The sequence below is a fragment of the Helianthus annuus genome, chromosome 9 (assembly GCF_002127325.2).
Source record: "Helianthus annuus cultivar XRQ/B chromosome 9, HanXRQr2.0-SUNRISE, whole genome shotgun sequence".
Classification (NCBI taxonomy): Eukaryota; Viridiplantae; Streptophyta; class Magnoliopsida; order Asterales; family Asteraceae; genus Helianthus; species Helianthus annuus.
This window is the reverse complement of record NC_035441.2, coordinates 177117550-177189638: the sequence shown is the minus strand read 5'-3', so window position 1 is coordinate 177189638 and position 72089 is coordinate 177117550. Positions and strand designations below refer to the sequence as shown.

At 39.0% G+C, this 72089-nt stretch overlaps 7 protein-coding genes and 1 long non-coding RNA gene across 9 annotated transcripts; 6 read left to right on the top strand and 2 right to left on the bottom strand.

The window, feature by feature from the left end:
* Positions 1 to 3515: 3515 nt before the first annotated feature.
* Positions 3516 to 5464, top strand: LOC118481842. The gene is made up of 3 exons (XM_035977144.1): positions 3516 to 3777; positions 3837 to 4159; positions 4217 to 5464. Exons 1-3 carry the CDS (start codon positions 3516 to 3518, stop codon positions 5462 to 5464), a joined length of 1833 nt encoding a protein of 610 aa, XP_035833037.1.
* A 12098-nt stretch (positions 5465 to 17562) lies between these two features.
* LOC110879764 (TORTIFOLIA1-like protein 3) lies at positions 17563 to 20524 on the top strand. 2 transcript variants are annotated; one of them, XM_022128290.2, is made up of 4 exons: positions 17563 to 18513; positions 18594 to 18702; positions 18907 to 19376; positions 19853 to 20524. In XM_022128290.2, the coding sequence occupies exons 1-4, from the start codon at positions 17701 to 17703 to the stop codon at positions 20249 to 20251; spliced, it is 1791 nt and encodes a 596-aa protein (XP_021983982.1). In that variant the 5' UTR covers positions 17563 to 17700; the 3' UTR covers positions 20252 to 20524. The 2 variants fall into 2 exon arrangements, with proteins under 2 accessions (XP_021983982.1, XP_021983983.1); XM_022128291.2 differs by having other exon boundaries at positions 17564 to 18513; positions 18910 to 19376.
* A 562-nt stretch (positions 20525 to 21086) lies between these two features.
* On the bottom strand, positions 21087 to 24189 carry LOC110879763. Its single transcript, XR_002558975.2, has 2 exons — positions 23914 to 24189; positions 21087 to 21382 (listed from the first exon to the last, which is right to left on the bottom strand). It is a non-coding gene; the product is annotated as an uncharacterized LOC110879763 (long non-coding RNA).
* Positions 24190 to 26669: 2480 nt separating this feature from the next.
* On the bottom strand, positions 26670 to 30613 carry LOC110879762 (L-ascorbate oxidase). Its single transcript, XM_022128289.2, has 5 exons — positions 30266 to 30613; positions 30092 to 30184; positions 29148 to 29360; positions 28281 to 28460; positions 26670 to 27719 (listed from the first exon to the last, which is right to left on the bottom strand). Exons 1-5 carry the CDS (start codon positions 30518 to 30520, stop codon positions 26760 to 26762), a joined length of 1701 nt encoding a protein of 566 aa, XP_021983981.1. The 5' UTR covers positions 30521 to 30613; the 3' UTR covers positions 26670 to 26759.
* Positions 30614 to 31092: 479 nt separating this feature from the next.
* LOC110875016 lies at positions 31093 to 31986 on the top strand. The gene has a single exon (XM_022123289.2). It carries the CDS (start codon positions 31093 to 31095, stop codon positions 31984 to 31986), a length of 894 nt encoding a protein of 297 aa, XP_021978981.1.
* Positions 31987 to 34512: 2526 nt separating this feature from the next.
* On the top strand, positions 34513 to 35688 carry LOC110876836 (uncharacterized mitochondrial protein AtMg00810-like). The gene has a single exon (XM_022124997.1). The coding sequence runs from the start codon at positions 34513 to 34515 to the stop codon at positions 35686 to 35688; it is 1176 nt and encodes a 391-aa protein (XP_021980689.1).
* A 13584-nt stretch (positions 35689 to 49272) lies between these two features.
* On the top strand, positions 49273 to 50166 carry LOC110876835. The gene has a single exon (XM_022124996.1). It carries the CDS (start codon positions 49273 to 49275, stop codon positions 50164 to 50166), a length of 894 nt encoding a protein of 297 aa, XP_021980688.1.
* A 155-nt stretch (positions 50167 to 50321) lies between these two features.
* On the top strand, positions 50322 to 53520 carry LOC110876833 (uncharacterized mitochondrial protein AtMg00810-like). Its single transcript, XM_022124993.2, has 3 exons — positions 50322 to 50499; positions 50549 to 50558; positions 52821 to 53520. The coding sequence occupies exons 1-3, from the start codon at positions 50322 to 50324 to the stop codon at positions 53518 to 53520; spliced, it is 888 nt and encodes a 295-aa protein (XP_021980685.2).
* Positions 53521 to 72089: the final 18569 nt, after the last annotated feature.

Genomic DNA, 72089 nt, shown 5'->3' with positions numbered 1-72089 from the left:
CCCTAGTTTTGGAGGATGATCCATCCTTGGGAGGACTATGATGTGTCGCCTACGTGGCGGATCATCCTCCAAGGATGGTCCATCACCATACCATGTAGTCTTATAAGGGCATGTGTAGTCATAAAGCCCTTTTAGGGGCGTTATGTGACATGTGGCATGCCACGTCACCCCGGGGCTTTATGGGGCGTTATGCAATTTGAGGCCGTAGTCATAAAGCCCCTGTGTAATCATTACTCATTTTTTAATTTTTATTTTTTTTAATTCATTTGTAACTTTTTTAAAAATAAAATTCATTTAATTAAATAAAACAATATAAAATGTTAGTTCAAAATTTAAAAAATAAAAACTGAAAATAATAAAAAACAGAAAAAAAATAAAAAACAGAAAATAATAAAAAACAGAAAAAAAATAAAAAACAGAAAATAATAAAAAACAAAACAAAACAGAAAATAAAATATAAAACAGAAAATAAAATATAAAACGCAAAAAAAACACAAAACAGAAAATAAAAAAACAAAACAGAAAATAAAAAAACAAAAAACTGAAAATAAAAAAAAACACAAAATAAATAAAAAACAGAAAATAAAAAACAGAAAATAAAAAAAACACAAAATAAATAAAATCATCATCTTCTTCGCGCCGCTATAATTATAGCGCTTGAAAAAATTTTTGCGACATAGCGCCCAGGGGGGTGGTGTGCCCGGCGCCATAGCGGCGCTATGGTGGGCTATACCGCCCCACTACGTTCGACCTAATATATATCATTATAACATATCGCTATAATCAGTGGCGGATCTAGGATTCGCTCCAAGCGGTAACGAAATCGAAAAAAAAAACGTTAAATTTTTCCAAAATTTACACTAATTTTACACTACCGCCGGAACGCCAAGCCGTAGCGGACGCCACCCCTTACACTAATGTACATCCGCACCTGGCTATAATATATATATATATGATGAGTTTCATTATACAAAATTTTAAATTATTGTGAGAATAAATGTAACAAATCTAAATCATTTATTTAATATTCTTTATTACAAATACGTATACTAAACTAATTAGTTTATATGTTTCTTTTATAATTTTTAAACGTTTACATATACATGTTTAGGTTTTATAAATAAACACAAATTTTCATATATCTAATATAAGGAGAGAAGAACAAACATTGTAATTTAATAATTTTCTATGATATAAAAGTTTTTAACATAAAAAAAAATGAATGATTTATTTTATCTCTCGTAAACAAAAAGTAAAATCGTGTCCTCCTTGTAATCCTCTATACACCGTGTAACATGTTATATCGTTGGCTTAAACTAGTAAGATTACTCGCGCTATGCTACGGGGTTTAATTCGGCTAACCAAAAGAAATATGAGAAAAGAATATTGACACATGATTTACATCGAGTGAAAACCATAAAAATAAATTTACACTAATCAGTAGGGAGGACTGATTTTAAATTAATTGTAAATGAAAATGTAAATGCTATCTTAAATAAAACTTTAATTAAAAATAAACCTAAAACTAAAACACTAAACATAAAAAGGAAAAGTAAAAAATAAAAATAATAAAGTCCAAAAAATCAAATCAAGAAAGAAACAAAAAACCAATAGGATGAAAGCACTATTCGCACAACTTGCTGATTGTAATTTACGTCAAAACGAAGACCATCTGAAATCGTACGTAAAAGTAAGCACAAAAACGCATTATATTTGACCAAACTCATTTCCGAAAAATGTTTTTACGTTAAAACGTAGATTAACTGAAAACGTAGATAATAATAAACATAAGAACATATTATACTTGACCTAACTCATTTGTGGTAAAAATTTACGTCTAAACGTAAGACAATTTGAATTTACACGTAAAAAAAATTAAGGGGTTGTAGGGGATAAAAGTATACATATATTAATCTTGCACACAAGAAAATGCAATCCACTCTGTCTAAGCAAATGGAAGCTGTAACTAAAAAAGTTGTTTGCAGCTTTTGATCAAACTTACAACTAATCTCATGAAACTTGCTTAGTTGTTTATTATCGAATTTGAGTTTAATTTTATTGCATTTGAATCTGATGACGTCATAGGTGAGAAAATTACCAAACATTAATCCAACGAACAAAATATCATAAATTATTAAATTCCACCATAATTTCCATACCCATAAGAACAATTCCAAAAACAAAAAACAGAGCATGACAATGAAAGCTTAATTGCTTAAACCCACTGGTATCAAAGGAAAGTGAGAATCTTTATTAAATAACAAAGCTACTTACATATTAGGGGTGAGCAAGAAAACCGAAATAACTGAACCGTAACCGAATAACCGAAATAACCGAACCGAAAAAACCGAACCGAAACAAGAACTGACGGTTCGGTTTTCGGGTTTTTAATAACCGAAAATTTCGGTTCGGTTTTTGGATAAACTTTTTCATTAACCGAAAAAAACCGAACCGAACCGATAAGTTACAATCCATATATTTTTATGTTTAAGTTTAAATTGTTTAAATGTTTAACCCAATGTTAGTAGAAAATGTTAATTTTATTTTTGAATGTTAAGTGTGTATAATAAAAACATTATAACTAAAATGATTTATTATTACCTATAAGATATAACAAAATTTAATATAAAAATTAAATTTAATAAAAATTTTAAAGAAACATAAAAATAGATTAGAAGGTTAGGTGTATGTAAACAACATTAACTAAAGAGGTTAACTATAATAACTTAAATGTAAACATATAAAAAGATTGGTATAATATAAATTATACTTTTTATTTTTTGAATCTTACATAATTTTGTTCCAAAAACGAAATAACCGAAAAACCGAACCGACGTAAAAACCGAAAAACCGAAAAAAACCGAAACCGAATGGTTTTTAAAACACGAAAACCGACATTTCGGTTTCGGTTTTGATTTTACCCAAAAACCGAACCGAACCGAACCGTGCACACCCCTATTACATATAAACAAAACAAGCGTTAGATCTCGCCGGAACCTTAGAACTGCCGTCGACACAGCCGCAAACCGCCACAACCCTCGAGACCCACCTGCATCGTCATTCAACACTTCCAAATCTATTGCTTGCAACCATTCATAACCTGATACATTGTAATAAGTCTAGGGACTGAATTGTTACTTGTTAATAAGGTAGGGGTCTTATATGTTAGGACAGGGGGTGTATTAGCTGGTTAGATAAGTAGAGGGGGTCTTTGTGTAAAATGGTAGTTGGAGTCTGTTATATGCAGTTGAACAGTTGTAATGAGAGTCAGTTGATTGGTTGTTGCAATTCTTCTTCCTGTTGTTCTTATCATTGGTATCAGAGCAGTCGATTCTCGGCATAGCTCTTGATTCTTCTCAAATCAGCGATCAATTGTGCAATTTCTTAGATTCATTTCATAGAATTTGATCTTTGTTCGATCAAGTTCATCCGTAATTCAATTCAATCGGTAATTGATCATCGATTCGGTCAATTACACTCTCGTTTTCATCAAAACCCTAGAATCTGTGAGAACAATGACAACTCACAGCCGTTCCGATTCAGAAAAGTCCAATTTGGAAAAGACAGTGGAAGATCATAGTGTTACTCTGTTGAAGGTTGATGCGTTTATGCAGAAGTCTGAGCAAACTTTTGCAAACTTGAATGCCAATGTTCAAGCGATTTTGGCAAAATTGAATGGAGAATCGATCAGTAAAACAGTCAATAATACAGGGTTTGATCTGAATAATGCAATAGAAATGAAAGATTACACAGAATTGGAAAGACTGATTTTCCAAAGTTTGATGGAAGTGAAGTGGATGATTAGGTTTATAGATGTGAACACTTCTTCAATGTAGACGAGACTCCAGAGAATTTCAAGGTACGTTACGCTGCTATTCATCTTGAAGGAAAAGCAGTAAAGTGGCATCAAGCTTTCTTGAAGACCAAACCGGTGCCAATTTCACAAATAACCTGGAAAGAGTATTCAGAAGCCATTGTTTCTCGATTCTCATCAGTTCTGTTTGAAGATGCTATGGGTACACTCACTTCTCTGTCACAAACAGGATCCTTAGAAGACTTTTGTGACCAATTTGATGCTTGTCTTCTTAAGGTGACGATACCGGAATCATATGCTGTTAGTATCTTCTTAAAGGCGATTAAACCGGAGATTGGTGGACCAGTGAGAATGTTCCAACCAAAAACCATGAAAGAAGTGTTTTATCTAGCAAAAATTTAGAACACGACGAATACATCAGTGGCTAGCAGCAGGTATAATTCTAGTAGTCATTCTAGTGCTAATAAGAATGGTAGCTATGTGAAACCGCCTGTGAATGTTACCCATCTACCTTTATTACCAGCCCCACCTGCTACTAAGAAATTGCAAAACACTAAACAAATATCTAGTAAGGAAATAGAAGCAAAAAGAGCTAGGGGAGAATGCTTTTGGTGTCCAGAGAAGTTTACACCTGGACACAAGTGTCCCAATAAACAAATATTTGTTTTGGAGGTAATTGGTATAGATGAGGATAGTGATAAGTTGGAAGTGGTAGAACATATTGCACATATTAAACCTCATGATTGGCCTGATCCTCATATATCGATACATGCATTAACTGGAATGCAAGCCTTTTCTACGATGAAAGTTCTGGGTACAATAGGTAATATACAACTTAGGATATTGATTGATTTGGGTTCAACCCATAATTTCCTGAGTGAAAGATTGGCAAAGAAGTTGAAGTGTCATTTGAAGTCAATTGATAAAATGACAGTTGGGGTGGCTAATGGAACTGAGATTAATTGTACAAACTATTGTCCTAATTTTCAGTGGTATATGCAGAATTTATGGTTGACAACTGATGTTTTGGTAATTCCATTGGACAATTATGACATGGTATTGGGGGTTCAATGGTTGTTAACCTTGGGGTCCATTATATGGAATTTTGTGGATATGACAATGCAATTCAACATTGGTAATACTCAGTGTAAACTCAAAGGGGTTAACAACAATGAAATGACTTTGTGCTCCGTAAGTTCTATGAACAGCCTGTTAGGTCAAGAAAAGAAAGTGGTAGAGGCTCATTTGTTCAGTATGCAGCTGCAATCAGCTGAGAGTGAGTTCCAACATGGGACCAAGGTCTTAAATGTGATAGAAAGTAAAGATTTGCAAGCATTATTAACTGAGTATGAAGATGTCTTTCAAGTTCCTTCTGCCTTACCGCCAAAAAGGGAGTTTGACCATAGAATTTTATTAAAGGATGAAGCTAAAGTGGTGAATTTGAAGCTTTATAGATATCAGTCCACTCAAAAGGATGTTATAGAACAGTTAACTAAGGAATTAGTAGAGACAGGTGTGGTGAGGGGCAGTTCTAGTCCATTTGTTGCACCAGTGGTTTTGGTTAAAAAAAAGATGGGTCTTGGAGATTCTGTATTGACTACAGGAAGCTCAATGAGGCAACTATTAAGAATAGCTATCCAATTCCACTAGTTGAGGAGTTGTTTGAGGAATTGGGAAGAGCAGTGGTTTTTTTCTAAACTGGACCTAAGGGCAGGATATCATCAGATTCGGATGCATGAGGATGACATTCAAAAGACTGCATTCCGAACTCATGGAGGCTTGTTTGAGTTTGTAGTAATGCCTTTTGGGCTTACAAATGCCCCAGCCACATTCCAAGCCTTGATGAATCATTCTTTCAAGGAATTTATGAGGAAGATTGTTCTAGTCTTTTTCGATGACATCTTGGTTTATAGTGACTCACTGGATTTACACTTAATTCATCTCAGACAAGTTTTGGAAATTCTTAGAAGTCAACAATTGTATGCAAAAAAATCCAAGTATACATTTGGAGGTTCATCAGTGGTATATTTGGGCCATATCATATCGAATAAAGGGGTCTCAACTGATCCTAAGAAGCTGGAAGCCATAAGAAAGTGGCCTGTTCCGTCCAATGTGAAGCAGTTAAGAGGTTTTCTTGGCTTAACTGGATACTACAGGAAATTCATAAAATCATATGGGTCACTTGCTAAGCCTCTCACTGATCTTTTAAAGAAAGATTCGTTTGTGTGGAGTGAAAATGCTGAGTTAGCTTTTAATCGATTGAAAGAAGTATTGAGCAGTCCTCCTGTCTTAGCTTTACCTGATTTTACAAAGCCCTTCATTATAGAGACGGATGCTTCAGTGAAAGGAATTGGGGCAGTTTTGATGCAGCAAGGACATCCTATTGCATTTATTAGCAAGACATTATCAGCAAAGCAACAAGCTTTGTATGTATACGAAAGGGAGCTGCTGGCAATCATTTTTGCGGTCAAATATTGGCACCATTACTTATCTATGGGCCATTTTATCATTCGAACAGACCAGAAAAGTTTGAAACATTTACTTGATCAGAAAATCACTACACCACTACAACAAGTGTGGCTTTCCAAGCTGATGGGATATGACTTTGAGATTGTATATAAGCAGGGCAGTGAGAATGGGGCCGCGGATGCTTTGTCTAGAGTCCAGTCCTCTTCTTTGATGGCTTTGTCTTATAGCACATTTGATGATAGCATTTGGAAGAGGGTACAAGAGTCATGGAATAGTGATCAGAAACTTCAAACAGTTTTGCAGAATCTGAAGGCAGGAGATACACATCCAAGATATTCTTGGAATGGCAATGCATTGCTTAGGAAAGGAAAGGTAATGGTGGGCAAAAATGAGCAGTTACAAGGTGATATTATTGCATTATGCCATGCTAGTCCTATGGGTGGTCATTCAGGGGTACATGCTTCGGTTCAAAGAATTAGAGCATATTTTTTTTTGGAAGGGAATGCATAGACAGGTCCGAAATTTTATCCGAAACTGTACCGTTTGTCAAAAGGCCAAATATGAGACGGTTGCTTCTCCGGGTCTGCTCCAACCTCTGCAGATTCCGAATCATATCTTTTCGGACATATCCATGGATTTTATTGGGGGGCTGCCTAAATCACAAGGCAAAGATGTTATATTTGTGGTGGTGGATCGCTTAACGAAAAATACAGTCACTTTATGGCTTTATCTCACCCTTATACAGGAGCTCAGGTGGCTCAAATGTTTCTTGATCACGTATTCAAATTGTACGGATGGCCAGCGACTATTGTGTCGGATAGGGACCCGGTTTTTGTAAGCCAATTTTGGAAGGAGTTTACCAGTTTACAAGGTATCCAGCTGGCATTATCAACGGCACATCATCCACAAACGGATGGCCAGACCGAAGTCGTGAATCGTTGTTTGGAATCTTATTTGTGTTGTATGATTATGGATAAACCAAGTGCTTGGGTTAAATGGTTGCCATTAGCTGAATTCTGGTATAATACCAATTTCCATTCCTCACTGGGCATTACTCCTTTTCAAGCCTTGTATGGCTATCCACCTCCCTTGTTTGTTCCTTATATTCCTAGAGATGTAAGGGTGGCTGCTGTAGATGAGATAATGTGTGATCGAGAAGACACTATTCAGCTGTTAAAACATTCATTATTGAGGGCACAAAATCGAATGAAACAAGCAGCTGATAAGAAAAGAAGTGACAGGGAATTTCAAGTGGGGGACAATGTCTATGTGAAGTTACATCCTTATGGTCAAGCTACACTTCGATCTAATCATTTTAACAAGCTGGGTCCTAAGTTTTTTGGACCTTTCCTGGTAATTGAAAGAATAGGTCCAGTTGCTTATAAGCTGGATCTTCCTAATGATGTACAAGTACATCCAGTTTTTCACGTCTCGCTGTTAAAAAAAGCTAGAGGTGATGTGCGGCAATCTACACCTTTACCTCGTGGTCCTAGATTTTTGTTCAAGCCTTTGCACGTGTTGGAAAAAAGGATGGTTAAAAGAGGTTATCGTGCTTCAGCAGAGGTGTTGGTTCAATGGGATAGTTTGCCGATTACGAAAGCTACATGGGAGAATACGGAAGATTTACAGATTCGGTTCCCTGATTTTCATTTTTGAGGACAAAAATAGTTTAGGGGGGAGTATTGATACATTGTAATAAGTCTAGGGACTGAATTGTTACTTGTTAATAAGGTAGGGGTCTTATATGTTAGGACAAGGGTTGTATTAGCTGGTTAGATAAGTAGGGGGTCTTTGTGTAAAATGGTAGTTGGAGTCTGTTATATGTAGTTGAGCAGTTGCAATGAGAGTCAGTTGATTGGTTGTTGCAATTCTTCTTCCTGTTGTTCTTATCATAACCCTTCACAGCCCCAAGCGAACCCTCACGGCCACTGTCACCACAGATTAAACCCACTCCGACACCCTTCGCCTTCCATTTTGTCATAAACCACCAGATTCGGTCGGACCTGAGTTTGTTCTGCCACGTGTCTCACCTTCTGAGCAACCGTTATCACTGCTCGGTTGAGACCCACTATCGCCGGCCACACTGTACGATAATTTCGCCGGAGATAGATTGGTAAACAGTGAAGGCAGATTGGTAGGTTAAAATACATTAATGCCCTCACGTGGGCCTCACGTGACTACAATTAACTGAGAAAATTAATTGGGTTTGGGGTAAAGGATATAACATGTTAGGATTTGTAAACATTAGGTATGATTAATGTAATTATTAAAGATAAAGGACATTATTTGCAATAACATACATACATAAAGGACGAATTTTGTAATTTACTCTTAATAGTAATAACAATATTAATGTTAATCATAATAATATTAATACCACTATCACCACGATTTACTATTTATAGGAATACTAATAATGACAAATAAATAACCAACAAGAATAGATAAAATAAACAAGAATGTAAAAGTATCATAAAACTTTTTTTATTTAAGATATTTAACGAGAGTAAACTAAGTGAAAATAAGTTATAGGTAGAGCCGATAATCTATGTCACTCACCGTTAACACAACATCACTCGACAAGGAGTTAAAAAGGTTGGGTTATAAACACTCAACATCGAATCCCTGAACATCTCTCTCCGTGCAAGGTAAACCAACCCTAAGATGAACGTTTTGTATACAAATATCATGCATGCATGTTAAATAACTCGTCCAGGGACGGATCCAAGGGGTTTTTAGGGTTTCCAGGAACCCCCTTGGTTTAGAAAAAATGAAAAAAAAATTAATGAAAACCTTGTATGATATGAAAAAAATTAGTGATAACTTGTAAGAATCTACCAAAAGAAACCGGTAAAAAAAATTTTTGGATCCGTCATTGACTCCGTCAATACTAATAGGGTAATGATCTATTAATAAGATTAAAGCTTTTAAACACCTAAATTTAGGGAAAAAAAAGTCTTGGGTCAGACAACATCAATTATGTAAAAATGGTATAGATCTAAACAATAACAGCAATATAGCGACAAAACATGACAAAATCTTATTATTGACCCAAACCAGAAAAGTACCCAAACCAAACCCTAGATCTCAAGTAACTGAGATCTGTATGATACAAAGTACAGATTCAACAGATTATTAGATCTGTTGAATATGAAAAAACCAAATACAAACAATACAAGAAAAGAAACAGAGATCAATATGATCTCAAACACAAACAATGATCTCTAAACAGAGATCTACAACACTGGAGAATGAAGACTCTTCAAGCACCAGTCGAACTGAACAACTGATCAACTGATCAGTAGAATGAACAAGATGAACACGGAGATGAACAGATGAAACCCTAAGAAATATCTGGAGTGAATGATTGAACTCCTTCTCTCTCTTGTATTATATAGCTGGATATCAACCTGTTACAACAACCACCTTGCACTTTCACCAGAATAACAATAACAACCCTTATAGTTACATATAAGTCCTTGAGCCCATACGGTTATAACAAGAGCCCAATAACAACTTTATAACAAGTCCAACAACTTGTAACCAAGCCCAACAGGTTTAATGTATGAATTAATTGTAACAACCAATACCACATTTTAACATCCCCCCATAATTCATACATTAAACATGTCAAACAATCCTAACTTTCCACACATCTCATTGTGTTGACTGACACTAAGACCCTTAGTAAAAATGTCTGCTATCTGAATGTCAGTAGCAATTTTCTGTGGTTCAATTAAGCCTTTTACAATTTTTTCTCTCAAAAAATGTAAATCAAGTTCAAAATGTTTAGTCCTTTCATGGAAAACTGGATTGTAAGAAATAGAAATAGCTGACTTATTATCACAAAAGAGTTTAACAGGTAAAACATACTTTGACTTCAACTCTTCTAACACATTTTTAATCCACATAATTTCACATGTGGCTGAACACATAGCCCTATACTCAGCCTCAGCTGTAGATCTAGACACAACATTCTGTTTCTTACTTTTCCATGACACAAGTGTACCACCCAGGTAAATTGCAAACCCAGTGACAGATTTTCTGGTCACAAGACATTTTCCCCAGTCAGAATCAACATAACCTGTGATATCCAGGTTATCAGTTTTCCTAAACATAATACCTTTCCCAGGAGATTGCTTTAAATATCTCAACAATCTTAAAGCAATATCCAGGTGAACTTGAGTTGGTTTATGCATAAACTGGCTTAAAAATTGAACAGAGTAGCTTATATCTGGTCTAGTTAAAGACAAATATATTAACTTACCAATAAGTTTTTGAAACCCAGTGATATTATCCAAAAACTCAGTATCTTTACTAGTTTTACTAGTAACAAGATGAGATTGTTCAATAGGTGTTCCAACAGGCTTACACCCTAAATAACCAAACTCACTAAGAAGGTCTAAACAATACTTCCTTTGTGACAAACAAACAGAATCATTAGAATACAAAACTTCTATGCCCAAAAAATACTTTAACACCCCTAGGTCTTTTATTTTGAAACTATCACTTAACCCTTGTTTCACTTTTGTTATTTCAGGCATATTATTACCAGTGATAACAATATCATCAACATAGACCAATAACACCAAAAAACATCATTTTTACACATAACAAACAAGGAATAATCACACAAACTTTGAACAAAACCCATATCAACAAGAACAGAAGTCAACTTCTCATTCCACTGTCTAGGAGCTTGTTTAAGTCCATAGAGAGACTTTACAAGCTTACACACCTTAGTTTTTTCATTATTAAAATAACCTTGAGGTAAGGTCATATAAACATCTTCAGACAAAGACCCATATAAAAAAGCATTATTTACATCTAACTGATACAAAGGCCAGCCATTATTAACAGCAAGTTTAAGAACAATTCTAACAGTTACCATTTTAACAACTGGAGAAAAAGTCTCTCCAAAATCAATCCCTTCTCTTTGATTAAAACCTTTGGCTACCAATCTAGCCTTATACCTTTCAACTTCACCACTAGCCTTATATTTGATTTTATATACCCACTTGCACCCTATAGGCTTTCTACCTTTAGGCAAATCAACAACAATCCAAGTGTTATTTCTATTTAAAGCCTCCATTTCACTATTCATGGCTTCAACCCACCTAGGGTCTTTAACAGCCTCATTAAAGGAGTTAGGTTCAACAGATTTATTCAAGGATGAAACAAAACTAAAGTTGTCAAAAGACAACTTAGCATAGTTAACAACCTTTTCAATTCCATACCTAACTTTACCCTCAACAACATATTCATTAAACTTTTGTGGAAATAACACTTTTCTAGAAGATTTCCTAACTGTATTCTGTCCCTCAGATTGGTTGGTATCATCACTTGACCCTACAGTGTTGCCTGCCCCACCATTATTTCCCATACTACTACTACCTAACTGCTCATTTTCAGGTTGTATATCCTCAACACTTTGAGCAGCAGCAGATGTAGAGGGAGACTCTGGTTGCTGACCCTCACTATAGGGAACTTGAGCACCAGTAGTACCCTCTTCATCATTGGGAGCAGTTAGAACTTCAGACAATAGTGTTTCAGTAAAGTCAAAAAAATTAATATGGTTTAGATCTGTTTTATTAGGTTGTTCTTGTGTTAAAACAGTTTTAAAAGGAAAAACACTTTCATAAAATTTTACATCTCTAGAAAAGAAAACTTTTCTATTTTCTAAACTTAACAATTTGTATCCTTTTTTCACATTAGAGTAACCAATAAAAACACACTTATCAGCATGATAAGCAAACTTATCAGTTTCATTTAAAACTGTACTAAAACACAAGCATCCAAAGTTCCTTAAGTGACTAAATGAGGGTTTAAAACCATGCACAACTTCATAAGGACATTTACCTCCTAACACAGAAGTAGGTAACCTGTTAATTAAGTACACAGCAGTCAATATACAATCAGACCAATATCTAAGAGGTAAACCACTCTGAAACAATAATGCTCTAGCTGTGTTCAAGAGATGTCTATGTTTTCTTTCAACCACACCATTTTGCTGTGGTGTATAAGAACATGAAGTCTGATGTAATATACCTTTATTTTTACAAAATAAGTTCATCTGATTATTTACAAACTCAGTACCATTATCACTTCTTATAACTTTTATCTTTTTTTCAAACTGAGTTAACATAAGTTCATAAAAGCTACACAAGTTATCAAACACTTCTGTTTTATTTGTTAACAAATAACACCAAACTGTTCTTGAAAAATCATCCACTATTGTTAAAAAATATTTAAAACCCTCATAACTTGTAACTTTATATGGACCCCAAAGATCTAGATGAACTAACTCACCTACTGTTTTAGACTTATGTTCACTAATAGGAAATGGAACCCTAACCTGTTTTGACCTATGACACACATCACAAGGTCCATGTTCTATACTTTTAACACCAAACATCTCTTTTAACACAGTTAGAACTTGATCAGATGGGTGACCCAATCTGCTATGCCACAGATTTGATTTAACAAAACTATTAAAACAAACATTCACAGAATTACCATTCTTTCCCACAAAATACAACCCACTATCTTGACTACCAGTCACCAGGACTTTCTTTGATTTGGAATCCTGTAACACACAACTATCTTCATTAAACACAACACTAATGTTATTATCTTTTGCTAATCTATGAACAGATATAAGATTAACATGATAACCTGGGACATAGAACACATCTTTTAAAATAATACCATCTATTAATTTGACATTACCAATTTTTAAAACTTTAACACTTGTTCCATTAGGATGACCAACTTTAAGATCAAAATCAGAAACATCAACTACATTAAACATATCTTTATCACTATTAACCATATGTTGACTAGCCCCAGAGTCAACTATCCAACTAATTATGCCTTCAAAAAACATAGAACTAGAACAACTCACACCACTAGTAACAAAACATGACTCACCTCCTACATTTGTAGACTCCAGCCCAGTACTTGACACATTAGTTGACTTTTCCCCAACTAAGGTTAACAGCTTAGCTATCTGTTCAGGTGTAAAAGGCAAACCAGCAGTAGATACACTAGAAGAAGACACAGCAGCATTGGATTTACTAGTTATATTTGTTTTACCAGAAGAGTTATTAGATTTCCTTTTAAAATTTGGAGGATAACCTATCAGTTCAAAGCATCTATCAACTGTGTGACCTATCATATTACAATGTGTACATTTAAAAACAGAATTAGGTCCCCTTTGACTAGATGATTTCTTCCTTGATTCACTAGACTGATTGGACTTAGACACAAAAGAAACACTTTGGCCTTTTGACCCACTACCACTTGACATCCTATGAGACTCCTCTCTAGATACAACAGAAAAAGCAACCTTGACAGATGGAAAAACTTCTCTGGTTAAAAGATTTATTCTAACTGGTTGATACACATCATCCAATCCCATAAGAAACTGCATTAGTTTAATTAACATTGAAAAATCATTATAGTCTTTAGCAGCCTTACATGAACATGTAGGCAGTTTGAGCATAGCATCAAACTGCTTCCACATAGTAGTAAGCCTGTTATAATACTCAGCAACAGTTGAACCATTTTGTGAAATACAATTGATCTTTTTAAACAAATCATAAACCACAGAACCATCTATCTTGTCATAGGTTTCTTTTAGATCCTCCCAAACCTCTGAGGCAAGTGTAGAAAACACTTGTCCCAAAAATAACTCCTCTGACACAGAATTCAATAACCAAGTTAACACAACTGAATTACATCTATCCCATTGACTAGCAAGAACATCATCCTCTGTGGATTTTTTACATTTACCATCAATAAAACCAAACTTATTCTTGGCTTCTAAAGCCAATTTCATAGAAGTAGACCACACAGAATAGTTTTCAGTACCCTTCAATTTAACACTAACAATAGTAAGAGCACTGGAATCACTAGGATGTAGATACAGTGGATCTCCTATATCCAACTTACTTATTAAGGTCTGAGACGTGCTAGCATTTGGCTCTGGCAGAACCATGATAGCAAAACACACAATAGACACAAACAAACAAACACAGAGAAACTCTCAAGAAATAACCAAGATCACAGATATACACACAACCTAGGGCGAAGCTGTATCAGTGTCCAGATTCCAGGTTCATCACTTATAGTGCCTGGACAGGTCTTAATACAGGAGCCAAACTATGTAAGTCAATACACTCTCAACAGTCAATAACCAAACACCAAATAGCCAACAACAGATAGAAAACCAAACACTCAACACAATAACAAGCATACAACAGATAAACAACAAAACAAGTAATGTGCCGGTCCTCACTACCCCGACTTCAACTAATCAACCAACCAAGAAAAACAATAACAAGAATGAGAAGAAGATATCCTCACAGTGGGTGCAACAGCTTCCAGAATATTGTAACCTTCTAGGGTTACAAATACAAAAAACCTTAAACTGGTTAGTTTGCCCTGAACCTTCTTGGGTTCAGAGACCAACACAGCCTTCAAACAACCAGATCTACACCGTAACACTCCCAAGATCAAAGACAACACCAGATCTACAACAAAGAAACTAAATCAGTACACAAGAATTACAACCAGAAACAAACAGCGGAAGACTTAGATCTGATGTTCAGAGCCTAATATGCTCTGATACCATGTAAAAATGGTATAGATCTAAACAATAACAACAATATAGCGACAAAACATGACAAAATCTTATTATTGACCCAAACCAGAAAAGTACCCAAACCAAACCCTAGATCTCAAGTAACTGAGATCTGTATGATACAAAGTACAGATTCAACAGATTATTAGATCTGTTGAATATGAAAAAACCAAATACAAACAATACAAGAAAAGAAACAGAGATCAATATGATCTCAAACACAAACAATGATCTCTAAACAGAGATCTACAACACTGGAGAATGAAGACTCTTCAAGCACCAGTCGAACTGAACAACTGATCAGTAGAATGAACAAGATGAACACGGAGATGAACAGATGAAACCCTAAGAAATATCTGGAGTGAATGATTGAACTCCTTCTCTCTCTTGTATTATATAGCTGGATATCAACCTGTTACAACAACCACCTTGCACTTTCACCAGAATAACAATAACAACCCTTATAGTTACATATAAGTCCTTGAGCCCATACGGTTATAACAAGAGCCCAATAATAACTTTATAACAAGTCCAACAACTTGTAACCAAGCCCAACAGGTTTAATGTATGAATTAATTGTAACAACCAATACCACATTTTAACATTATAAGAAATTCGCCGATCAAAATAAAATAAATCGGTTGATGAATAATGAGGCATGATGAAATCTGTATTTTTTTTTTCTCTCATTTGCTTTTTCCAAAGTACAACTATCTAGATACCTCAATTGCTTTTTCATATGCCTCATGTGATGATTATTACTAGTTCTAGGTGTTATTTTATTTTTGTATTGTAGATGGATTCTTATTTCTTTTTAACGGCAATGAACGACGTGTCAATCACCGTGACAACAGGCGTTGTGATCAAGGTCGACTATACTCGATCACCGCCGGCTCTCCCAGATGCGCGGAAATCCGACCTATACCCGCCCGAATGCACGATAGTGGAATAATCGGTAAAATCTCGCCTCCCATTCAAGACGAACCGGCGTCACCCATATCCGCCCTTAACCTGGATGCCGCAGAAAATAATGAAGAGAGTGGGAGTCAAACCTGGGTCACAAGTAACACCAAATATTTCCCCAGCCACTCTACCACTGTCTCATTGACAGATGAATTCTTATTGTATTCACGATGATTTGGAACCTACGAGCACACAATGACATTAGAAGATAACGACTATGAGTCCACCGACCTAAGAATAAGAATGAAAAGGGTGCATCGTAGATGGGTTCAATTTATGTTACAGATTGTTGTATTCAAGAATTATAAAAAAAATTGTATCTTTTTTGATCATTTTTATTTAAATACGTTAAACTGTATATCGTATTATTGGACTGGTTGCGTATAACTATACATGCAATCCATTTAGTAAACATTTGTTCATTAGTAGTTTTTAGGTAAATGTCCCTCATTTTTTAGTCCATAGTCATTTTAAACATGTTTTGTCGTGTCTTACCTGTAACATGACACGTTTCCAAAATTGTAGTTATACGTAAAAATTAATCTTTTCTATATGATAAGTTTAGAGATATGAGTATAATAAGTAAAAAAATGGATTTTAATAATCTCATCTAGAGGTGGTTAGCCGATAATGATCTCACTTTTAAATATTATCACTAACACTCTCACCTTTTAAATATCTTTTTCTCACTAGGCCTCCATTAAAAAAACTTAACAGTTTTTCGAATTTCAAACTAACGTTTTAGAACTTTTATTTAGAACGGCGATACGAGTCGATTGATGTAAAACTTACCTTGATACAGTGCTCCAAACGACGAAAACGGTGCTTCAATTCGGGTGTTTAAATTTTCAATTAACAAAAATCAAATCGTTTGAAGCACCGTTTCGAGGTAAGTTTCAATCAATCGACCTGTGTCCTTGTTTTGATCAAAGGTCTAAAACATCAGTTTGAAATTCGGAAAAAACGTTAAGTTTTTTTTAAGAGAGGTTCAAAGAGAAAAAAAATTATTTAAAAGGTAGAAGTGTTGACGATATTTAAAAATAGAATCATTATTAACCAACCATTCTAGCTAGATTCTTATAAGACTATCTACATCAAGGATGTTTGTAGGTGATTCTTGGCCTATGTGAGGGTATTTGTGAGAGGAATGGATTAGTGGGTGTTGTAGAGGATGACATGGAGGGTGTTCATTCTTAAGGATTCTTGGGGAAGAATGGTGAAGAATGGGGGAATAGTGAGTCATTTCTTTTTTTATTTAGTTTAAATTTAATAAAATAATTATAATAAGGTTGTTTGTGGGAAGGATATATATGTTATTGTTGTGGGTATAAAGTGTTTGTGGAAAGAATAAGTGAAAAGCTGATGTGGCATGCAGATTAGGCTGTTTGTAGAAAGGATAGCTTTTCCCTGATGCGGATAGTCATTATTATATGCGGATAGTCATTATTAATTTATTATACTTTTTTCTAACTAAAACTAAAAGTAAAGAGTAGTTCAATTACACTCGACTCCAAGGGGAAAAATAGTTAAATACTGATGATGTAAAATTTTAAATAAAAAGAAACGACAGCGTTTATCGTTTCGTGAGATCAGAAAATACCGGAAAATAACGGCAAGATACCATACCACTCGTGTTTCCACTCATATTGTCGTATTAAACTCCCTCCCTCTTTATAACAAATCAAGTGCCTCTACAAACCGTGACAAAACCCACCCATTAACCACCCCACCCCACCACCACCGTACATCCCGGCAATGCTACCGGAAAATCCAGACACACCACCAACACTGTAAGTAAACAAATCTCACAATGCCACCAACAAAACCACACTCAAACAACCAATCCTCCACACGCGAATTCAAACACCGAATCCTCACATGCCTCAACAAACTCTCCGACCGCGACACACACTCCGCCGCCGCAACAGAACTCGAAACAATCGCCAAAACCCTAACTCCCGACACAATCTCACCCTTCCTATCCTCCATCACCGCCACCGACTCAACCGACAAATCTCTTGCACGTAAACAATGCGTTCGGTTAATCTCCACATTATCCGAATCACACGGCAACGCTTTATCATCTCATTTGTCAAAACTCATTTCCGCCATCGTACGGCGCCTCCGTGATCCCGATACTTCCGTTAGATCCGCGTGTGTTGCTGCAACAGGCTCGATTGCAGCTCACGTGACCAAACCTCCGTTTACTTCTGTTGTGAAACCGTTAGTTGACGCTTTGGTTACCGAACAGGATTTGAATTCTCAGATCGCCGCGGCTCTGTGCTTAGCCGCGGCTGTGGATGGCGCACCCGAGCCGGAGGTTTTCTATTTGAGGCGGATGGTGCCCAAGGTTGAGAAGTTGTTGAAGTGTAATGCGTTTAAGGCGAAGGCGGCTTTGTTGACGTTTTTAGGGAGTGTGATCGGTGTGGGGGGTGCGTCTAGTCCGGTTGTTGTGAAGAGTTTGGTGAGTGTTTTGGTTGAGTTTGTGGTGAAGAGTGAGGATTGGAGTGCCAGGAAAGCGGCTGCCGAGGGTTTGGAGAAGTTGGCTGTTGTTGAGATGGATTTGTTGTCGGAGTTTAAGTGTTCGTGTTTGAAGACGTTTGAGGCGAAAAAGTTCGATAAGGTATAGTTGTATTCGCTGATTTCATTGAAAAGTGTTTTGATGGTTTAGATTCGGTACCGAATGTGTTTGATATAATGCAGGTGAAAGTTGTGAGGGAAACGATGAATCGGATGATAGAAGCTTGGAAGGCGATTCCGGATGTGCAGGAGGAGGTATTAACACCGCCGGAATCACATTCGTCGTCTAAAGGTATAATTACAAAGATGTTTTTTACTTTTTATTCATGATTCTTGTTAATTTTGTTTTACAGTGTTGGATTAATATAAAGCTGCATAATCAGCATGATACTTTTACTGAATTTGATTCGATTCCAAGAAAGTTCATTAGTTATTCTTAACTTGTTATATATTTCTTTTGATTCTTAACTTTCTTGTACACCTACATGTGATCCAGCAGCTGAAGTGGATAGTGATGGAAGATATCCACCAAGAATTCAACAAATAACTAATAAGAGAACTGGTCCCAATGGTTCTATTTCCACTACCTCTGCAACAAGACGAATTTCACTCGAAAACAAACAGAAAACTGGCCCAGCAATGTTCAGGAAGCTGGATCGCAAGAAGCCCAATGATCAGAAATCTGGAAGTAGACCTGCAAGTACATTGTCTGTGGATGATCGTCGTCTTAATAATAAATTTGCGAGACCAGAAAGGAAACAAGCCCTCTTCGATGAGATTGTTGATGAAGAAGTGCAGGAATCTGAATATCACAATGCAAGACTAAGTACCACTGTTGTAGAGAGCAACATCGCTCCGGATATAGATATCCACAGGAGCCAAAAAGATTCTGAGGAGTTATCTTTGATTCGTAATCATCTTGTTCAGATTGAAACCCAGCAGGCGAATCTGCTTGATCTCCTCGAGGTAATTTGCTAATATTTAACACGTGATTTTAATTTTAAGTGTCATTATGATATCGTTAAAAACTTGTTTAACTTTGAATCTAGACAATTAAGCCACTTGCTAACAATGATTTGAACAGCAATCAGACATGTAAAAGCAGCTTTGTTAGTCAGCTATATGTGGGGCTTGAAAAATAAGTACTACCTACTCACCAAACATTTGAAGCATAACTACAAGTGTACTACGCGTTTTAATAATATCTAAAAATCTTTTGAACATGACTACAAATCTACCGACATATTATGCGTCTTAAAAAATTTTTAAAATCTTTTGCGATAGAATTTGCTCTGTGGATTGTATGTGTCATGTGACTTGAGACCTAATTTGACTTCTTTGTAAGTTTTTTGTGTCATTTTCTACAATCTATTTAAGTGTTTATGACCTTATATTATTATAAACCTGTGAATTATGTTTCTGTTTTGACTCTTAATATGTAGAAATATATTGGAAGCTCACAAAATGGGATGCGGTCATTGGAGACACGAGTGCACGGCCTAGAGTTAACGCTAGATGAGATCTCATTTGACTTGGCTATGGCTAGATCAACCGGAAGGTTGTCACATCCTGAACCTACACAAACCTTGTGCTGCAAGTTACCTGGTGCTGACTTTTTGACTTCTAAGCTCTGGAAGAAAACGGAAATTCAACACTCTAACCCCAGGATTTCGTCCTCTCCATTTGCAACCGCAAGCCACATGACTGGCAAGAACGTGAATCATCTTGAATCGCGTAACCCAGAAAATAGGGTATTTCGGCGTGAGGGAGGTGGTAGTGGGTTAATCAAGAATCCATTGGCTGAGGTCCACAGGAACAACTATAGGATTTCCGATATCTAATTCACAAATACGTATGATGCCTTACTTCGTTACAATATATATTTTTGGCAGAGTTATTTGCCACGGGTATTGTTACCTAAACGCATTCCACGTGTTAAGTGTTACTAGCGTTTAGCCGAATACGTATTAGATACAAAATGTGTCGGCATAGTTATAAATGAGTGAATGTGGAGAAGCTTTTACTGTGAATATATATGTTGATATTATATTTTCTTGCCTGAGGTGAGAAATTCGAATATGAAAAGATACAAAGGATTTGTTATGAGTTGTGAATTGACGCAATTTTTGCTCTCGTTAATTTATTTATTTGTCGTGTGTGTTACTGAGAAGCACGAGTGGTAATTTCTTTCATTCTTGTCGCGTTTTTGAGTGTTGTGACCTTACATAAACTTATAATTTAGCGAGTGTCCTGTCTTGTCATGTTTTTGAGTGTTGTAACCTTACATAAGCTTATAATATAGCGAGTGTCCTGTCTTTTCGTGTGTTTTAGAGTGTCGCAACCTTACATAAACTTATAATATATAGTGTCCTGTGTGCAGGAGCAAAACAATACATTGTTACCAATTTATAAATAAAGCAGAAAAAAAACTTTTGTTTTGAGATTTTAAATTGTTTACTTAATTTTTTTTTTTAAATTGTTTACTTCAACTTTTTTTTTTAAAGTATAAGTTACTAAAAAATCAGAAACATGTGATGGCTAATGAAAGTCTACATAATTTAAGAAAAAACACAAACAGAACTATCACACTAAAGTGATAAGAACATATCAGGGGTCACCATTGAATGTCTGTTATTCAGATGAATCCAAGCAGACCAGACACAAATACACCCAAGATGACAGATAAGAAATTCAAATTATTGTAACAGCTTTATCTGCTTTAATATTTGTGATGTTCAAAACAACTATATGTCAAATAACAAAAACCATATGATAAACCATCTAAATCAAGTCTTAAAAAAATAAAACGACATATGAGCGTAAATTTGGCATTTCTGAAATGAACAGAATGGTAGAATCAAAGAGGGATGCTTCAAGTTAAGGAAGCTTGATGACTTAACCGTAAAGACTGGAGAAGTCACAATATAATTGATGTACTACTTCTGATCAGGAGTCCCATCATGCTCGGATTTCTGCGGAATAAAGGCAAGTGAAACTTGTAAACTAAAAAAAGTTGTACAATTACGTATAAGAATTTCAAGTGTTTACATTACACACAAAAAGAGCAATTGCAGGCAAATTGAACACCGAAAAGACCATAAAGAATCTAACTGTAAAGCTAATTTCATATAAAAGCATCTGAGCCCCTACTCCTGCATGCTTTAATTTCTTAACCAAAAAGCTAGTACATAAATGGTGTTTATTGTCTCTGTGTGTGTGTGTGTGGGGGGGGGGGGGGTACACTAGATTGATTATTGGAGACAAATGAAAGACCAACCACCCAGAGGATTTACAGCCGACTATTTATCTTCAATAAAAGGGCGAGATGATAAGAAATTAATAGGAAGAAAAGAGGAAAATCGATGCCATTTCTTAATGGAAGAATAAAGTTGCATTTCAAATAATTAGGAAGTAGAAACATAACCTCAAAGATGTGCTAGTGTGTCACAACTCTAAAACCAAACCAGTAAAAGAAAATTTATCTTATGACTCTTCACTCGTACATAAAAATTAACATGAATGCACGCTTAAACTAATGTCAAACACACTTTTAAGTTTTAATTTTACTTGGTGTATTGCTTATTCACTTTCACATTTATAACATGCGACTGTGTATATATATTTATACTTTGACGTGTTTCATAAGTTTCAAATTGTGGCCTTCAGTCCTGTTCTGGGGTAAGAGAGAGACCATAAGCCCGCTGCGTACCCCATTCTTGCATCCTAGTTAATTTGTTACCAAAAATTCAAGCCTCAAAGATTATTATCTCTCTTCACCATCCAGTAGCACTAGACTAGCCACTAAGATGGGAATCGTAATCACCAGACCACTTGCATGTAAAAAGTTTATACATATAAAATTAAGCTTTCAATAAATTATTCTTCTTTCACGCTAGTCAGGATGAATGGAAGGAAAAAAAACATTGGTGACTAGAGAACAAAAGCCTCTTTGCTGTTTTTAATTTCGACATATATAGATAGTTTATCTCAATTTTCACCCCTCAAAATCATCTGTCTTTGACACAGCCAAGGGGTGTAAACAAGCCCAGAGGCTCGAGAGCTACTCGTTATCGGTTCGGTTAAAAGCTCGAACGAGCCGAGCTTTAACGAGCCCGGGCCTGTAATAGAGCTCGCTTAGTTATCGAGGCCGAGCTCGAGCCTGAAATACCAAGCTCAGCCTAAACGAGCCCAAACAAAATTTTACCTTTTTTTATATATATAATATAATAATAATGATGATGACATTGGCGAGCCGAGCTTTGGCTCGTTTAAGCGAGCTCGAGCCGAACTTTTAGTCTGTTTGAGGTTGTTCTCAAAATATCTCGAGCCGAGCTCGAGCTTTGGGTTTAACTCGCGAGCCGAGCTTGAGCTCAAATAAGTAGGTTTGAACCGAGCCGAGCTCGAGCTTCATAAACGACGAGCCGAGCTCGAGCCTAGCTGGGCTCGGCCCAGCTCGTTTACACCCCTAACACAGCCATAGACTCTATGGCTTCAACCACACTTCCCTCAGAGGGATATCATGGCTTCTACTTTTTGGTGTACCTATACTATGCATAAATTATGTAACCGGGAATTCCTAAACTTCACACAGGTTGTATACTAGAGAAACATAAGTTGATGGTGTAGAAAGGTATACGGAAATTTGGTTTTCAACGAGACCATAATCAAGCATTTTACAGTTAAGGATTAAGGAAGTCGTTTAGCAGTCTTTCTGTTCCATGTACGTATCAATGTGGCATGATGGATAACCTAATTAGAGAGAACTGATTGGAATTTGGAAGTGTTGAGCAAACTATGGATGCTGTTTAGCAGTATCTAGCTTCTATGTCAAGCTATTTATTAAAACTTATTAACATGTGAACTTCACTCGTGTAATAATAATGAAGGGAGAAAATGATCCCCTTAAAGTGCATCTTCTATGTCCTGTTAGAAAACCTGGATTGCGCTAGGATCAAGAACTCTCAAAAAGCTTATTACAAGAAAAAGTCTCTGCCACCAATTTCTCATATTATGATAAACAAGACTTGCAGATGTAACCAAACACTTATCGTTCTAACAAATATCATACCACAGAACTAGTCACATTGGCAGATCATTAACGAAAAATTACTCAATGCCTTAGGTGTAATATTACATACGAATAAGCCTGATAAAGCATAAAAAAGTGTAGGGTAGACGTAGACATCCAAAGTGGCATCTAATATTCTAATCCTACTCTTACATCATTAAGATTTTGAAAACTCATGGTTCATAGTCGTCACTGACATTCACTGTTTATCAAAATAACAAGACACAAACACAATACATAGTTGATGAACCTATCTATCTATCTGTACAATATCACTTGAGATCCGAATTTTACCCTAAACATGGGTAAATTAGGTTTCATCAAAACCCTATCAAATAAGCAAACTACCGGCCTTGATAGATTCAGAAACAAGGAAAAGTAAATCAACAATCAGGTCCAATTAGAAATACAGAAAAAAAGAGTTAGGGTTTATACCGATTGGGCGTTATGCCATGCGAGACCACGGTAAACGTTGACGGAAAAGGTAGCGCCGAGATAAATGGTGGCGACGCCTAAACCCAAGGTGAAAGCTTTAAATGTCAAATCTCCAGCTTTGTTTATCAGTCCCATGGCTTCTTCTATGGACCTGCTGCTGCTGCCGCTGCTTATGCTTAAGGTTCTCTGCCGACTATCGACTTTTCTTCAAGTTAATACCGACGCAAATTTAACCCATTTTTTGCATTTCTGTTAATACATCTAGGGTTGGGTTTTTTCAGTTGGTGTTAAAAATCAACTTATTGGCTTATTTACCTATCAAAAGGTCAATAAGCAGTTTTTAGTGTTTGGCAAATGGAAAAGTACTTTTTAAAATGACTTTTTGATAGGAAGGAAAAAGAGTTTTTGAAAAGTTAAGAGATTGTGACTTCTTGATCAGCTTATAGCTTTTCAAACAACAAATTACCAATATACCCCTTATTTTTTAACATCCCTTATGAAAGAATGTCCCTTTTAGTCATTTTACATCAATAAGCTAAGCCAAACACTTTTTAAAAAACAACTTATTGACTTATTGGCTTTTCCCACCCCATAAGTTAATCCAAATACTTTTTTTAATAACTCCTTTTTAATAACTCCTTTTCAAAAAGTTCTTTTCCCAAAAGTCCTTTTCTCAAAAGTCTTTTTTTGACTTAAATAAGCTTAGCCAAACATGCCCTAATAAGTGATACTAGTATCTAGGTCCCGTGTTTTGTGACGAGACTGTTAAATCAAACAAAAAATAGACATAAAATTGTGCATGCTCGTTGCAGCGCATTAACATACAAAAATTATACTGAAACGTATTCGTCGAAAAGAATAACTAAGGAGTTGTTTGGTAACCTCTGAATCAATAAGTGTTGAACCAGTATGAGGCTCTGAACTAGTAAGTGCTAAGTCAGTATGTGTTGTTTGGCTAAAACTACTAAGAGGTGTTATTTTTGTGAACCAAACACCCTTAATAGAATCTCATACCGATTCAAAGGTAGCCACTTAATAGAATCATTAAGAGGCTGCAAAAGAGTCACTAAGTTGACTTAAGAGCAGTGCATTGTGACGGGGCCGTCAATCATTTTAAAATAGACTCCAAAATAATGAACCACACACACTTTACAATCTTTAACTCGCAAATTTAAACCGAAATGTTAAAAAAAAAATTTGTAAATGATAAAAGTATAAGAAACCAAAGTTGAAAGTGGAAAAATGTTAGGTTAAAAATGAAAAATGTTTTGTGATATTTGTAATTGATGTAGAGTAGAGGCACCTCTTCAAAAAGAACAAGGGCAAAATGAAAGAACTCTAAGGGGTTGTTTGTTTAGCTCTTAATGAGGCTCTTAATGGTTCAGACCTTTTACTGGTTCAACACTTAATGGTTCAGACTGTTTGTTTCACGAGCAGATATCTGAATGGTTCAGACATTTGCTTCTAAATAGTTAAGCATTATATTGAGTTTGAATGGTTAAGACCTCTAATCTGAATCGGTCAGACATTTGCTTCTAAACACTTAAGCATTATACTGGCTCTTAATGGTTTCGATCTCTTACTGGTTCAGCACTTAACCATTCAAAGGTTGTCAAACAACCCCCTAAGTCCTAGTTTTGTAAAATCCGAAATCTGAAGACAACAATCTCCGCCATTAAAGACGAGTGGCTCAGGAATTTACCCGATAAGCAGTGGCGGAGGTTCTTGGTGGCCCAGGGGTGCCTGACCCCCACCTTGTTCTTATATGCTGACCTAAAAACAAAGACCGACACATGTATATAAAAATTAAACAACTTATCGATACACAAGAACAATTGTTTGAATGATTAGGATAATAAATAAGTGGAACCATTGATGAAGTGTGAGGGTCTGAGTGTGTGTGGGGTTGGGGTTGAATAAATGAGCATAAAGTTAGTAAAATAAACAAATAGGTAAAGGGACAATAATGCCATTTCGTTTAACGTTAAAAAGGGATAGAGTTAACCAGTTGGCTAAAAACAACAAGATTTGGAAACCTCGGGACCCAGATGCGAAAAAAAGCCTTTTGGATGAAACTAATAAAAGTGACCAAACCATAAAGACAAAAATTGTTTAAAATAAATATTGAACAACACTAAACCATCAAATGTTAAAACATTGTATTAAAATTGTAACATGACGAAACAATGAAAAAAATATGTAGCAATAGACCCACAATGCGGCATGCCCTTCATTTTCTTGGAGCATAAATAAGTTTGAAATCTGCACCAACTGAATCAGGAGTGTTGATGCTAACTATACAATTGGTGTCCTCTCTTTATTAATTAACCATCTCATAACATGTTTAAGGTGTCATTTCTTTATTAATTAACCATCTCATAACATGTTTAAAAGCTAAACAACTATGTTAAATTGAAATAAAATTTCCAAACTATATATTCACCCCTAGGTTTTTACAAAACCCTCAATGGAAAAAAGAAAGTGACTCGATATATATTCAAACTTTATAGTTTAGGTCTTTAGGAGGGTTGAACTCCTGGATGACTCAAATTGTATAGGGCTAGGCCCGAAGCTAACCCAGGTAAAACAACCATGTTTTGTAAATAACCAGACATGGGTTAAATTCTTTATTTGGACTGACCTATCATAATCATATAAATAGGGCCTGACTTAAGAACCATTGTTACAAAGCCCATTAAGAATGGTTTCAATTTATTACTTTTTATGTTAAAAAACATACAAATTTTAGCTCGTTATTCACTCAGAAACAATATGTATAAATTAACATCTATGGCTTACAAATTTTAGTTAGCTATTTACACAGAAACAATATGTATAAATAACATCTATGGCTTAATAAATCTTTTGCTATCGCCACAACCCATGATAGACGAGGGCAATTTCGCCACTTTGTCAATCCCCTCTTCAAACACCGCTCCCATACCCATATAAAAATGGGACTCAATATGACAATGAAATGCCCAAACACCGGGGTTATCCGCTATAAACCTCAAAGCGGTCCACCCGTATGGATGAACTGGCACTGTGTTCTTCATAATTGGGTTCACCAAGTTATACCTCTTCGGGTCCTCCGAAACATTAAACTTTCCTCTTCCATACCCGACAACCCAAAAATCATGCCCATGTAGATGCCATGGGTGTGTCTCGCTATTATTAACATTCAACGTGTTTGCATTTTGAAGAATAATGTCTACCGTCGTATTAAACTTTAGTCTATACAAAGAATTGCTAGAAGTGGCATTGACATTGGGAGCAACAACGTTAATGTTGTAATTTTCATAGCCGTTGATGACGTCAGGAGGCGGGGTTTGTTCAAACGTGTGAAGTAGGTTTTCTTTGAGTGATACGAGGTATGGTGTATGAGGAAGGGTAAAAGAGACGTTATTAATAGACCATTTTACACTCCCGTTGATTCGGTTTTGTGTGTTCAAAAGAATAATCACTCTATCCGATGTTTGAGGCACTGGGTGTATGTAGTTAGGGTGCGACTTGATCGCAAGACTTTGGTTAACCCGGGCCTCGATATCATTCCAAAACGGTCCACTTGGTGGGACCGTTGGCGGGGATTTTGTGGGATGGTTCGGGTAGTAATTAAAGATGGCTAAACCATTTGGGGTTGTGTTGTTGCGACTCACCATTTTTGTCACAGCCCAATAGTTTCTTGATGGGTCTTGATTTGCGGTAATCAAAACTGAGTAAGTTTCACCCGAGTAAATAAAAAGATTATTAACAACGAAAGGTTCGACATAGTGCCCGTCGGCTTCAACAACCGTCATATTATGCCCCTGTTTTTTCATTAAAAAGTTATTGTTAAAATAGGTCATAATAATTAGTATATACATATTAAAAAGCAATGGGGTACATAGCGTTCTTAGTGTCAGTCGCTTACATACTCTTCTTAAATTACACCAAATAAATCCTAAACTTTGAATGTCAATTAGATTTTTTTTATTATTTTACCATAATAAATTTTTATTATTTAATTTGATTTTTCTCTAACAACTTTCGTAAGTTACTTTAAAAAAAAAATCTAAATTCACACTGTCCTTTATTTTTTTTCAACATTCCAACAATTTCTTTCTGAAAACGTAGCTTTGTTTAAAATAAAGTATTTTTTTATTGTAAACTATACTACTGACTACCGGTACCTTACGGATACCATACCCCACAAGTAATGTACCGATACTGATACCGTACTATTACTCCATTGACCGAATAACATCGTTACTGGTACCGCATATCATTTTTATAGTGTTTGATTTAAAAACGAGTCCGTTTAGGTATTTTCGATATTTTTGCACTACGGATACCAGAACGGTAACGATTTGAATAAAACATGGGTTTACCTCTATTTCGAAACTGAGAGCAGCCAAAGCAGTTAAACTTCCGATCCTGAGCCGGTAAGTTTTTCCGGGAACCACGGTGAAAACGTACGGTGAGCATTCAGGATTTGTGGCGTTACAAACACCGGTTGCAATCCCCGGGGTACTGCAATTGAATCTTCCTCTCCCTTGAATCAACAAAGACTGAAAGCAAAAGCATAAGATATAATGAAATATAGAACTTTATAAAATTTGGAGATTGAGAAAGAGATGCAAAATCAAATGTAAGAGCATTCACATCCATTCCACTATATTTTCACCCTAAATTACACTAAAAAACACTACATTTTCTCTCTCCCTTTCAATTAAATAATATTTTTTTATACCTTTATCATTACCTTTTCTCTCTCCTCCACTCACAACCACTTCCAAAATATATTAAAAAATTATAGGGGGTGAACAGTGTCCCCCCAAATATACAGATGAACAGTAACATTTTCTCTCTCCTCCACTCACAACCACTTTTTATACTTTTTATATTTTAAAAACACCCCACACAGAATTTGATTCTTTTTGGATGTGAATGCTCAAGTTTTACAAAATTTGAGGGGAAAAAAATAACTTAATTTTGTTTGAATTAAGAAATCACATGAAAACTTATGATACCCATGACCTAGTGACTCTCAAAAAAAGTGACCGGGTTCAAATATTTGCAAATGCAAGATTAACCTATATTTAGGTTTAAATAATTGATAGTTAAAAAAATATGAAAACTTTTGATAATTTGTGATACGTTAATTTTTTAAAAGGGTATAACGTGCACCACTTTAGTAGACATAAACACGTATGCCACTAGGCCAAGAGGCAACCGGCTTGTGTTCCATTAAGTACCTGAGGATCGCCGACCCAAACGAAGGGAATGGAAGAAAGTCCGGCGGCCTGTTCATATGTGCTTTTGTGATACCAATCGTTGAGAATGATGCTTCTATCGTAGTCATATGAGAAGGGTTCCGCTTCTCCGGTAGGCAGCGCCACCCGAATCGATCCGTATAACCCTCCCTCTCGTTGCATTCCGTAATGGGCATGGTACAAGTATGTCCCTGCCTGCATATTTAGTCAATTATTGATTAAACTTTTTTTTTTCCTTTTTCGGTGAATATTATTTATTTAAAACCATAAAACAAATCAATCAAATTATTAAAAGAACACTTTATATAAAAAAATGTACAATGATTATGACAAATTCAAATAAAAGTAAACAAACTCACTAAAAAGTGACGTTGTCAATAGAATAACACTTGTTACGTTTTTTACCTACCAAAAATAGGAACATACAAGGTAACCATGAATAACCTTAACCGCTAAACACAGTTGTCTCATGTTGTTATTGTTAGTTAGTCAGGTTAAATTTCATGAACCTGAACTTGAACATGTGTTTAATTATTAGTGTCAAACAGATTAACCCTAGCTCATTCACACTACATCATGAAACTGACACCACCTGTGTCACCTATTCGCTTAAATAGATCAAACGGCTTAGCGGGGTAAAAACGTTTGTTAGATTCAAGTTGTAGTCGGCATAATGCACAGTAAACATATTGTAATAAAGTTGTAACTAGTTAAACGTGTTGCACATATGTATCATAATTTTATTTTTTTATTATAACTTTTAATGATATGAGGGGTCGAACGTGTAGATTTAGAGATAAGACTACTGGTTGTGTGAGTTAACTATTCTAAAAAAACTTATTAAACATTTATGAACAGTACGCAACTCAAAATCTAATTATTTTCATGACCAGTTAATATCATGTAAGAAACCTATCATCACTTACCCTGTCAACAACAAACATATATCTAAAGGTGTCTCCTGGTAAAATAGGGCATTGAGAAACGCCTTCAGTTCCATCAGCCCAAGGACTTCCAATCTGCAACTCCATTAATTATTAACAAATCAATAAAAAACCTCAAAAATTTAATTACATCAATTCAGTCATCGATCTACATACCTGTCTAATACCATGCCAATGAATAGCAACATTTTCAGTCAACAAACTGTTTTTGAGATCAACAATAACAGTGTCCCCTTGCTGAGCCCGTATCGTCGGACCAGGGCTTCTGCCATTTATGGTGATGACTAGTTTCCTATAGCAATCTGGCGATTTGAACTCGTACTTAACTTCCCATCTGTAATGTCGAATTCGGGCTTCCGCCAGGCACAAAACTGATAGCAGCAACACATATATCAGTGGCAAGTTTTTCATCTTCAATAAGGGTTTTTAGATCAACTAGTTTTTTTTAATGATTCTTGCGAGCAGGTGAGATTTGCATCTTTGTGTCTCTCTCTATATATACATGGATTTATATATTAACATATATATGTTGGAAATTGCTTTCGGGTTTCCTGCTATTGTTACTTGTAATATGTCATATGCAATGCGTGAAAGTCGTATTCTGATAATATTTTTTTAGAGCAGGATGATTGACTTTGAATGAGAATTTAGAAGAGTGGACGAATCCACAAAGGGAGAAGCTATTAAGAGCGAATATATTATTATTATTATTAAGAGATTAGGAGATATACTATATTAGGAGATTATTAGTTTGTATCTTTTGTATTTATCTATTACCTAATTTAGCTCCTAGATTTCAGTTGTAAACTTTGTATATATATTTTCAGCATTATTCAATAAAGGGTAAGGAATTCAGTAACCTTTATGGTATCAGAGCATTATTGCTCTAAACCCTAGCCTTCACATTGCAGACTACGGCCTGCTACCCTTCTCCTTCAATTTTTTTTTTCTGATCCCCACTGTTCTCCACACACACATCTGCCATGGGCGATGTCAAGACTACTGATGCAGGTTCATCTTCCAACCCCAAACAGCCTACGCTCCATCCTGTTTACACATTTACAAATATCCAGAACAAGGTGCGTGTTCTGGACGGTACCAAGGTCACCTATTCGTCTTGGGTGAAGCTTTTTCAACTCCATGCTCGTGGTTACAAAGTCACACACCACATAGACGGTACCCCTCCTCCTGCTAAAACTGATCCTGACTATGAGTCATGGATGGAGATCGATGCCATTGTTTTGCAATGGATATATGGAACCCTATCTGACGATCTTCTGGTTCAGGTCCTCGAACCTGAATCTACTGCTTTGGAGGCCTGGTTACGCATCAAAGGTCTGTTTACCAATAACAAAGGGTCTAGGGCAGCCACCCTAGAACATCAGTTTATCAATCTGACTCTGAAATCCATGCCATCTCTGGATGCCTATTGCCAACGGTTAAAGGAAATTGCTAATCAGTTAGCTGATGTTGACCAACCTGTCTCAAATCAGCGCCTCATCCTTCAACTTGTTCGAGGCCTCCCGTCTGAATTCGACACCACAGCAAGCATCATCAACAAAGAAATCCCCACGTGGGAAGAAGCGATCAGCTTGCTTCAATCAGACCAGCAGCGCCAAGAGGCTCGGGATTCTCTAGCCTCCTCTGCAGCCTCCCCTTCTGTCATGACTATGACCGATGAAAACCGACAACAACAGCCTCCTAATCGCCGACAGCAGTCTCGTGGTGGTGGGGGGCTCCTACAGGGGCGGTGGCAGAGGCGGTGGGGGTTCTTACAGGGGTCGTGGTGGCGATTCTGGTCAACCACAACAGCAGCGCAATATCAACAACAGCAGCAGCCGTTCAGCAACACAGCAACAGTCTGGTTCATGGACTAATCAGCCCAATAACTCCAACAACAGTCGTAGGTCCACTGGTCCTACAGGCCTATGGCCCAACTGGTGGATGGCCCAATCTCCAGCCCCGTGGTACCCACCACCACCCTGCCCATACCCCACACTTCACGGTTGGGCCTCTCCTTGGCCACAAGGCTATGGACCGAACCATAACAACCAAGCCCAGCCCTCTTCAGCCCAAACTCCTCAGGCCCATTTGACCGAAGTAAATCCGTTGGACCCTCAGGCTCTTGGGGATGCTTTTCAGGTTCTAAATGTCCAAGAATCTGATGATTGGGATGATCCATGGGATATGGACACTGGAGCTACCAATCATGTCACGGGGGACCAAGGTAAAATTTCTTTTTTTTCATGATAATTGTCCTGTTAAATTTGTTAAGGTTGGGAATGCTAATCGAGTACCAATTTATGGATCCGGTAACACCACCATTAGCTCACCTGCCAAAATCCTTGTCCTAAAAATGTCCTTTATTCACCCCATATCGTTAAAAACCTTATTTCCGTTAAACAATTCACAAAAGATAATCATGTCTCTGTGGAATTTGACCCGTATGGTTTTTCTGTGAAGGACTACAAGAGTGGGAAGATCCTGACCAGGCATGATAGCTCAAGCCCACTTTATCCTCTCACCAAGAACAATGCTTCCGCCTCTGCTTTTGTTGCTTCTTCTTCGTCAACCGACTTTTGGCACGATCGTCTTGGTCATCCAGGACATCACATTATGGATTTTTTTCATTCCAGTCATTTAATTTCGTGTAATAAGCGATCTCGATCGCTCGTTTGTCATTCTTGCCAATTGTCAAAACATAAACGTTTACCATTTACTAATTCTACTTCGTCTACTTTATTACCATTTGATATAGTTCATTGTGATTTGTGGACGTCTCCTATTCTTAGTAAATCTGGTTATAAATATTATATGGTATTGATTGATGATTACACGAACTTTACTTGGGTTTTCCCATTAAAATATAAATCAGAAACACTTTCCAGATTCACTCAGTTCTATAAATATATTAAAACCCAGTTTCATATTAACATTAAGTCGTTTCAATGCGACTTAGGGGGTGAATTTGAAAACAATAATTTCCGAAATTTTGCCACGGCAAATGGTCTTCACCTACGCTTTTCTTGCCCACATACTTCCCAACAAAATGGGAAGTCCGAACGCATGATTCGTCGTCTAAACGAAATCATGTTTTGTCTCTTAACCCACGCCTCCCTACCATCCAACTTTTGGGTGGAGACACTTCACACCGCCTCATATCTTCATAACATATTACCATCTGCCAAACTTCGGTTTATCACTCCTATGGCTTCCCTCTATGGTCGTCAACCCGATTATGACCATCTTCGTGTCTTCGGATGTGCATGCTATCCCAACACATCCTCCACTCGCCCCCATAAACTCACCAACCGTTCCGCTCTTTGTGTCTTTCTCGGTTACCCCGCCAACTTTCGGGGATACCGGTGTCTAAACCTTTTAACTGGAAAGGTCATCTTATCACGGCATGTTACCTTTGCGGAGACCGTGTTTCCATTCTTCACATCTCCCTCCTCACCTGTTGACCATTCCTTCCTCGAAACCGATATCTCACCACTTCTACATCACCAGTCCTCCTTCCCTCCTAATCCTCCCACACATACAACCCCACCCGCACCAACCCACACCGTACTCGTCCCTACTACACCACCCTCGCCACCCCCTCAATCCACGTTTCCCGTCACTTATCAACGAAGAAACAAACCTACCCGAGCTCACATCACCACTCACAATGCTCCTACCAGTCGTCCTACTCAGCCTAATAACCAGAACACATCCACCAGCCCTACCCTTCAGCATAATACCCAACACACATCAACCAGCCCTACTCCTCAGCCTAATACCCTGCACACATCAACCAGCCCTACTCCTCAGCCCGCTATCCCCAACCCCCCACCCACTACGAGTCAACCGTCTAACTCAACCCCACCACCCCTTCCTCACCAATTTCCTAGTCAAACTACTACCACACCTTTACCTCCCCCTCCACCGCCACTTAGACACCCAATGGTCACCAGAACTCGTGATGGTACCATTAAAAATACCAGCCATTACACCTTACATACATCTTCTACACCTTCCATCTCTCCGTTACCAAAATCCCATATTGATGCTCAATCGGATCCTAATTGGCTTCATGCCATGAACACCGAATACAACGCTTTACAGGATAATAAAACATGGGAATTAGTTGTTCGCCCTCCGGATGCACATGTCATCCGTTGCATGTGGCTGTTTCGCCACAAGTTCCACTCTGATGGAAATTTACAACGCTACAAGGCCCGTTTAGTTGTGAATGGAAAATCTCAACAGGTCGGCGTTGACTGTGCTGATACTTTTAGCCCTGTGGTCAAACCGACCACCATTCGTACTGTACTCAGTCTCGCAGTTTCTCGGGGTGGACGATTAACCAATTGGATGTTAAAAATGCATTTTTGCATGGTGATTTGAACGAGACTGTTTATATGCATCAACCGCCTGGCTTTAAAGACTCCACTAAACCAAATCACGTGTGTAGGCTACGAAAGTCTCTTTATGGCCTCAAACAGGCTCCAAGGGCATGGTATCATCGTTTTGCTCAGTTTATAACATCGTGTGGTTTCACCAGTACTCTTAGTGATACCTCTTTATTCGTCTACAAACGTGGTACTGAAATGGCATATCTTCTGTTATATGTGGACGATATCATACTTACAGCTTCTAATGACAACTTGCTTCGTCACATCATTACTTCACTTTCCAAAGAATTTGCTATGATGGACCTAGGCTCTTTACATCAGTTTTTGGGAATCAATGTTACTCGTAAACAAGATGGCTTATTCCTTTCACAGGAACACTACACACATGACATCATTGCTCGAGCTAATATGACTAATTGTAAGCCTTGTGCAACCCCTGTGGATACGTCTTCCAAGTTAAGTGCTTCATCAGGTCCTTCTATTTCAGATAGTTCTTTATACCGCAGTCTAGCTGGTGCACTGCAATATCTCACTTTTACACGCCCTGACATAACCTACGCGGTCCAACAGGTTTGCCTTTTCATGCACAATCCTTGTGAACATCATTTTCAGTTTTTGAAGCGTATATTACGTTATTTAAAAGGCACGAGTGATCAAGGTTTGCTTATTCGTCCCTCCAAGTCTTGTGCACTTACTGCCTATTCAGATGCAGACTGGGGGGGTTGCCCGGACTCCAGGAGATCCACATCGGGCTATTGTGTTTTTCTTGGAGATAACATTGTCTCATGGTCCTCTAAGCGGCAAGCTACTATTTCTCGATCTAGTGCTGAAGCAGAATACCGCGGTGTAGCTAATGCCGTTGCTGAAACGAGTTGGTTGAGAAACTTATTGACTGAATTACATGTCCCAACTCGTAAAGCCACTATTGTTTACTGTGACAACATCTCAGCAGTGTACTTATCCGAGAACCCAGTACTGCACCAACGTACAAAACATGTGGAATTGGATATTGTTTTCGTACGCGAAAAGGTCAGAATTGGCGCAGTTCGGGTCCTACACATTCCTGCTGATTACCAGTATGCTCATATTTTTACAAAAGGGTTGCCACGTCAACTGTTTTATCGTTTCAAGTCCAGCCTGTGCATCCAGTCTTCTTCCGCTCAGACTGAGGGGGTGTATTAATAGCGAATATATTATTATTATTATTAAGAGATTAGGAGATATACTTTATATTAGGAGATTATTAGTTTGTATCTTTTGTATTTATCTATTACCTAACTAGTTTAAGAACCCGCGAGTTTCGCGGGTGGCTTAACACAAACATATAATATCTACTGGCATTGAGATGAACTTTGTAATGAAAGGAATTTTCAATATAAACGTATAAAAATGATACTGAAATTAAAAAGTATAGATAAATGAGTACATGAAACAAACCTATGATCACGTAGGAGATGTTGTATCTTAGTCTCCTTCCCGATTTAAGAGTGGATGGTCATAACACTGCCACCACCCCATAACACAACCTTCTTACCCGTTGTCGTCTCCAAACACAACACCGCCATCACAAAAACCACCACTGCCACCGTCACCGCCACCACAACAAAACCACCTAACCGACAAAGGCGATTCTAGGGTTCCGATGACGACATCAAGGTTTTAGGTCCCGTTCAAATCCAGATATCTTCGTTCAGATCACGAGCGCGAGTCATATTTATGAGTAAGTCATCGGTAGTCGTTTTAGTTTGTTGGCATTTAATTAAAGTTCCGTTTCTATTTAACAATCGGGACCTCCTATTACCGCTTCGTTTTATTATTAGCAATTGGGGATCTCATGATTTAAAGGGGGGAAGCAAAGAATGAATGTGAAATGGATCAAGAGAGAGGAGTTGATTTTTTACAGTGAAATATAGAAAGTGAAGGAGATGATTATGTGATGTTGGCGCGGCAGCAGTGTTGTGATGGTCGTTATGTAGAGAGATGGATCTATGATGGTGGTTTGCGGTGGTGGTTGAATAGAGAAAGAATGCTGGTGTAATAAATGAGGATTAGTGTATTACCTAGAAAAGGACGAAAAAAAACAAAACTAAAAAGATCAAAGTGCAAAATCAAAAGCAGGGACCAGGAGGCAAAGCCGATGGGAAACCACACCGACTTTGTCTTTTAAGATAGTATAGAATGTATAAAAAAATATATGTAAAAAAGAACTAAAATATTTTAAGATTTAAAAAGAAAAAAATGTTGATATTGCACCCTTACTAAGAACATCTAGAAAGGATATAGACAAAAATGGATCTAGTCATAACTGCTAAGCCAACTTGTTTAGGCCTGGTCCTTTGAAAAACAAAGCTTGTTAAAGCATTAAGTCCTGATATAATCTCAGTCAACTACATATCAAACGCCTTAACAAAGCAAAAGGCCAACTTCTCAGAGCTAAGATATTACAAAAAATAAGTTGCGTGTCACATGAAAATCTGGTATCAGAGCCATAGCGCTCCTGCCATCCCTTTCTAAGGTTTGATTAGTAAGCTCTGTTGACTGCAGACTTTGCGCTGATCTCTCAACAACTGAAAACTAACCTTACAAGGTCTTGTCAGTCTGGTCCGACACGCTGTAGTTCTTATCTTGAGTCCAAAAGAAGCTAGTTAGGTGAGTCGTAAGTCGGAAGGGTCCGCGGTAATTTCCTCAAAGTACGGGCTTGAGGATAAAGATAAGAAGTGTTAGAAGTCTAAACCCAGATATGAATCCAGATCAGGGTCTTTCCCGGTCAAATTCCAGTTTCCGTCGGTCGTCTGCGTCAAAGATTGATCAGTTATATGAGATCTCTTATATCTCTGATGAATCTAAAGTCCCTATTACGAGTCTACCCTTAGTCAACCCTTATAGTGTCTTCAAAAAACCCCAAAATTCCCTCTCCAAAAAAGTAAAACAATTAGTCGGTTTTGTGTCAAACCCAGTTGTAAAAGAGTTTGTGCAAACTTCCAAGTTTGATTCACACCAACTCCCAGCAACAACCTCTGAACACCTCGTCCCTCTCTCTCTCCCCTCAGATCTTCCAAGGATCTGTCTATCCCAAGGATATACACATATCCACTTCGGTGCAATAAGACTAGCCCTAACCTTCCATGGAAGAAAGGGACTACCTGCGTTCTCTCGTATCGCCCTAGTCGATACTAGATTCGTGGAGTACCAGCATGCCTGCATAGGTACCATCCAGACCACGTTAAACGCGGGAACAGTCTTCGTCACCTTCTATCCCAACTTCAATATGCCTCTCAATGATCCTTCGTTGCTAACAGCCTTGAAAGCCCAGATCCAGATCGGTGGTACGCCACAGATCAATACCTTTCAGGCCACGTTTCATTACCAGATGGCATATCGTGTCCAAAACCACTCTTTGGACATCATGGTTCCCGGATCGCAGGAAAACTCTGGCGATGCTCTACTCATAGACATCGACTCCAACGCCACACCAACCTGCACATATGTTCCAAAACAGTTATCCAGAGAAGAACTTACAAGGCTTCTGCCTGAAAAATGGATAACCAATTACGAACAGATCCACCAAGCACCGGTTCAGACAACCACAACCCTTGACTTTGTCCGCCACCAGGATGGACAAGTTGAGGTCAGATTTGCAAGACAAGATCGAAGAGAAATTTTCTCTACGATAAGTATGTTGCAACCGGCAGAGGAACCACACTTCCCGTTCGATGTATGTGACTGCCAGGAATGCCTGGACGAAGCATACGAACTTGAGTACAAGGAGGAAACCAAAAGGAAAAAGAAAAAGGGATCCCAAAATGCCCTGAAGAAAAGATATGAGGCTGGAGATCCAAATGTTGGTCTGCTTGGAGAACCATCAGGAAAGTTTGACTACTATGTCCTGTATGGTGATTCAAAACCAAAACCCAAACAGACACAACCCTCCAGACTGAGACATCCACCTACCCAGGTAGATGAGTGTTGTATGCTCGGAACAACACCTCCGTTTCCTTCCTCCCCAGGATACCAAGTTGAGTTTCCACCCTTAACCTCTTTCGAGGATACCCAACAAAAAACCAAACATAGCTGGAAAATCAAGAACCCAACAACCGTTGGTGCAACCGGTGTTCCTGAGTCAATAACAGCTGCTGAAGCCACTCTGAATTGGCAAAGTGAAAATGTTGTTGCCCAAAACAAGGCTCTCAACGCCATCTTAGCTCAACAAAACAATATCGCAAGGGCTCATGAAAATCTGACAAGCAGAGTTCAAGAACTAGAAGGTATCATCTTTGAGGTCAAAGCCAAAATACTTGAGCTACATCATGAACTCCTCCAGCTAGTTCAAAACTCCTCAGGACCACAACTTCCACAAGGTCTCCAGCAAAAGGAAGCCGAAATGAAATTCCTCAAGGCTCAACTTGCAGATCTTGAGAGACAACACAAGCAGCAAAGGGTTTCTACCTATGCTGATGATCCATGGAGACTACCAACAACGCCGTTTGTGCGAACATCCTTTGATCCTCAACCACTGCCAACATCCTCATTCCTACATAGCTCCCCATCCTTAAACCTCTGGGCAAAGGAACAAGCAAAGATCAAGGCTAGGAAAGCTTCGTCAACACGAAGCACATCCTCTGAAAGTACTAGCAAAGCAACATCCTCAGGCAGAGGAAAAGAGCCATCAGGAAGCAAACATGACATGAGTGATAATGTCATGATGATGACCTCCACAAAAGCTCCGGAGAAATTGCCTAACAGAGAAAATGGCATCTCCTCGTTCTTGCAAGCCTTGACCAAGACAAGCAAAGAAAGCGTACCGATGGTGGCCCCGGTGATAGCTCCTCTGACATGTGATGATGCATCATCAGTCTCTGAGGAAAGCTCCACCCCCCAATCCTATGAAGAGGTACCTCCAACAGATGAATTTGAGCATCTGTTCATGAATGAGGACACCACTGAAAGGGTCTATGTTTCTGACGTTGAAGATGAAGCCTCCCAAACATCGCCTCAGACAACCGAAAGGGCTTCTCCAAACACAGACTCAAAGCAACAGTTCACCTTTGATGACGTCCTCCCAGCAAAATGGCGAGACCGAAGCATTGAGATGCTGACCTGGTGCACAGCAGAGCTCCAGTACTATAGCATCGACATGGTCATCAAACGGTTCTTGGCAAGATGTCAAGGACGACTTCGGGATTGGTACGTAAGCCTTGGTGAATACAGACAAACGAATATTCTAAACAGCAAAACTCCAGAAGAATTCATAAACAACATCTATTATGAATTCATTGGAAATCCTGTTGATCATACAATTCGAGCCCGAGAAGAGTTCTTAAAAATGAAATGTTGTTCCTTCCGTCCAAAAGACCTCGAAAAGCATTACAACAGAATGTCTGAGAGATTTTACTGTCTCCAAGGCATTGATGATGTAAATCTTAAACAAGTGTTTCTAAATTCCTTCCCAGAGTCTCTCGCAAATGAAGCTTACAGAGCCTTAGAAGCCAAGAGCATGACGGTTGCTCAAGCCTCCCTTGGTGGCCTTTACCAACTCATCAAGAATGCTCTGACAAAGTTATGCAACCAGAAACAGTTTTTGGTTGAATTCGAAAAAACTGGAAGAAGACTCGGGTCCGCGTGCAATGATAAACACTTAAAGATAAAATGCAAAGATGATTCATCATGCAGTCGTTCAAAGCCTCACAAGAAGTCCAGGATTGTCCATTTCAAGAAGTCCGGTGATTACTATTCAAGGTCAGGCAAACACAACTCTCAAAGAAGATGGAAGTTTCTCAACAAAAAATCAAAAAGAGGTCGGAACACTAATCGGTGCTATGTCTGTAACAAAGAAGGTCACTTTGCAAAGGACTGCAAAAACACAAGAAAGACCCAAGCCCTTCTTGAAGCCATCAACAAAGTAGAACCGGTGGATGTTTCTGATATCGAATCCTTATACTCTTTAGATGACGAGCCAGGGAAAAGGATGATATGCACCATTTCCTATAGCTCCTTTGAGGAATCAGAAACAAGTGAAACATCTGAATCTAAAGAAGAACCACTACAGATCTACATGATGGAAGAAGGTCCCCAAGATGATTACGGTGACCCCTGCGGCCAGTCACTAACGGCGGCAATGTTTCAGAAAATCCAAAAATCACAAAACAACAAACAGTACCCCAGCCTGAAAGATCACGTGGAAGATTCTCTGTCCGAACAGTTCAAAGAAAAGTGTACTCTATCACCCAAAAGGAATCTTCCAGCTCAGCTCAAAAAAGCAAAAGAGACTACAAGGCAAAAGCAAAAGCAGATTCCTGTCGCAGACAAAGGAATCAGTCAGAAAAGCAAAGATGAAGAGTCAGGCTCACGTGAAGAAATAACGAGTGGTCACAAAGGAAGCTTACTAAGGAAGAAAGGCAAAAAGACAAAAGAGGTCATATGGGTCAAAAAGGAAACAGGAAAACCATCAGGGCATGAAAGGCGTGAAGCCAATCACACGAAGCCAGCAACAGGGAGTAAACAGAAGAAGCAACCCAGAAACTCATCATCACAGGAGAAACCCAGTCTTCAAGAATCCTGCACAACAATTCAAGGAAATAAAGAAAAGATCCTTAAGGATTCTCCCCCAGATGATGTTGCCTATTTAATGGCAAGCAAGAAAGATAACTCCCACAACCCAAACACCTCCATCCCAAAAGAAGCAGTCATGGACCCACTCATCCAAAAGCTCCAAAAGGAAGAGGTCCCTGAAGAAATCATCGAAGTGGTCATTAAACACGCCATCACCGATGAATCCCTCCTGAACTACAAAAACCTCCTCACTCTCACTTTCAAAACACAAGGCCCATTAATGGATGGAGATAAGTTCTTCCCAGACTATCCCTTCCTGAATATTTTCAGGCTCAAAAACTTGCACAGGTTATCAAAAGAAGGCCTTGCCTTCCTATGGTACCTAACAGAGTCATTCGCCATAGCCATGGCCTTTAACTCCAACAAACTGTTAGCCTATCTTTTAGACTATCAGTTGGGCTGCTTATCAGGAGAAAAGGAGAACTTTGCCAAGTTCCTTGAGTGGTTCCTCCCAATCCATGTATGGGACCAACTCATGAGGGACTCTCCCAAAAAACATTGCATGATTCTGTTCCACAAACCAAGCCATTTCAAAAAGAAAAGTTATGGTCTAAACCCTGGAGAACCTCCCAGGTTCAAGTGGGATATGAATCCTGCAGGGTGGTATGATATAAATCCTGCAGGATATTACTACAAGATCAACTACCAGGATGCTTGGATGGAAACCCGCATCAATCTTGCAAAGACGAACCAGATAAAGACTGAAGATCTGCCACCAGAAATACTGTATGGAGAATACCCGTGGAAGGAAGAAGACCCTCAGACGATTGAATGGGAAAAAACGGTCAACGAATATTTCAATAATATTCATGCATTCACACACCCTCCCATGATCGTCCAGCCAACTGGCCCCAGAAAGAGCTCGATGACAGATCCTGCCCAAGACAACAAACCGTTCAACAAAGATACGCTCCCGTTTACTATCGAGATTCACGACTCAGCAAGACTAAAGTAAAAACGGGCTATGGATACTATTAAGTGTGCTAATGGTGTGCTTAGGACTAAATAAAGTTTTATCACTCTTAAAGTGGTAAACGGTGTGCTTAGGAAAAGCTTTAGTCACTCTTAAAGTGACGTAAGCGCTTATGTCATGTTTTTCTAGATTTCTCTATGTATTATTAAGAATGATGTATGTATGATGTCATGGATGATGTAATCAAGCCTCTCCTTGGTCTATAAAAGGAAGGCTCCCCATCAGTTGTAAATCATCCTTGGAAAGAAATAAAATCTTCTTCTATAATTCTCTCTATCTTCTCTCTTCTTTCTCTCATTTTAATATCGAGTCTTGTTCAGAGTCTTGAGTCCTTCTTAGTTCATCTGAGTCTAGTCCTTCTGAGTCCAAACCCCCTTGAGTCTTTTATCTTCAAAACCTTTCTTTTATGTTTGGCAAAGTGAAAATGCTGTTGCCCAAAACAAGGCTCTCAACGCCATCTTAGCTCAACAAAACAATATCGCAAGGGCTCATGAAAATCTGACAAGCAGAGTTCAAGAGCTAGAAGGTATCATCTTTGAGGTCAAAGCCAAAATACTTGAGCTACATCATGAACTCCTCCAGCTAGTTCAAAACTCCTCAGGACCACAACTTCCACAAGGTCTCCAGCAAAAGGAAGCCGAAATGAAATTCCTCAAGGCTCAACTTGCAGATCTTGAGAGACAACACAAGCAGCAAAGGGTTTCCACCTATGCTGATGATCCATGGAGACTACCAACAACGCCGTTTGTGCGAACATCCTTTGATCCTCAACCACTGCCAACATCCTCATTCCTGCATAGCTCCCCATCCTTAAACCTCTGGGCAAAGGAACAAGCAAAGATCAAGGCTAGGAAAGCTTCGTCAACACGAAGCACATCCTCTGAAAGTACTAGCAAAGCAACATCCTCAGGCAGAGGAAAAGAGCCATCAGGAAGCAAACATGACATGAGTGATAATGTCATGATGATGACCTCCACAAAAGCTCCGGAGAAATTGCCTAACAGAGAAAATGGCATCTCCTCGTTCTTGCAAGCCTTGACCAAGACAAGCAAAGAAAGCGTACCGATGGTGGCCCCGGTGATAGCTCCTCTGACATGTGATGATGCATCATCAGTCTCTGAGGAAAGCTCCACCCCCCAATCCTATGAAGAGGTACCTCCAACAGATGAATTTGAGCATCTGTTCATGAATGAGGACACCACTGAAAGGGTCTATGTTTCTGACGTTGAAGATGAAGCCTCCCAAACATCGCCTCAGACAACCGAAAGGGCTTCCCCAAACACAGACTCAAAGCAACAGTTCACCTTTGATGACGTCCTCCTAGCAAAATGGCGAGACCGAAGCATTGAGATGCTGACCTGGTGCACAGCAGAGCTCCGGTACTATAGCATCGACATGGTCATCAAACGGTTCTTGATAAGATGTCAAGGACGACTTCGGGATTGGTACGTAAGCCTTGGTGAATACAGACAGACGAATATTCTAAACAGCAAAACTCCAGAAGAATTCATAAACAACATCTATTATGAATTCATTGGAAATCCTGTTGATCATACAATTCGAGCCCGAGAAGAGTTCTTAAAAATGAAATGTTGTTCCTTCCGTCCAAAAGACCTCGAAAAGCATTACAACAGAATGTCTGAGAGATTTTACTGTCTCCAAGGCATTGATGATGTAAATCTTAAACAAGTGTTTCTAAATTCCTTCCCAGAGTCTCTCGCAAATGAAGCTTACAGAGCCTTAGAAGCCAAGAGCATGACGGTTGCTCAAGCCTCCCTTGGTGGCCTTTACCAGCTCATCAAGAATGCTCTGACAAAGTTATGCAACCAGAAACAGTTTTTGGTTGAATTTGAAAAAACCGGAAGAGGACTCGGGTCCGCGTGCAATGATAAACACTTAAAGATAAAATGCAAATATGATTCATCATGCAGTTGTTCGAAGCCTCACAGGAAATCCAGGATTGTCCATTTTAAGAAGTCCGGTGATTACTGTTCAAGGTCAGGCAAACACAACTCTCAAAGAAGATGGAAGTTTCTCAACAAAAAATCAAAAAGAGGTCGGAACACTAATCGGTGCTATGTCTGTAACAAAGAAGGTCACTTTGCAAAGGACTGCAAAAACACAAGAAAGACCCAAGCCCTTCTTGAAGCCATCAACAAAGTAGAACCGGTAGACGTTTCTGATATCGAATCCTTATACTCTTTAGATGACGAGCCAGGGAAAAGGATGATATGCACCATTTCCTATAGCTCCTGTGAAGAATCAGAAACAAGTGAAACATCTGAATCTGAAGAAGAACCACTACAGATCTACATGATGGAAGAAGGTCCCCAAGATGATTACGGTGACCCCTGCGGCCAGTCACTAACGGCGGCAATGTTTCAGAAAATCCAAAAATCACAAAACAACAAACAGTACCCCAGCCTGAAAGATCACGTGGAAGATTCTCTGTCCGAACAGTTCAAAGAAAAGTGTACTCTATCACCCAAAAGGAATCTTCCAGCTCAGCTCAAAAAAGCAAAAGAGGCTACAAGGCAAAAGCAAAAGCAGATTCCTGTCGCAGACAAAGGAATCAGTCAGAAAAGCAAAGATGAAGAGTCAGGCTCACGTGAAGAAATAACGAGTGATCACAAAGGAAGCTTACTAAGGAAGAAAGGCAAAACGACAAAAAAGGTCATATGGGTCAAAAAAGAAACAGGAAAACCATCAGGGCGTGAAAGGCGTAAAGCCAATCACACGAATCCAGCAACAGGGAGCAAACAGAAGAAGCAACCCAGAAGTTCATCATCACAGGAGATACCCAGTCTTCAAGAATCCTGCACAGCAGTTCAAGAAGATAAAGAAAAGATCCTTAAAGATTCTCTCCCAGATGATGTTGCCTATTTAAAGGCAAGCAAATTTAAGAACTCCCACAACCCAAACACCTCCATTCTAAAAGAAGCAGTCATGAATCCTCTCATCCAGAAGCTCCAAAAGAAAGAGATCCCTGAAGAAATCATCAAGGTGGTCGATAAACACGCCATCACTGATGAATCCCTCCTGAACTACAAAAACCTCCTCACTCTCACCTTCAAGACACAAGGCCCATTAATGGACGGAGATAAGTTTTTCCCAGACTATCCCTTCCTAAATGTGTTCAGACTCAAAAACCTGCGTGGGTTATCAAATGAAGGCTTAGCCTTCCTGTGGTACCTAACAGAGTCTTTTGTCATAGCCATGGCCTTTAACTCCAACAAACTGTTAATCTATCTTTTAGATTATCAGTTAGGCTGCTTATCAGGAGAAAAGGAAAACTTTGCCAGGTTCCTTGAATGGTTCCTCCCAATTCATGTCTGGGATCATCTCACGAGGGACTCCCCAAGAAAGCACTGCATGGTTCTGTTCCACAAGCCAAGCCATTTTAAAAAGAAGAATTATGATCTAAACCCTACAGGGCCACCCAATTTCATACACTCTTGGTATGATATGAATCCTGCAGGATATTACTACAAGATCAACTACCAGGATGCTTGGATGGAAACCCGCATCAATCTTGCAAAGACGAACCAGATAAAGACTGAAGATCTGCCACCAGAAATACTGAATGGAGAATACCCGTGGAAGGAAGAAGACCCTCAGACGATTGAATGGGAAAAAACGGTCAACGAATATTTTAATAATATTCATGCATTCACACACCCTCCCATGATCGTCCAGCCAATTGGCCCCAGAAAGAGCTCGATGACAGATCCTGCCCAAGACAACAAACCGTTCAACAAAGATACGCTCCCGTTTACTATCGAGATTCACGACTCAGCAAGACTAAAGTAAAAACCAGTAAAAGCTTTGGGGGAGTGTATGGCTGATTTATATAAAACCAGTAAAAGCTTTGGGGGAGGATAGGCTGACAAACATAAAAGAAAGGTTTTGAAGATAAAAGACTCAAGGGGGTTTGGACTCAGAAGGACTAGACTCAGATGAACTAAGAAGGACTCAAGACTCTGAACAAGACTCGATATTAAAATGAGAGAAAGAAGAGAGAAGATAGAGAGAATTATAGAAGAAGATTTTATTTCTTTCCAAGGATGATTTACAACTGATGGGGAGCCTTCCTTTTATAGACCAAGGAGAGGCTTGATTACATCATCCATGACATCATACATACATCATTCTTAATAATACATAGAGAAATCTAGAAAAACATGACATAAGCGCTTACGTCACTTTAAGAGTGACTAAAGCTTTTCCTAAGCACACCGTTTACCACTTTAAGAGTGATAAAACTTTATTTAGTCCTAAGCATATAATTTATAATGCTTAATTAATCTTCTTCTTCGTCCGGATCTTCTGCTGGATCTAAGCTTGATTCCTTATCATAGTCCCACACAGCTAATTCATCACTTGTGAGCATGGTGATCCCTTTGGTAATATGCGTTCGGATATATTCCCTGTGAGCATCATTCCATATTTCCGAGTGTGGATCTTCATTTTTCCATGCATTTACACCTTCAACAACTTCTTTGGGCATCTCTTCTATTTTGAAACCGTTTGCGGCAGCTAAGCATTTCCGGATGCTCATCCATTCTTGTTCATGAAAGAGCTTGAATGAGAAGGTTGCAGGTTTATGTTTGACCCATGCATAGATAAAAGACAAAGGGGAATGGTAAATGGTCGCCTTTCCTTCTTGGGGAATTGATGTGGGTGTGAGATAACACCTGGGTCTTCTGAACACAACGACGCAATACCTTTTGCTTCCTGCAGCTGCAGCCATCTGTCCCGTCCATTGATGGGCCGGGAGAAACCATTGCAGGAGGGTGAGAGTGTGCTTTTGCTCCTTTGATAATTGACCGAACTGGCAGTCAATCAGGTACTGTAGAAGCTTGGCAGTGTTGAAGGACATGGCAATAGTAAAGGCTTCAAATAAGTACCAGAAGAAACATAGTGCTTCTTTTGGTAGCTTGTACAAGTCTCGTATGTGGAAGACATTCATGAAAGGATAATTTGGATGGAAAACTAAACCTTTCATAAACAAGCCATGATGTTTTAGAGTGATAGTGAGGAAAGTCTTGTAGTTTAAGACTGACCGGTCTTTCAGGGCTTGGTCTGCTATTATCTCAACGATTTCTTCTGGAACCTCCCTTTCTTTGAATTCCTGGTCAAGTGGAATGGTTCCTTCTGGGGTGCAAGAGTTTGCGGCTTCCATCATGAAGATTGCTGGTAGGACGTCTTTGTGGTGGGAGTGATGATGTTGAACCATGTTTGAACTCATGTATTTATAGGCCTTTGGTCTGGTCAAAAAATCTGCAAGAACATTGTCCTTGCCCTTGATGTGCTTAACAGTGAACTTCCATTGGGAAAACCAATTTGCCCATCGTAATAATTGTGGTTCTGGGAGCATCTTTCTTTTGAATTCAAGCATTTTTGGGAAAGAGGACATGTCCATCTCAATTAAGAAACTGTAGCCGACTAGATGGAATTGAAAATTTTCAATTCCTTTCTTCACAGCTAAGATTTCTTTGTACGTGGAGTGATAATGCTTTTCTGACTCTTTGAACGTGCCGCTTTTGTATCCACTTATTTTCTTGACACCTTCATCATCTTCTGTGATTAGTACCGCTGCCCAATGTTCATCACTAGCATCTGTCTGTAAGATTCTTTTGTCGTTTGTTGCAGGAATCTTTAAAGGAGGCATCACATCAGCCAGTTGCTTTATTCCCTTTACAGCTTGCGTTTGCTTTTCTGACCATGGTGGTGGATTCTTTTTTAACATGGGGAACAAGTGTTCTGTATGATTAGACAATTTTGGCAGAAAATCTGCCATATAATTGACCAATCCAAGGAACTGTTGCACCTCCTTTTGTGACGTCAGCTTGTCTGGGAAACGATGGAGTTCCTGGGCGATGTGTGGTTGTGGTTGGTACATCCCATCAGTGATTTTCATGCCCAAAAAATCAATGGTCGTGACTCCTATTTCCATTTTCTTTTCTGAAAGCATGATCCCATAGTGTTTCAAAATGTCATGGAATTTTTCAAGTAACACAACATGTGAGTCTTCATCTTCGGAGAATAGGAGAATATCATCGATGTATATTAAGGCATTATCAAGGATTGGTGCAAAGACTTTCACCATTGCCTTTTGGAAAACGGAGGGAGCTTTTTTTAGACCAAAGGGCATAACCTTCCATTGATAATGGTGGTTTGGGATGCAGAAAGCCGTTTTTGGCCTGTCTTCAGGCTTGATTCCCAGTTGCCAAAACCCTGCCTTTAGGTCAAATTTTGATAAGACCTTTGCATTTACTAGCGATTGGAAAAGTGACTTCTTTTGAGGTAAGGGAAATTTATCATCAGCTAAGAAGTGATTTAGCGGTTGATAATTTATCACCAGTCGTAGCTTTCCCCAGACTTGCTCACTTCTTTTGTTCACATAAAATGCTTCACATGCCCATTGAGACGTTGTTGGCTCGATTAAGTCTTGTTTTAGCAGCTCTTGGCATTCTTGTATGGCGAGCTGGGTATGATCAGGATTCATTCCTGGGTGACTGGCTCTTGTCGGGTTTATGTCTTCATTCTGCTTGAAAGGTAGAGAGACAAAGAATGATGGGTTTAGCCATAATGGTGATTTGTGTTTTGTGAGAAAATCTGTATGGCTAGAGGCACATGATGACTTGATTATTTGTGCTTTTATGGTGTCAAGAGAAGTGGGAGAGACCATGTAGAGGCTTGGGAAAGAAACCCACGAGTTTGTGAATTTCTTGTATCTAAGACCTTCTTCTCCGTATCTTAGGTCTCGTAGCCGATATAGTATATCAAAACCAAGTAGCAGGTCTTTTCTGTGAGAGTCTGTCCCCAAGAATCTGTGTTTGACTGTGCATGACAGAAACAACCTTAAGTATACTGGGATACTTATCTTATCAATTATGAAGGGTTCTCCATTGACTGTGTAAAACGTCTGGTTATGGGGCCTCCAGTATTCTTCTGGGAGAATAGCAGGATTCAAGAGGGAGGCTGATGATCCTGTATCAAAAAATGCATTTACCGGGATGGGCTTTGCATATGTGCTTGTGAGGAGGTGAACTTTTGCGAGAGGTGCCGGAGCTCTCCTGTGTCTTCTAAACCCTAGCCTTCACATTGCAGACTACGGCCTGCTACCCTTCTCCTTCAATTTTTTTTTCTGATCCCCACTGTTCTCCACACACACATCTGCCATGGGCGATGTCAAGACTACTGATGCAGGTTCATCTTCCAACCCCAAACAGCCTACGCTCCATCCTGTTTACACATTTACAAATATCCAGAACAAGGTGCGTGTTCTGGACGGTACCAAGGTCACCTATTCGTCTTGGGTGAAGCTTTTTCAACTCCATGCTCGTGGTTACAAAGTCACACACCACATAGACGGTACCCCTCCTCCTGCTAAAACTGATCCTGACTATGAGTCATGGATGGAGATCGATGCCATTGTTTTGCAATGGATATATGGAACCCTATCTGACGATCTTCTGGTTCAGGTCCTCGAACCTGAATCTACTGCTTTGGAGGCCTGGTTACGCATCAAAGGTCTGTTTACCAATAACAAAGGGTCTAGGGCAGCCACCCTAGAACATCAGTTTATCAATCTGACTCTGAAATCCATGCCATCTCTGGATGCCTATTGCCAACGGTTAAAGGAAATTGCTAATCAGTTAGCTGATGTTGACCAACCTGTCTCAAATCAGCGCCTCATCCTTCAACTTGTTCGAGGCCTCCCGTCTGAATTCGACACCACAGCAAGCATCATCAACAAAGAAATCCCCACGTGGGAAGAAGCGATCAGCTTGCTTCAATCAGACCAGCAGCGCCAAGAGGCTCGGGATTCTCTAGCCTCCTCTGCAGCCTCCCCTTCTGTCATGACTATGACCGATGAAAACCGACAACAACAGCCTCCTAATCGCCGACAGCAGTCTCGTGGTGGTGGGGGGCTCCTACAGGGGCGGTGGCAGAGGCGGTGGGGGTTCTTACAGGGGTCGTGGTGGCGATTCTGGTCAACCACAACAGCAGCGCAATATCAACAACAGCAGCAGCCGTTCAGCAACACAGCAACAGTCTGGTTCATGGACTAATCAGCCCAATAACTCCAACAACAGTCGTAGGTCCACTGGTCCTACAGGCCTATGGCCCAACTGGTGGATGGCCCAATCTCCAGCCCCGTGGTACCCACCACCACCCTGCCCATACCCCACACTTCACGGTTGGGCCTCTCCTTGGCCACAAGGCTATGGACCGAACCATAACAACCAAGCCCAGTCCTCAGGCCCATTTGACCGAAGTAAATCCGTTGGACCCTCAGGCTCTTGGGGATGCTTTTCAGGTTCTAAATGTCCAAGAATCTGATGATTGGGATGATCCATGGGATATGGACACTGGAGCTACCAATCATGTCACGGGGGACCAAGGTAAAATTTCTTTTTTTTTCATGATAATTGTCCTGTTAAATTTGTTAAGGTTGGGAATGGTAATCGAGTACCAATTTATGGATCCGGTAACACCACCATTAGCTCACCTGCCAATAACCTTGTCTTAAAAAATGTCCTTTATTCACCCCATATCGTTAAAAACCTTATTTCCGTTAAACAATTCACAAAAGATAATCATGTCTCTGTGGAATTTGACCCGTATGGTTTTTCTGTGAAGGACTACAAGAGTGGGAAGATCCTGACCAGGCATGATAGCTCAAGCCCACTTTATCCTCTCACCAAGAACAATGCTTCCGCCTCTGCTTTTGTTGCTTCTTCTTCATCAACCGACTTTTGGCACGATCGTCTTGGTCATCCAGGACATCACATTATGGATTTTTTTCATTCCAGTCATTTAATTTCGTGTAATAAGCGATCTCGATCGCTCGTTTGTCATTCTTGCCAATTGTCAAAACATAAACGTTTACCATTTACTAATTCTACTTCGTCTACTTTATTACCATTTGATATTGTTCATTGTGATTTGTGGACGTCTCCTATTCTTAGTAAATCTGGTTATAAATATTATATGGTATTGATTGATGATTACACGAACTTTACTTGGGTTTTCCCATTAAAATATAAATCAGAACATTTTCCAGATTCACTCAGTTCTATAAATATATTAAAACCCAGTTTCATATTAACATTAAGTCGTTTCAATGCGACTTAGGGGGTGAATTTGAAAACAATAATTTCCGAAATTTTGCCACGGCAAATGGTCTTCACCTACGCTTTTCTTGCCCACATACTTCCCAACAAAATGGGAAGTCCGAACGCATGATTCGTCGCCTAAACGAAATCATGTTTTGTCTCTTAACCCACGCCTCCCTACCATCCAACTTTTGGGTGGAGGCACTTCACACCGCCTCATATCTTCATAACATATTACCATCTGCCAAACTTCGGTTTATCACTCCTATGGCTTCCCTCTATGGCCGTCAACCCGATTATGACCATCTTCGTGTCTTCGGATGTGCATGCTATCCCAACACATCCTCCACTCGCCCCCATAAACTCACCAACCGTTCCGCTCTTTATGTCTTTCTCGGTTACCCCGCCAACTTTCGGGGATACCGGTGTCTAAACCTTTTAACTGGAAAGGTCATCTTATCACGGCATGTTACCTTTGCGGAGACCGTGTTTCCATTCTCCACATCTCCCTCCTCACCTGTTGACCATTCCTTCCTCGAAACCGATATCTCACCACTTCTACATCACCAGTCCTCCTTGCCTCCTAATCCTCCCACACATACAACCCCACCCGCACCAACCCACACCGTACTCGTCCCTACTACACCACCCTCGCCACCCCCTCAATCCACGTTTCCCGTCACTTATCAACGAAGAAACAAACCTACCCGAGCTCACATCACCACTCACAATGCTCCTACCAGTCGTCCTCCTCAGCCTAATAACCAGAACACATCCACCAGCCCTACCCTTCAGCATAATACCCAACACACATCAACCAGCCCTACTCCTCAGCCTAATACCCTGCACACATCAACCAGCCCTACTCCTCAGCCCGCTATCCCCAACCCCCCCACCCACTACGAGTCAACCGTCCAACTCAACCCCACCACCCCTTCCTCACCAATTTCCTAGTCAAACTACTACCACACCTTTACCTCCCCCTCCACCGCCACTTAGACACCCAATGGTCACCAGAACTCGTGATGGTACCATTAAAAATACCAGCCATTACACCTTACATACATCTTCTACAATTTCCATCTCTCCGTTACCAAAATCCCATATTGATGCTCAATTGGATCCTAATTGGCTTCATGCCATGAACACCGAATACAACGCTTTACAGGATAATAAAACATGGGAATTAGTTGTTCGCCCTCCGGATGCACATGTCATCCGTTGCATGTGGCTGTTTCGCCACAAGTTCCACTCTGATGGAAATTTACAACGCTACAAGGCCCGTTTAGTTGTGAATGGAAAATCTCAACAGGTCGGCGTTGACTGTGCTGATACTTTTAGCCCTGTGGTCAAACCGACCACCATTCGTACTGTACTCAGTCTCGCAGTTTCTCGGGGTGGACGATTAACCAATTGGATGTTAAAAATGCATTTTTGCATGGTGATTTGAACGAGACTGTTTATATGCATCAACCGCCTGGCTTTAAAGACTCCACTAAACCAAATCACGTGTGTAGGCTACGAAAGTCTCTTTATGGCCTCAAACAGGCTCCAAGGGCATGGTATCATCGTTTTGCTCAGTTTATAACATCGTGTGGTTTCACCAGTACTCTTAGTGATACCTCTTTATTCGTCTACAAGCGTGGTACTGAAATGGCATATCTTCTGTTATATGTGGACGATATCATACTTACAGCTTCTAATGACAACTTGCTTCGTCACATCATTACTTCACTTTCCAAAGAATTTGCTATGATGGACCTAGGCTCTTTACATCAGTTTTTGGGAATCAATGTTACTCGTAAACAAGATGGCTTATTCCTTTCACAGGAACACTACACACATGACATCATTGCTCGAGCTAATATGACTAATTGTAAGCCTTGTGCAACCCCTGTGGATACGTCTTCCAAGTTAAGTGCTTCATCAGGTCCTTCTATTTCAGATAGTTCTTTATACCGCAGTCTAGCTGGTGCACTGCAATATCTCACTTTTACACGCCCTGACATAACCTACGCGGTCCAACAGGTTTGCCTTTTCATGCACGATCCTTGTGAACATCATTTTCAGTTTTTGAAGCGTATATTACGTTATTTAAAAGGCACGAGTGATCAAGGTTTGCTTATTCGTCCCTCCAAGTCTTGTGCACTTACTGCCTATTCAGATGCAGACTGGGGGGTTGCCCGGACTCCAGGAGATCCACATCGGGCTATTGTGTTTTTCTTGGAGATAACATTGTCTCATGGTCCTCTAAGCGGCAAGCTACTATTTCTCGATCTAGTGCTGAAGCAGAATACCGCGGTGTAGCTAATGCCGTTGCTGAAACGAGTTGGTTGAGAAACTTATTGACTGAATTACATGTCCCAACTCGTAAAGCCACTATTGTTTACTGTGACAACATCTCAGCAGTGTACTTATCCGAGAACCCAGTACAGCACCAACGTACAAAACATGTGGAATTGGATATTGTTTTCGTACGCGAAAAGGTCAGAATTGGCGCAGTTCGGGTCCTACACATTCCTGCTGATTACCAGTATGCTCATATTTTTACAAAAGGGTTGCCACGTCAACTGTTTTATCGTTTCAAGTCCAGCCTGTGCATCCAGTCTTCTTCCGCTCAGACTGAGGGGGTGTATTAATAGCGAATATATTATTATTATTATTAAGAGATTAGGAGATATACTTTATATTAGGAGATTATTAGTTTGTATCTTTTGTATTTATCTATTACCTAACTAGTTTAAGAACCCGCGAGTTTCGCGGGTGGCTTAACACAAACATATAATATCTACTGGCATTGAGATGAACTTTGTAATGAAAGGAATTTTCAATATAAACGTATAAAAATGATACTGAAATTAAAAAGTATAGATAAATGAGTACATGAAACAAACCTATGATCACGTAGGAGATGTTGTATCTTAGTCTCCTTCCCGATTTAAGAGTGGATGGTCATAACACTGCCACCACCCCATAACACAACCTTCTTACCCGTTGTCGTCTCCAAACACAACACCGCCATCACAAAAACCACCACTGCCACCGTCACCGCCACCACAACAAAACCACCTAACCGACAAAGGCGATTCTAGGGTTCCGATGACGACATCAAGGTTTTAGGTCCCGTTCAAATCCAGATATCTTCGTTCAGATCACGAGCGCGAGTCATATTTATGAGTAAGTCATCGGTAGTCGTTTTAGTTTGTTGGCATTTAATTAAAGTTCCGTTTCTATTTAACAATCGGGACCTCCTATTACCGCTTCGTTTTATTATTAGCAATTGGGGATCTCATGATTTAAAGGGGGGAAGCAAAGAATGAATGTGAAATGGATCAAGAGAGAGGAGTTGATTTTTTACAGTGAAATATAGAAAGTGAAGGAGATGATTATGTGATGTTGGCGCGGCAGCAGTGTTGTGATGGTCGTTATGTAGAGAGATGGATCTATGATGGTGGTTTGCGGTGGTGGTTGAATAGAGAAAGAATGCTGGTGTAATAAATGAGGATTAGTGTATTACCTAGAAAAGGACGAAAAAAAACAAAACTAAAAAGATCAAAGTGCAAAATCAAAAGCAGGGACCAGGAGGCAAAGCCGATGGGAAACCACACCGACTTTGTCTTTTAAGATAGTATAGAATGTATAAAAAAATATATGTAAAAAAGAACTAAAATATTTTAAGATTTAAAAAGAAAAAAATGTTGATATTGCACCCTTACTAAGAACATCTAGAAAGGATATAGACAAAAATGGATCTAGTCATAACTGCTAAGCCAACTTGTTTAGGCCTGGTCCTTTGAAAAACAAAGCTTGTTAAAGCATTAAGTCCTGATATAATCTCAGTCAACTACATATCAAACGCCTTAACAAAGCAAAAGGCCAACTTCTCAGAGCTAAGATATTACAAAAAATAAGTTGCGTGTCACATGAAAATCTGGTATCAGAGCCATAGCGCTCCTGCCATCCCTTTCTAAGGTTTGATTAGTAAGCTCTGTTGACTGCAGACTTTGCGCTGATCTCTCAACAACTGAAAACTAACCTTACAAGGTCTTGTCAGTCTGGTCCGACACGCTGTAGTTCTTATCTTGAGTCCAAAAGAAGCTAGTTAGGTGAGTCGTAAGTCGGAAGGGTCCGCGGTAATTTCCTCAAAGTACGGGCTTGAGGATAAAGATAAGAAGTGTTAGAAGTCTAAACCCAGATATGAATCCAGATCAGGGTCTTTCCCGGTCAAATTCCAGTTTCCGTCGGTCGTCTGCGTCAAAGATTGATCAGTTATATGAGATCTCTTATATCTCTGATGAATCTAAAGTCCCTATTACGAGTCTACCCTTAGTCAACCCTTATAGTGTCTTCAAAAAACCCCAAAATTCCCTCTCCAAAAAAGTAAAACAATTAGTCGGTTTTGTGTCAAACCCAGTTGTAAAAGAGTTTGTGCAAACTTCCAAGTTTGATTCACACCAACTCCCAGCAACAACCTCTGAACACCTCGTCCCTCTCTCTCTCCCCTCAGATCTTCCAAGGATCTGTCTATCCCAAGGATATACACATATCCACTTCGGTGCAATAAGACTAGCCCTAACCTTCCATGGAAGAAAGGGACTACCTGCGTTCTCTCGTATCGCCCTAGTCGATACTAGATTCGTGGAGTACCAGCATGCCTGCATAGGTACCATCCAGACCACGTTAAACGCGGGAACAGTCTTCGTCACCTTCTATCCCAACTTCAATATGCCTCTCAATGATCCTTCGTTGCTAACAGCCTTGAAAGCCCAGATCCAGATCGGTGGTACGCCACAGGTCAATACCTTTCAGGCCACGTTTCATTACCAGATGGCATATCGTGTCCAAAACCACTGTTTGGACATCACGGTTCCCGGATCGCAGGAAAACTCTGGCGATGCTCTACTCATAGACATCGACTCCAACGCCACACCAACCTGCACATATGTTCCAAAACAGTTATCCAGAGAAGAACTTACAAGGCTTCTGCCTGAAAAATGGATAACCAATTACGAACAGATCCACCAAGCACCGGTTCAGACAACCACAACCCTTGACTTTGTCCGCCACCAGGATGGACAAGTTGAGGTCAGATTTGCAAGACAAGATCGAAGAGAAATTTTCTCTACGATAAGTATGTTGCAACCGGCAGAGGAACCACACTTCCCGTTCGATGTATGTGACTGCCAGGAATGCCTGGACGAAGCATACGAACTTGAGTACAAGGAGGAAACCAAAAGGAAAAAGAAAAAGGGATCCCAAAATGCCCTGAAGAAAAGATATGAGGCTGGAGATCCAAATGTTGGTCTGCTTGGAGAACCATCAGGAAAGTTTGACTACTATGTCCTGTATGGTGATTCAAAACCAAAACCCAAACAGACACAACCCTCCAGACTGAGACATCCACCTACCCAGGTAGATGAGTGTTGTATGCTCGGAACAACACCTCCGTTTCCTTCCTCCCCAGGATACCAAGTTGAGTTTCCACCCTTAACCTCTTTCGAGGATACCCAACAAAAAACCAAACATAGCTGGAAAGTCAAGAACCCAACAACCGTTGGTGCAACCGGTGTTCCTGAGTCAATAACAGCTGCTGAAGCCACTCTGAATTGGCAAAGTGAAAATGTTGTTGCCCAAAACAAGGCTCTCAACGCCATCTTAGCTCAACAAAACAATATCGCAAGGGCTCATGAAAATCTGACAAGCAGAGTTCAAGAGCTAGAAGGTATCATCTTTGAGGTCAAAGCCAAAATACTTGAGCTACATCATGAACTCCTCCAGCTAGTTCAAAACTCCTCAGGACCACAACTTCCACAAGGTCTCCAGCAAAAGGAAGCCGAAATGAAATTCCTCAAGGCTCAACTTGCAGATCTTGAGAGACAACACAAGCAGCAAAGGGTTTCCACCTATTCTGATGATCCATGGAGACTACCAACAACGCCGTTTGTGCGAACATCCTTTGATCCTCAACCACTGCCAACATCCTCATTCCTGCATAGCTCCCCATCCTTAAACCTCTGGTCAAAGGAACAAGCAAAGATCAAGGCTAGGAAAGCTTCGTCAACACGAAGCACATCCTCTGAAAGTACTAGCAAAGCAACATCCTCAGGCAGAGGAAAAGAGCCATCAGGAAGCAAACATGACATGAGTGATAATGTCATGATGATGACCTCCACAAAAGCTCCGGAGAAATTGCCTAACAGAGAAAATGGCATCTCCTCGTTCTTGCAAGCCTTGACCAAGACAAGCAAAGAAAGCGTACCGATGGTGGCCCCGGTGATAGCTCCTCTGACATGTGATGATGCATCATCAGTCTCTGAGGAAAGCTCCACCCCCCAATCCTATGAAGAGGTACCTCCAACAGATGAATTTGAGCATCTGTTCATGAATGAGGACACCACTGAAAGGGTCTATGTTTCTGACGTTGAAGATGAAGCCTCCCAAACATCGCCTCAGACAACCGAAAGGGCTTCTCCAAACACAGACTCAAAGCAACAGTTCACCTTTGATGACGTCCTCCCAACAAAATGGCGAGACCGAAGCATTGAGATGCTGACCTGGTGCACAGCAGAGCTCTAGTACTATAGCATCGACATGGTCATCAAACGGTTCTTGGCAAGATGTCAAGGACGACTTCGGGATTGGTACGTAAGCCTTGGTGAATACAGACAAACGAATATTCTAAACAGCAAAACTCCAGAAGAATTCATAAACAACATCTATTATGAATTCATTGGAAATCCTGTTGATCATACAATTCGAGCCCGAGAAGAGTTCTTAAAAATGAAATGTTGTTCCTTCCGTCCAAAAGACCTCGAAAAGCATTACAACAGAATGTCTGAGAGATTTTACTGTCTCCAAGGCATTGATGATGTAAATCTTAAACAAGTGTTTCTAAATTCCTTCCCAGAGTCTCTCGCAAATGAAGCTTACAGAGCCTTAGAAGCCAAGAGCATGACGGTTGCTCAAGCCTCCCTTGGTGGCCTTTACCAACTCATCAAGAATGCTCTGACAAAGTTATGCAACCAGAAACAGTTTTTGGTTGAATTCGAAAAAACTGGAAGAAGACTCGGGTCCGCGTGCAATGATAAACACTTAAAGATAAAATGCAAAGATGATTCATCATGCAGTTGTTCAAAGCCTCACAAGAAGTCCAGGATTGTCATTTCAAGAAGTCCGGTGATTACTATTCAAGGTCAGGCAAACACAACTCTCAAAGAAGATGGAAGTTTCTCAACAAAAAATCAAAAAGAGGTCGGAACACTAATCGGTGCTATGTCTGTAACAAAGAAGGTCACTTTGCAAAGGACTGCAAAAACACAAGAAAGACCTAAGCCCTTCTTGAAGCCATCAACAAAGTAGAACCGGTGGATGTTTCTGATATCGATTCCTTATACTCTTTAGATGACGAGCCAGGGAAAAGGATGATATGCACCATTTCCTATAGCTCCTTTGAGGAATCAGAAACAAGTGAAACATCTGAATCTGAAGAAGAACCACTACAGATCTACATGATGGAAGAAGGTCCCCAAGATGATTACGGTGACCCCTGCGGCCAGTCACTAACGGCGGCAATGTTTCAGAAAATCCAAAAATCACAAAACAACAAACAGTACCCCAGCCTGAAAGATCACGTGGAAGATTCTATGTCCGAACAGTTCAAAGAAAAGTGTACTCTATCACCCAAAAGGAATCTTCCAGCTCAGCTCAAAAAAGCAAAAGAGGCTACAAGGCAAAAGCAAAAGCAGATTCCTGTCGCAGACAAAGGAATCAGTCAGAAAAGCAAAGATGAAGAGTCAGACTCACGTGAAGAAATAACGAGTGGTCACAAAGGAAGCTTACTAAGGAAGAAAGGCAAAAAGACAAAAGAGGTCATATGGGTCAAAAAGGAAACAGGAAAACCATCAGGGCGTGAAAGGCGTGAAGCCAATCACACGAAGCCAGCAACAGGGAGTAAACAGAAGAAGCAACCCAGAAACTCATCATCACAGGAGAAACCCAGTCTTCAAGAATCCTGCACAACAATTCAAGGAAATAAAGAAAAGATCCTTAAGGATTCTCCCCCAGATGATGTTGCCTATTTAATGGCAAGCAAGAAAGATAACTCCTACAACCCAAACACCTCCATCCCAAAAGAAGCAGTCATGGACCCACTCATCCAAAAGCTCCAAAAGGAAGAGGTCCCTGAAGAAATCATCGAAGTGGTCATTAAACACGCCATCACCGATGAATTTGCTATGATGGACCTAGGCTCTTTACATCAGTTTTTGGGAATCAATGTTACTCGTAAACAAGATGGCTTATTCCTTTCACAGGAACACTACACACATGACATCATTGCTCGAGCTAATATGACTAATTGTAAGCCTTGTGCAACCCCTGTGGATACGTCTTCCAAGTTAAGTGCTTCATCAGGTCCTATTTCAGATAGTTCTTTATACCGCAGTCTAGCTGGTGCACTGCAATATCTCACTTTTACACGCCCTGACATAACCTACGCGGTCCAACAGGTTTGCCTTTTCATGCACGATCCTTGTGAACATCATTTTCAGTTTTTGAAGCGTATATTACGTTATTTAAAAGGCACGAGTGATCAAGGTTTGCTTATTCGTCCCTCCAAGTCTTGTGCACTTACTGCCTATTCAGATGCAGACTGGGGGGGTTGCCCGGACTCCAGGAGATCCACATCGGGCTATTGTGTTTTTCTTGGAGATAACATTGTCTCATGGTCCTCTAAGCGGCAAGCTACTATTTCTTGATCTAGTGCTGAAGCAGAATACCGCGGTGTAGCTAATGCCGTTGCTGAAACGAGTTGGTTGAGAAACTTATTGACTGAATTACATGTCCCAACTCGTAAAGCCACTATTGTTTACTGTGACAACATCTCAGCAGTGTACTTATCCGAGAACCCAGTACAGCACCAACGTACAAAACATGTGGAATTGGATATTGTTTTCGTACGCGAAAAGGTCAGAATTGGCGCAGTTCGGGTCCTACACATTCCTGCTGATTACCAGTATGCTCATATTTTTACAAAAGGGTTGCCACGTCAACTGTTTTATCGTTTCAAGTCCAGCCTGTGCATCCAGTCTTCTTCCGCTCAGACTGAGGGGGTGTATTAATAGCGAATATATTATTATTATTATTAAGAGATTAGGAGATATACTTTATATTAGGAGATTATTAGTTTGTATCTTTTGTATTTATCTATTACCTAACTAGTTTAAGAACCCGCGAGTTTCGCGGGTGGCTTAACACAAACATATAATATCTACTGGCATTGAGATGAACTTTGTAATGAAAGGAATTTTCAATATAAACGTATAAAAATGATACTGAAATTAAAAAGTATAGATAAATGAGTACATGAAACAAACCTATGATCACGTAGGTACACTGCTGAGATGTTGTCACAGTAAACAATAGTGGCTTTAAGAACCCGATTTAAGAGCGGATGGTCATAACACTGCCACCACCCCATAACACAACCTTCTTACCCGTTGTCGTCTCCGAACACAACACCGCCATCACAAAAACCACCACTGCCACCGTCACCGCCACCACAACAAAACCACCTAACCGACAAAGGCGATTCTAGGGTTCCGATGACGACATCAAGGTTTTAGGTCCCGTTCAAATCCAGATATCTTCGGTTCAGATCACGAGCGCGAGTCATATTTATGAGTAAGCCATCGGTAGTCGTTTTAGTTTGTTGGCGTTTAATTAAAGTTCCGTTTCTATTTAACAATCGGGACCTCCTATTACCGCTTCGTTTTATTATTAGCAATTGGGGATCTCATGATTTAAAGGGGGGAAGCAAAGAATGAATGTGAAATGGATCAAGAGAGAGGAGTTGATTTTTTACAGTGAAATATAGAAAGTGAAGGAGATGATTATGTGATGTTGGCGCGACAGCAGTGTTGTGATGGTCGTTATGTAGAGAGATGGATCTATGATGGTGGTTTGCGGTGGTGGTTGAATAGAGAAAGAATGCTGGTGTAATAAATGAGGATTAGTGTATTACCTAGAAAAGGACGAAAAAAAACAAAACTAAAAAGATCAAAGTGCAAAATCAAAAGCAGGGACCAGGAGGCAAAGCCGATGGGAAACCACACCGACTTTGTCTTTTAAGATAGTATAGAATGTATAAAAAAAATATATGTAAAAAAGAACTAAAATATTTTAAGATTTAAAAAGAAAAAAATGTTGATATTGCACCCTTACTAAGAACATCTAGAAAGGATATAGACAAAAATGGATCTAGTCATAACTGCTAAGCCAACTTGTTTAGGCCTGGTCCTTTGAAAAACAAAGCTTGTTAAAGCATTAAGTCCTGATATAATCTTAGTCAACTACATATCAAACGCCTTAACAAAGCAAAAGGCCAACTTCTCAGAGCTAAGATATTACAAAAAATAAGTTGCGTGTCACATGGAGCAAGAGAATCCCCCTAGCACGGTCACGAGGCGCGTAGGAGCAGTAAGACATATCCATTTAATCTGCAAAATGCAACATATTAAAGTGTTATTAAAATGCCACTTTAGTGAAATTTGGAGAGCCAAAAAATGTACGCTTACATTGGAAGAGAAAGGTTGTACAGAAGTTGTGACCAACTGCAATAACAAAAGGTGTCAATATTTTTTGTTAATTATAACACGACCCAAAAAGATAATTTTTAAAACGTAATATCGAACCGTTATCGTGTAGACAATGCACCAAACTATGGTTGCTTGTTGGTTGCTTTTGGTCTCACAATATACGTCCTCCCAAATTTAACGATTCGCCTAGCGGTACTACTACTTGAAATCCAATGGAAAGATTAATCAAAGACTTTCGCAACAATCCTTTGAATACGAAACATTCAAACACCATCATTAGTTGTACTACTACTTGAGTATGCAACACAATAAAGCACGGGATAAGCTCGGTACCAACCGGTACCGAAAATCCCAAAAAATGGGTACCAGTACGGAGCGGAGCGTTATATGGTAAATACCGGTACTGAACCGATACCGAAAACGTAAAATGTCATTACCGAAAATCGAGTCGGCTCTGAAAATTCGGTACCGGTTCCGAACCGGTACCATTTGCCCATCCGTAATAATAGCTTTTTCCTTCACATATAAATTGCTCAGTTTTGAAGTAAAAAACTTAGATATAACCTACAAAGAATGATTAAACTCAGCAAGTTATTACATATGGTTCAACGAATGTAATCGGCTACATCTGGTTCATTTGCTCTCGTACCCACATAATCAAATTCATGAAAGTGTATTAGTTCTCATTACAAAGCTCGTACCTTGCATAATCAAATTCATGAAAGTGTATTAGTTCTCATTACAAAGCAACAAACTACTGTACTGGATAACTGCATAAACTTACCATTTTTTATTGTTTAGATGAATGCTTAAGTGGTATTTGTAGCTTACCAATAGGTTTTGGTCTGCCGTTATTAACCCATGAGGTACTGCCAGTTTTTACATATGTTGTAAGAGCTGGTTGGGTGAGCGTCAAATCGCTTCGGGTCAAATCTCATAGATATAAGTATGTGCTGGATTAATATGATGCGTTTTTGGTTTAATCTTGTCTGAATCACTAATGATATTGTGGGGAACTATTGTAGTAGTTTGCATTATTCAGCCGTATGAATTATTTTAGTGCAAAAGTCGATCTTACTAAAGCTGACCATGAATTTCGCATATACCATCAGCCATTTAAATGTGCAAGTGGCTCAGACCTTCAACGGTTCTTCAAAACCAAATAAACACCTAGCAAGAAAGGCTATTTTATGCACTTTGAATGACTTCAGGTGATTTTCAATTCATTTCATTCATTTTTGTTTTAGCTAAAAATAATATTTTTACCCAAATTGAGGTCAAAACAATCACCTCTATCTTCTTGTTTTGACAAACAATGCATGTGACATACGATGTAAATGTGCTAATAAAAAAACACACACACACAGTGGGAGGGAGAGATAGAGAAAGGACCTTGGACAGTGCAAACAGTTGAGAGTGCATGCCAATCTGATCATGGTTGAATTTGGCCCAAGTCGTTCCAATAGAGAAACAAAACACTAGAATGCTTCTGATTCATCCTTCAAATAATATTGGAGACAGTAGATCACTCATGCGGTCATGCCTTAACAAAATTATGATATTTATTAGCAAAAAGATTGGGTATATCTACTGGGAGTGAAAGCATATGCTTTTACATAGGAACCAACATATCTAAAACATAAGCAGAGTAAATCAGTTGAAAAAAAACTTTAAAAAGTAAATCAAAATAGTAAAGACCGATATCAGCTATTTACTTATCAACGGGTAGGTCAAATTGGGTTACCTTTTTACAATCTTTATATCTCAAACAACGCCTTAGAAGCTCCTAAGTCAACCTGGCAAAAGCACAATAAGCTTTACCAGTTATAGCTAGCTGAAAGAAGATTTATGGTGAATTTATTAAGTCCTTCCATTTAACCTGCCACACAATGAAGATGACTTAAACCAGTAATAATGCTAAATTAGGAATAGGTCTCATCAAAACTGTAATTATTAATTACAATTGTTCTTGTATCCTCAGGCATGCCATCTAATATATTGTGTAGAGATTGATATATGAATATGATATAAAGTTAAAGAGAGGATGTTCCAGTTTGATGTATTAATGGACCATAAGCTTCTATCATCGAGTCAAAAATCTAAAAGGCTTAGATCTGACATGGCTGCAACATAAGTTGCCACGCCAAATGTCAGAGCAACATCACAGCCGTAAAGGTGTATAAACAAACAACTTCTAGGTTCTTTATACATTGTACAGTAAAATTTTGAACAAAATTAAATTAAATCTCATGAACCACATATCTTTTGACAACACGATACTCGCCTTACTCCTTACGGAAGAAGTAAAGCTTACCCATGACATGAAGTATTACAGGTCAATGTAAACCAAAAGCACACAGAAGTAAGCCCAGAACCCCTAATATTATTTTCAAATCCCATATACATCACATATTTTGATATATGCATACATACATAACAAAAAGGTAAGCATTATATGATGTATAAACTATAAACAAACGTACCCTTGAAATTAATCATGGGAATCTGCAATTTTTAGCCAAAAAAAATCAATTGAAAGCCACCATTGCTGCAAACAGAAACCATGAACCAAACAAAGGTAAATACCGTTAGGGCTCTACAAAAAAAGAACGAACACGTAACCAAAGAATAATGGGCAACGAACCAATGAAATCCTGAATGATGAAGCGAAGAAAGACGTAAACCCTCTCTTTAGGCTATGATCCCAGCTCTAATCTGGCCGAGATATCATCATCGACGGAACTGTAAGGAGCAGAGATGTTCCAGATCTCTGTCTCTAATCTCAATGGCGATGAAGTTGCAGAACAAAAATCCGAAGAAAGACACCTAGTTGGCAACAAATTTGTTTCTCTCTTTCCTAAGATATACACACGTGGAGTGAAAGCAAGTAGAATGCGGCAAAGTATTTAGATAACACGTAGCAAACTCGACCTTACAATTTTGATGTTTTTATGGTTCAGCCCAGTTTAGAACTTGTAACCAGTCGGGTAGACCATTACACCATGTTTGAGTGTTCCTTCCATATCGAGTTCCTCCTCATTCGCATGAATTCTAAACTCATAGTTTTGTTATGTTAAGTTATGTTAGTGGGTCAAATCAACCGACCCGTATTGAAAAGAAATCGATTCCAACACAAACCCCTTACCAATCTAGTCACATCTAATATCTAGTCTTTATGTCCTAAAGTAACAATGTTTACATCTAATAATCCATTCCAGGCTTAAAGCCAAAAGTAGACTCCTTACGATGCGTGAGTACCATAAAGATAAAGAAAAAGCCGAAAACTGTACCTCCAAGTGAACATTTTGGTTTGGTTACTGGTGCTCGACTGAATTTGAGAGACCCCCATTCCTCCCCTCTTGCCTTATTTCGACAAACAATGTATACAACTGCTACTCTGGTATCATATTCAAAACAATAAAAAAAATGAAACATTTGAGAATCCATGCAAAATACTGTATGTCAATTTTTGGAATTGAAGAATTAAGAGGATAGCATGATAGAGGACGAAATTACGAGAACGTAGGCGAAAACGGTGAAGAAAACGGAGTTGAAACGAAAAAGTTATGCTGAAAACAAGTTTTCAGGCTGAAGCCTGCCGTAAGCTACGGCCATTGGCGTAGCTTACGGCGCTCACTGGCACTTTTTGTCACCGTATGACAGTTTATAGCCACCGTAAGCCATTCCAAGCCACCGTAAGCTACGGTGGCCACCGTAGCTTACGGCGCTGACCTACGTAAATGTGTAACTTCCACCTTTTAATGCGGATTTATGATGCCCTTTCAAGTCCAATCATTCCCATTCGGTTACATACACTTTGGAGACGAATTTTGGGTGTTCTGGAGAGCTTGAAACAATTTCTAAACATCTTGTTAGTGTTTTTAATTCCTATGAACATTGATATGTATGTGATGATGATTGTCCAAGTCATGGATGGCTAAACTCTTTATGGTCATCTTTAGTTGAAGGTTTGTAGAGACAATTGTGCTTGAATTCCTTATTTCTAGAATAACAAACTTTGTCTTTATTGAATTGCTTGTTATGGTGTGTGATTGATTGCTAGTAAATTGTTGATTCTTATGTTAAACTAATTAGAAACCATACGTTCTTGGTGTCGTTGGCAATCGAGATATCATGGGTATAGTTAGGCTTGGGTAAGGGTTAATTGATCATCGGGTAACAACCTCACGTTCTAGGAATCTGAGTACTTAGTTCCCTTTCATCACTGTAATTGATCACACATGAACTATGTCTATGTAGTTCTTTCTAGTGGAATGATAGCATAAACGTCGAAGCAAACCGGAAACTAAAGATGGTCATTTGTCTCTAAATTGTTTACAAACCAAAACTTTCATTTTGCAAATTAGAATAGTAATTTAGTTTTTAAAACTCAATCAATCAAACCAACTCTTGAATTTATTTTTATTGCAATTAGTTTAATCTTAGTTAACTTAGATACACTTCTAAATAACACATATTCCACAAACTCCCTGTGTTCGATACCCACTTGCCACTATCTATTTAGTAGTAATTGGACAAAATTTGATTGTGACCACGACATCACGTCAAATTTTGGCGCCGTTGCCGGGGAGTAGTGCGCAACGTGTGTTATCTTGTGTATTAGTTTAAAAAAAAATAAAAAAAAACCAAAAAGATTTCTTTTTTGTTCATGATTTACACTTGGTAGTTGAGTTATGTTGTGCAGGATGACAGGGCATTACACAAATTTCAGCTTATTTATGTGTAGATTGTGCGGGGGTCCACGACATCCATGTATTGGTTGCCACGAGGCTCACTACAGGAGGGCACATGGAAAACCGGTGTCTTATGTTTCACAGCTTCCACCTCCATCATACGTTGACGATTATGAATCAGAAATGGAGGATGACTATTATTCATATGGATACGATCGGGACGAGGAAGTTTATTATGAGGCAAGGATGGATAGTCTATGTTTTTGTTGCGGTCGCGATCACACTTATGATTATGATGTGTGCACAGTGTATTCAGAAAACCCAAAAGTATTGGAATAAAAAGATGATGGAAGCGCGCATCTATAGACCGTATCAGGGATATCGACAATATCATCCCGAAGAATATTCTGAGCCCAAGGGTGTTTATGTTTATGAGACCGAGGAGGAGAAAGAGCTTGCTGTATTGGAAGTAACTTTGTCCAAACTCGAGCAATATTTAGCAACACCCAACCTGTCCGATGAAGACCGAATCAGCTGCTTAGTTTCTAAGTGTCATACTTTAAAATTGAAGATAGAGATAGAAGAACGCCTCTCACCATTACCTGACGATATTAGAGATTATTCTCACATGAAGGAGGAGGTTGTGGAGGATAATACCACACTAATGAGTCCTTTATCTGATGAAGAGTCACTTGTAGATCAGATGATGTGTGCAGATTATGAGGTAGAGCAGGCTGATGAGATGGATATGTGTACCGAAACTCTTCCCATATCAATGATTCAAATTAACAAGTGTGGGGAAGAGGTTTCGAGGAATAAGATGAGAAAGCTGAAACTACCAGACATTAAGGTATATGTCATGAAGTGGACTAGCAAAGCCCGCAGGAGCAGCTTTAACATGCCAAATATACTGACAAATCTATGGAGATGGCATGTAAATTTCCGGGCATTTGTTGGAAATGCTGCGGGTAAGTGTGCATTAAGACCACCATAACGCATATCAGGTATGGTCTGGCTGAAGACCTTTAATCTTAGCGCTCTCGGGAGGCAGCCCGAGGATGTAGAGTATTGTATTTGTGTTTTGTTTTGTTTTGTTTTACTTTGTTTGGTTTTGTTTTGGTGTTGTGTTTGTGTGTTGGCAGGTTATTACGTTTCAACTCTCGCGGATGCAATGATTCAAGTGTGGGGATGTTTGGCAACATCCCTGTTGAGATATCGGCGAATCTAAGAGATGTCTTTGAACCGCTTCGATTACCGCAGCTGCATCACTACCAACACTGCTGATTTACTAATCAGGCCGTGTCTTGTTCTCATCTTGTGCAACTTTGTATATATTCATGTTTAAGTTTATGGTTGGGCGGTTGGGTGGTGTTTTGATGTGTTTGTTTGATGGGTTGTGAAAGTTGGTGGTGTTTTAGTAAGCAAAATATTTATATATATAGAATAAAAAAAACAAAAAGAAATTTGGGGTTTGAGAGTATTAGCGAAAGCTAATGTTTTTGGGTAAAAGTGATCTTCCCCTCAAAACCATACATTGGGACAATGTATCCCAAGTGTGGGGATGGGGGAAATTTTTGAGAAATTAAAAAATTTTTGTGAAGCCAAGCGAAAATTGTCAAAATTTGAAAACTTGATGTTGTTCCATTTGACACACCAATACCCATTCCTAGTCTTTTCTTGGTGAGAATTTGAGCCACATATGATTATTATAGATAGTTCCTTGTTTTGAGTGGCGGTGTGTGTATTGTGTTAATAGAACTTGTGTGTGAATACTTGTTAAATCCTAGAGTTAGCATGCTTTTGGAAATGATAGGGGACTTTTAGGAAGCCTCGTCTAGATGTGTGAAGAGTGTGGGATTGGTGGGTTGGACCTCATACTTTATATATTTGAGCTTGGTATTGTAAGGGGTGGGGGTTTGGTCTTTAGAAAGCCATGTTTGAGCCTTATACCATTCGGTTGTGACCCAAACCTACTTCCTACAAAACTTTACCTATTGAGATGACCCGGTTTAGGAATTTAGTTTGTGATTGTTGATGTTCTTGTATATATTGTTGAGTTTTATGTGTTATGAAAAAAATGAAAAAAAAGAAAGAAAAAAAAAGAAAGAGAAAACTATGAGAAAAATACAAAAAAAAAGAAGTATTTAATTGCAATAGTAGTTGAGAATGTTGAGAAGTTGTGTATATAGTTGATGTTTGCTCTGTTTAGTAGTAGAAATAAAAACCGGGTCAAATCAATTAGCTCTTGCATAGATATCCCACCATTTTCCTACCTTTACACATAGCCCCGTTATAACCCGTAAGTCTTTTTTGATTCATAAGCATGCTAGGTATTTGATAGGAAGAAACTTGATTTGTATACAAGCTTATTGTCGCACAATCACACACTTGCATTGAGCGTGTTAGCATAATGTTGCTAATATTACTTGTCACCGAGAGTTGTTGTGAGGGGTGTGTCTTGTGGTATGATAAAAAGTTAGTAAAAGGACGGTACATTTTAGCTTGGTTTGCATGTTGATCGCTTGTGGTTTTGAAATGGTTAGTGAATGAGTTGCTTGGGACAAACAACGGGTAAGTGTGGGGATGTGACGGGTGATCCGTAGGACAACCCATAAGTGCCTTAAAAAGATTAAAATCCCATGCTTTACACGTTTAATTGTTTGAACTTGGTAACTACTAGTTGTTTGGACGTGCAGGTGCAAGTGGAACTTAAAATGGAAGGAACACGGAGAATAAATGAAAAAATCAATTTTTGGAATTGAAGAATTAAGAGGATAGCATGATAGAGGACGAAATTACGAGAACGTAGGCGAAAACGGTGAAGAAAACGGAGTTGAAACGAAAAAGTTATGCTGAAAACAAGTTTTCAGGCTGAAGCCTGCCGTAAGCTACGGCCATTGGCGTAGCTTACGGCGCTCACTGGCACTTTTTGTCACCGTATGACAGTTTATAGTCACCGTAAGCCATTCCAAGCCACCGTAAGCTACGGTGGCCACCGTAGCTTACGGCGCTGACCTACGTAAATGTGTAACTTCCACCTTTTAATGCGGATTTATGATGCCCTTTCAAGTCCAATCATTCCCATTCGGTTACATACACTTTGGAGACGAATTTTGGGTGTTCTGGAGAGCTTGAAACAATTTCTAAACATCTTGTTAGTGTTTTTAATTCCTATGAACATTGATATGTATGTGATGATGATTGTCCAAGTCATGGATGGCTAAACTCTTTATGGTCATCTTTAGTTGAAGGTTTGTAGAGACAATTGTGCTTGAATTCCTTATTTCTAGAATAACAAACTTTGTCTTTATTGAATTGCTTGTTATGGTGTGTGATTGATTGCTAGTAAATTGTTGATTCTTATGTTAAACTAATTAGAAACCATACGTTCTTGGTGTTGTTGGCAATCGAGATATCATGGGTATAGTTAGGCTTGGGTAAGGGTTAATTGATCATCGGGTAACAACCTCACGTTCTATGAATCTGAGTACTTAGTTCCCTTTCATCACTGTAATTGATCACACATGAACTATGTCTATGTAGTTCTTTCTAGTGGAATGATAGCATAAACGTCGAAGCAAACCGGAAACTAAAGATGGTCATTTGTCTCTAAATTGTTTACAAACCAAAACTTTCATTTTGCAAATTAGAATAGTAATTTAGTTTTTAAAACTCAATCAATCAAACCAACTCTTGAATTTATTTTTATTGCAATTAGTTTAATCTTAGTTAACTTAGATACACTTCTAAATAACACATATTCCACAAACTCCCTGTGTTCGATACCCACTTGCCACTATCTATTTAGTAGTAATTGGATTAAATTTGCTCCGGTAACTATGCAATTCTTTCCATCTATTCGTCTAACCATATCTTCTGGATTAAAATTCATCTAGCCAATTCTTTCCATCTACATCAACAAATATCCCCTTATTCTAAGAATTTGATATCTCACATATCAAAGTACAATACCTAAATTGAGCAGCTAGATCGATACTATTCAACTTCAATCTCTTTCACACATGCATGTATGCTAATTTCTAGAAAATCCGCATATCATCAATTAGAGGATAAGGCATATCAAAGTTAACTAACATATCTCTTAAAAAATATATGATAAAATGATGGTTTTACATAAAAAAATGTGTAAACTCACCTGATCCTTTAGCTCTTCTTCAAAACGAAGTTGTGTGGTAGAAAGAAAAAACATCACCAAGTGAAATTCTTCCATTCGAAAAAAATGAAATTAGGACATTTATCTGAACAAAACGCACATCAATTTGGGGAATACAGAAATTAATTCATGTATCTGATCAAATCACGCAAATATTAGATTTAAATAAAGAAATTAGGTCATGTATCTGGTTAATGCTCTGACTCGCCATGGAGAAATAACGAAGTAATTGTCGTACCTGTGACTTCAAGAAGATAGCCATGGATGCTCTGGCTAGCCATGGATGCAGATTAGATTTGTTAACGAAACAATTTTGAGAACCCTTTTGATGGTGTGAGAACCTTAATTTCGGTTTGTGAATTCTGGCCAGATCTGCACCACCGCCGCCCCACATTTCCTTCATCGATTATGATTGCCAGTGTGTGTTCAGTAGAAGATGGTGATGGATTGGAGGATAAGATGAATCATAGAATAAGATGAATAGTGTTGGAGAAGTTTTTTTTTTTTTTAAGAAACGATTTCAAAATCGGATCTGTCTTGAAATAAGGAGAAGGAAGATAATGAGGAGAGAGGGGAAATGATTTTGCCGCCCATGTACCAATTATCTCCTCAAAGAGAGATGCCACATCAAATAAAAATGGTTTAAGAAAAGGACATGTGGCATTAAGAAAAGGACACCATGTTTGAGTGTTCCTTCCATATCGAGTTCCTCCTCATTCGCATGAATTCTGAACTCATAGTTTTGTTATGTTAAGTTATGTTAGTGGGTCAAATCAATCGACCCGTATTGAAAAGAAATCGATTCCAACACAAACCCCTTACCAATCTAGTACATCTAATATCTAGTCTTTATGTCCTAAAGTAACAATGTTTACATCTAATAATCCATTCCAGGCTTAAAGCCAAAAGTAGACTCCTTACGATGCGTGAGTACCATAAAGATAAAGAAAAAGCCGAAAACCGTACCTCCAAGTGAACATTTTGGTTTGGTTACTGGTGCTCGACTGAATTTGAGAGACCCCCCTTCTTCCCCTCTTGCCTTATTTCGACAAACCATGTGTACAATTGCTCCTCTGGTATCATATTCAAAACAATAAAAAAATGAAACATTTGAGAATCCATGCAAAATACTGTATGTCCAAGAAAATTAATCGAACATTATACTCTCAAATTCAAACATAATACTCTCTTGTCAGTGTTATTAAAAATCCTTTTTTGTCAATTATAGATTATTAAGAAAAATTACAACTTTTTTAATAAGATAAAATACCTCGATGCAAGACCTTACACAGTGGCATAACTGATTCCAGAATTAGCTCCGGTAGCTATGCAATTCTTTCCATCTATTCGTCTAACCATATCTTCTGGATTAAAATTCATCTAGCCAATTCTTTCCATCTACATCAACAAATA

Bases quoted from the DNA above. Each gene is read 5' to 3' on its own strand.
- LOC118481842 (XM_035977144.1), top strand. From the start codon at position 3,516: ATGACAACTCACAGCCGTTCCGATTCAGAAAAGTCCAATTTGGAAAAG. The intron at 3,778-3,836 runs GTTTGATGGAAG...TCTTCAATGTAG, and splicing joins GGAAAGACTGATTTTCCAAA to ACGAGACTCCAGAGAATTTC. The intron at 4,160-4,216 runs GTGAGAATGTTC...GCAAAAATTTAG, and splicing joins AACCGGAGATTGGTGGACCA to AACACGACGAATACATCAGT.
- LOC110879764 (XM_022128290.2), top strand. From the start codon at position 17,701: ATGCCACCAACAAAACCACACTCAAACAACCAATCCTCCACACGCGAA. The intron at 18,514-18,593 runs GTATAGTTGTAT...GATATAATGCAG, and splicing joins AGGCGAAAAAGTTCGATAAG to GTGAAAGTTGTGAGGGAAAC. The intron at 19,377-19,852 runs GTAATTTGCTAA...CTTAATATGTAG, and splicing joins ATCTGCTTGATCTCCTCGAG to AAATATATTGGAAGCTCACA.
- LOC110879762 (XM_022128289.2), bottom strand. From the start codon at position 30,520: ATGAAAAACTTGCCACTGATATATGTGTTGCTGCTATCAGTTTTGTGC. The intron at 29,361-30,091 runs GTAAGTGATGAT...CTAAATATGCAG, and splicing joins ATATGTTTGTTGTTGACAGG to GCAGGGACATACTTGTACCA. The intron at 28,461-29,147 runs GTACTTAATGGA...TTTTGCTTTCAG, and splicing joins TTTGGGTCGGCGATCCTCAG to TCTTTGTTGATTCAAGGGAG.
- LOC110875016 (XM_022123289.2), top strand. From the start codon at position 31,093: ATGGGCGATGTCAAGACTACTGATGCAGGTTCATCTTCCAACCCCAAA.
- LOC110876836 (XM_022124997.1), top strand. From the start codon at position 34,513: ATGCATCAACCGCCTGGCTTTAAAGACTCCACTAAACCAAATCACGTG.
- LOC110876835 (XM_022124996.1), top strand. From the start codon at position 49,273: ATGGGCGATGTCAAGACTACTGATGCAGGTTCATCTTCCAACCCCAAA.
- LOC110876833 (XM_022124993.2), top strand. From the start codon at position 50,322: ATGGACCGAACCATAACAACCAAGCCCAGTCCTCAGGCCCATTTGACC.